This window comes from Lytechinus pictus, unplaced genomic scaffold (genome assembly GCF_037042905.1).
Source record: "Lytechinus pictus isolate F3 Inbred unplaced genomic scaffold, Lp3.0 scaffold_20, whole genome shotgun sequence".
In the NCBI taxonomy this organism is placed as follows: domain Eukaryota; kingdom Metazoa; phylum Echinodermata; class Echinoidea; order Temnopleuroida; family Toxopneustidae; genus Lytechinus; species Lytechinus pictus.
In genome coordinates this window covers 16,170,321-16,242,409 of record NW_026974141.1, presented here as the reverse complement: position 1 = coordinate 16,242,409, position 72,089 = coordinate 16,170,321, and the positions used below count along the sequence as shown (strand labels likewise).

General features: G+C 37.3%; 2 protein-coding genes across 6 annotated transcripts in view; both read right to left on the bottom strand.

The window, feature by feature from the left end:
- LOC129282509 (methylmalonic aciduria type A homolog, mitochondrial-like) overlaps positions 1-9,724 on the bottom strand; it is a 21,330-nt gene extending 11,606 nt beyond the window's left edge. Inside the window, exons 1-3 of one of the 5 annotated variants that reach the window (XM_064114771.1) lie at positions 9,598-9,724; positions 5,489-5,597; positions 1,299-1,998 (exon numbers count right to left, since the gene is read on the bottom strand). In XM_064114771.1, the coding sequence (XP_063970841.1) occupies positions 1,299-1,953 (655 nt within the window). In that variant the 5' untranslated portion in view covers positions 1,954-1,998; positions 5,489-5,597; positions 9,598-9,724. Of the gene's footprint in view, positions 1-1,298; positions 1,999-5,488; positions 6,281-9,424; positions 9,501-9,597 lie in introns of those variants that run through there. The other 4 variants (XM_064114772.1, XM_064114768.1, XM_064114770.1 and 1 more) reach the window with 4 other exon arrangements.
- Positions 9,725-20,562: 10,838 nt separating this feature from the next.
- On the bottom strand, positions 20,563-54,442 carry LOC129282574 (YEATS domain-containing protein 2-like). Its single transcript, XM_054918458.2, has 18 exons — positions 54,359-54,442; positions 50,062-50,192; positions 48,858-48,955; positions 47,975-48,070; positions 46,882-47,154; positions 46,061-46,179; positions 45,229-45,390; positions 41,669-41,780; positions 41,211-41,255; positions 40,028-40,406; positions 36,175-37,008; positions 33,617-35,344; positions 32,828-33,046; positions 29,892-30,020; positions 27,023-27,252; positions 23,776-23,850; positions 22,967-23,040; positions 20,563-22,667 (listed from the first exon to the last, which is right to left on the bottom strand). The coding sequence occupies exons 2-18, from the start codon at positions 50,177-50,179 to the stop codon at positions 22,544-22,546; spliced, it is 4,815 nt and encodes a 1,604-aa protein (XP_054774433.2). The 5' UTR covers positions 50,180-50,192; positions 54,359-54,442; the 3' UTR covers positions 20,563-22,543.
- Between the last annotated feature and the right edge of the window lie 17,647 nt (positions 54,443-72,089).

The window sequence follows — 72,089 nt, the reverse complement described above, 5'->3', positions numbered from 1 at the left end:
TGATTGTGAGTTTGTGATGCAAGAAATGTGAATGTTTCTTCCTCCTACGGCGGGAAAGACACAGATCATTATTTGATAAGATGTACTGGTACCGTATCATAGTTTGCAATGTACAAGAATGGCAGTGCTGTGTGTGTGCACTGTGACTGTGAGGTAAGTGAGTGTGTAAGTGGCCAATATTGTCGGGACCTTTCTTTCTTGCTAACATTTGTTGATGAATTGATCAAGAACAGCAGATTTCCGCATACCGGTAATCTCTTTGGATACTTTGAAATCTTTATTAAACTTAGTTTTTGTTTCTTCGTACCTCAAATATGCATGTAAATGTGAGATGGATTTTTTTTCTTTCTTTTAGTCCAAAGTTGGGGGTGCGGTTAATCCACGGGTGCGGTTTATAGTCCGTTACTTACGGTAAGCTCAAATTAGTAATTACACGTGCAACAAACTAAACTCTGATTTCTCTTCATAGTGACCCTTTTCATATTAATTTGGATATCTGTACTGTAATTTATCAGAATTGAATTTAAAATATTGAATCTTGAATCAGAAGAGAATCAACATGTACCTAATATTCAAAATGTAAACCAAACAGATTTCAGTCCTTAGTGGCTTGAATAATTTCAGTTTGAAGTGAACCAGATACATGTACATGTAATGCAGTCAAACTACTTGATAGTTTGGTGTATTTTTTCCCTCCCTTTATTTCATCAATAATAATAAGTGTTAAGGCTCGGAAAACATTTCTTGAAAGATGGTGCTTGATAAATGCCTATTAAATGCTGTAGAAGGAGATAGTATGTATTTGCAAGATCAAGTGAACCTCATCCCTGAGCACCCCTTTTTTCAATCTATTTCCTTGTTTTTATACATTTGTTTCAAGTTTAAAGAAACATTTACTATCTTAGATTAGAAACTACATCCATTCGACTGTTCTCATACTGTTCAAATATTAGTGGAAACCACATCACACCAAAATTAAGTATATTCTGGTCAGTTTTCAACACAATGATTCTTTTTGGGTCTACTTTACTCATGACACTAATCTCATTACAATGGTGTATTACATGATCAACGTACATATTATTACCATAATCATTTAGCTTTGGTCAGATATCCAGTAACAGTGCAACATTTTTTTTCTTCAAATTCATAAGTTGATACATTCTTATGATTCTACCCTACATATTTTTTTTCCCATTTATTTCTATTATCTTATTTCATTATTTATTTTATTTTCATTTTCATTTTTTTTTTGGGGGGGGGAGGGGGATGGAAGGGATATTCAATGAAGTACGTACCTATCCTAAATGAGGATGGGATTCCTCTGTTCTTCAGCTGAACCCCTCTTAGATGATCTAGAACTGTTCTCAGTAAGATTTGGGCTTGTCTCTTACCCTTTTTATGTGTTGCCTCAACAAGGGTTATAGCTCTAGCCAATGCCCATCTCTCACCAGTCAATAATGCCTTACTCAATTTATGGGCATAGCTCTCTTCCCTCTTTACATCATCTTCAAGAACAGATTGTGTACAGTAGTTATTTATTAACTCATGAAGATGATCTCCTGATGATCCTAAAAGATGTTGTGTAGATTTCTCTTGGAAGCTTTTGACGCATGATGAAGAGAATCGACACTGCACTGAGTGAGGGACTAAAAATAAAACTGAGGATTGAAAGTTTTTCCTTGCATTTAATAGTTCTTGGTGAAATGGAAGTGAAGTTGAGAAGTCTCTTCTTGGTATACAGAAAGATGGTCCGTTCAAGGGATTCACATTACTTTCATTTATGAGACCTTGATGCACTCGGTCAAGAGAATCACTTTGAATAGTCTGAACACATCTTACAGTGCTAGAGGATTGCAGGACACTGTTTCTGAGATTTATCTGGCAAGAACGACAGATTGCAGCCATTTTCCAATGATCTATGGATTTCAGCCTCTGGAACAAAGCCCTCATTACGAGACAGATTATGCTTCTTTGTTGATTAATCAATCAGGAAACCTGACAAAAGGAAAAAAAATAATATAAAATATAAAGTAGATGGATTCTTGACTACACAGTCGAAATATATGCCTTTGCCATTGCAAGACGCATGAACATATAACAATAACTTGTGACGTTTAAATAAAGAACCCCCCCTCCCATAATCACATCAAAGTCACACCCAAAATAAGCCAAGTTTATCCCTCAAACTGTGAACACAAAAATACAAACTCATGAACAGAAACATCTCTGTGACATTTTACAGCGGAGTCTAATAAAATCTGCTGTCACATATGAGACTTGAGACAAGTTCGAAGGTGTATCATCAAGGGTTTAAATTCAGGTGTATGATGACCCCTGTAACATTTGACTTCATGACCCTAAAATCAAATCAGATTTTCATAGACTTTTACCATAAAATCATATATATATATATATATATTTTTTTTAGATTGTCATAATAAAAAAGCAATTTAGAACTAACTCAGGGAGGTGGGAGCTTGATTTGCCTTTATAGCTATGTTGGTGGTCCCCCAATTAATTATGAACATGGCATCACTGGGACTGAGCATGCTACACAGTGTTTCCACTTGAGTTGATTTTCCAAAATTTGATCCAGGGAATCCAGATTATCTTTGGGAAATTTGAAGGAAATAATAAAAATTCAAGGATTTAAATTCTGGAGAATTTAAACATTTAGACTATCACAAAAATAATCAAATGTAAGGCCCAAGTTTCAAAATTCATATTATTTGCCTAATTATGATTGCTCTCAAATAAATTATCTCATGCTCCACACAGGCATCTGATTTTGTCCCCAAATAAAGACAGAATTAGGAACACTCATAAATGCAAGTGACACGAATGCGACCGCGAAGCGGGCCAAAGCTCTCTGGGTTAAGTTGTTGCATGCTTTTAGACTGCAGAGAAAAAATGAGGCTGACAAATTAATGTACATTACATTGTCAGACCTAGATCTAATTAAGTTTAATTAACATTCTATCATTCACCGCATCCACCGACTCCACAACACCCGTTATTTAAAACTTAATGTGCTAAAGTTTATGTTCCCGATATTGTATTGATCTAATTTAGAGTAATATTTAGCCCATATAGTTCTACTACTACTAGGCCCTACTAGCTTCAAAATGAGAATCTGAGATATTCTTACAAAGTTATATCTTACTCAATAAATTTGGTCAAGGTGCTGTGATGTAGCAACAATTTATCCATGGCACCATGCGGAAAACTGTTCATCCTCCACCCTTCTTGCATACCCAACTTAAGAAATGCGACCAATAAAAGCCATAAGAATTGAAAAGGCGATTTGTAAACTACAATAAGGGCAGGCTACTGCCTAGCCTATTGCCAATTGGGATGAATGAGGTGTTAAATGAAAGGTCTTGATGAGCTATAATTGATGCTATGTCTAGTCTATGAAGCAAACACCATTTCTGAGATTTATTTTTTGTAACATACCATAGGCCTACTATTTTTGTGGGTACTATTTGCTTATACTGGTTGTTGAAGTTGGCATTGGTGCTTGTGATGAAGCAAACCAGGCCAGTCCCGCGTGCGCCGCGCCTAGTCAGGAGGCTGCTAGAGAGTAAAAATCATTTACTAACGTATGCTTACTCTCCATGGAGAAAGGGATTGCGTCCCATTCATGTGCGTGTACCGCAAAAAAAAACTGAAACTTTCACCCTCAAGATTTCTACTTTCCTTCTAAAAGATCTAGCCCTAAATCATGTAAATGGGATACATCTTCATTTCTACGATATTGATTTCATTTTTAAACAATAATTCATAATAAAAACGAGAAAAATATTATGAAAAGACGGGGAAAACTTGCGCGATGTTTACGTTGCCATCTCGTTTCTTTTTGTTCTTCGCAGTTACAGACGTGAAGAACGAAAAGAAACAAGAGGGCGACGTAAACATCGCGCAAGTTTCCCCCGTATTTTCATATTTTTCTCATCGTGCTTTACCAGTGACATCGATTTTGCGAAAATAATCCGAGAGAAACGTTCCACTATTGTCTTTGTTAAAAAAACGAAAAGTTCTCTCCTTCTACCCCAGTCTCGATCGGCCATTTTGTTACGATTTTAAAAAAAAATGGCCGATCGAGACGGGGGTAGAAGGAGAGAACTTTTCGTTTTTTTGAGGTTCCAGTCTGTGCCCAGATGTCAGGAAACTGCCACTCGTTAGACCTTCATCCATATAATCGTGGTAATTGTATACTTTCTGTTTTCACAATTCATTTGGAGAAATATTTAGACCATAAATCACCCTAGTCCTGTGAGTATGGTCAAATACACGGTAAAGTTCTCTCCTTCTACCCCAGTCTTGATCGGCCATTTTGTTACGAATTTTAACAAAAATGGCCGATCGAGACGGGGGTAGAAGGAGAGAACTTTTCGTTTTTTTGAGGTTCCAGTCTGTGCCCAGATGTCAGGAAACTGCCACTCGTTAGACCTTCATCCATATAATCGTGGTAATTGTATACTTTCTGTTTTCACAATTCATTTGGAGAAATATTTAGACCATAAATCACCCTAGTCCCGTGAGTATGGTCAAATACACGGTAAGCCCCTGGGTTTTTCCCTGGGTTAGCTGCAGGCGAATCTTTTGGTGAGTGATTGTATTACCGAACGCACGCATCAGAAAATAAATTCATACGCTCAAAATTTCGCAACATCCTTCCAAAGAGAACCTGAATAGAAATTGATGAAAAATGGTCAAAAACACATTTTCAAAGTCTTAATATTCTAACAATAATAAAATATGGTCAAAACAAGGAGATATCACTCTAAATAGCTCATAAGTATTTTTGTTGTTTTCTCAACTTTTCCCATTGAAAACACACGTTCGGTAATACGATACCTTTTTCAAGTGACCAAAATACTTCACGTTCGAAGAGGGGTCCGATTAGGAGCTAAGTAATATCGTAAAAAGGAAAAACGATTTCGGCAAAATTTTCACATATTTATATTTTGTAGGCCTCGGTAGGAATTGTGTATTTATGTTAAAAGTTTGGTGAATTTTATGAGAATAATGTGTTTGATATGATTGAATTCATGAAAAGTGTTCGTTAATACGATCCACTACTATACATGATTTAGAGCTAGGGCCTAGGCCCCTAGATCTTTTTTTTTACTATTTTAGAAGGAAATTAGAAATCTCTGGCGAGTCTGGGGCGAAAGTTTCAGGTTTTTTTGCGGTACACGCAGATGAATAGGGAGAACTGCCTGGCTTCGTTTAGAGTAAGCCTACGTTAGTAAATGATTTTTACTCTCAAGAGCCGCCTGGCTAAGCCTAAGTTCACCGTCCCGAAGTTCGGGTAGGTAGCGGTAGTGAAGTGGAGCCTGCACGAACTTCGCCCGAGGTACCGGTAACTCTCTAGGAGCCTCTGGTGCCTCCTGGCTAGCCGGGCCGCCGCGGCGGAGCTGCACTGCACTGCACCGTACAAATACTACAACGTTTACAGTTTAGTCGATATGTTACTTACGACAAGCGTAACGTCTGAGTAGACTAACTTGTTAGGGCAAAAATGTTGATGAATTTCAACAAGCTTCTCTTGAATTTAAAGCATCTGACTTCGACCTGACTTCCTCATGCTAAAGTAAAGTTTTCCAGGAACCACAAAACAGATCTAACGAGTAACGTTAGTTTTCTCCATAGCTGATGCAAAGAACGTACCGGGTACCGGGTACGAATCAGGGACAACTCGGACCACGGGACAACTCGGACCGTGGGCCGAGTTGTCTCACCCGTTTCGTGATTTTTTTCCCACAAATTTGCGTCTATTTTCCCGTCATTTCGAAATTTCTTGTAAATCTTTTCTAGAGATATGGTCTGATGGTAATGTTCTTCACTTTCTATTACTTTTTTTTCGCTGAAATAAATAAAAAAGTGTAATTTTAGGCGTTTTTCGACAGCTCGCGATTCCCATAGGCGCACGTGTATTAACTATGTAGGTGCTCGGCTCGGCCCCGCTCAACAACTGACTTGATTTTGTGATCATTTCTCCTCAAGTTACCACTTTTATCGCAGAAGATGGACTTTCTTGTATTCCATTAACTCCATTTTCTCATCAAAAGGATAAAATTTGGAGTATTTGCACGATTTTCCTAAAGTTTTTCACCTTTTCTCTCTGGTCGTAAGAAGCGAACAACCGATGAACGGTCCGCTGCTCTTCATCGCAATTCTACGTAGCTCGGCCGCCTGAACTGGCGGGGTGGGATTCAGCCCGAATCCCCAATGGAAGTGGGCGTGCACTGTCAAAGAGCTGAGCTTGACTGAGTGAGAGAGTGAACTACAGCTTGAAGCTTGGCAGTGTCGTATAGGCTCTGCCTTTTTTTTTGTAAATATGTATATATATTTTTTTATTTTTTCTATATTGATTTTCCCTGGTGTAGAGCTTTAAGATTGTAATAATTTAATATGCTTTAATTTCTTTGACTGAGTATGACTGTGGTGTGGATGTTTGAGTCGCACAAAAAATACTTTTACGTGGGTGGGGGCTCGGGGCGATTTCACTCCTGCCCCCGAAATGTGAAAAAATATTCGCGTTGTAAATGTGTTGGCATGCCGGGCTGAGGGTAGCCATCAATAAAAAAAAATTATTTTGGGGGCTTAATTTTTTAATCAAATTGATTACTTTTAGGCCTTTATATATTTTTTTAAATTTAATTTTTGTTTTTTTATATTGAGTTTAAGTTGCAATAATTAATATGCTTCAATTTCTTTGACTCTGAGTGTGACTGTGGTATGGATGTTTGAGTCGCACAAAATATACTTTAACGTGGGTGGGGGCTCGGGGCGATTTCACTCCTGCCCCCGAAATGTGAAAAAATATTTGGGGTGTAGCTGTGTGGGCATGCCGGAATGAGGGTAGCCATCAGTAAAAAAATGTTTTATTTGGGGGCTTAATTTTTAATTAAATTAATTATTACTTATTTTTATTTTTTACAGGATTTAAAATAAATTGATGTAATTCATTGTGCCATTCCTTGTTTTTCCCTGATTTACTTTCTTTAATTTTATTTCTTGGTAAGGGTGGATGTCAGGCTGCCAGGGTGGAATTCAGCCGGAATTGCCAATGGAAGTGGATGTACTTGCACAGTCGTGAGCTTGGAGACTGAAGCCTTGCCCTGCAGTTGTGAATATTTTTTTCAATCAAGTTTTAGGGCCACTCGGTCTTATTCCCATCTGAAATATAATCAAGGGCGGATCCAAAATTTCCCTACAGGGCCGGAGGGCATTTTGTATAGGAATTTTTTGACAAAAGGTCTTCACTACCAAATCATAATTTTTTCCCAGGAAAAATTTGACAAGCAGTTGCCTTTTGAGTACCTCTCAAGGGGGGGGGGGGGGGCGGAATGTGCCCCCCCCCCCCGATTTGCCACTGGAACTAATGTCCATTTCATTTAGTTTGTAATTTTTTACAGGAGGAAAGAATAGAGTTAGAAGTTTTGTGTTTTGTATCTTTACCAATTATTGTTTATTCAATATAAAATGTATTTAATTTAGTATTGTTCCAAAATGCATCACTTAATCACTTAATTAACTTGTTTAAATTTTAAATGTAAACCTGAATAAAAATGAATTGTGAACTTTGAATAAATAGAAATATACATGTATATGTTATATTCTGTAAATTGTAATATTTTATTTCCATTCTTATCTTATCATTGTCTCCCTTTCTCATTATGTTCATCACTCTCATTTCAATTAAATTTATATTCTATTACTGGTATAAAAAAAGACAATACTAAACACTGATACATCGATCAATAGAAAAAACAAAGAAAACGAGGGAAAATACAAAGAAATGACAGGTACATGGAAGGGGGGGGGGGGGTAGCAACAAATCATGCTTGTCTGGGTTTTAAAAACAGGAGAAGGGTGGTCAATACGATATTGCAAAGAGCAACTATGAAGAGGGTTTTGTTTTTATCAAATAATTTTTCCAGTTCCTTTGGAGTGATGTTGTTTTTGTTTTTCTTTGAATAGAATATCACCCATTCTAGAAAACTGAAATCTGTATCTAACACTAAGTTGCCCTAGTGTTGTTTTCCAATCTATACACAACAAAAAAAGTAAGTCCCCCCTTAAACAATTTTCCGAAGAAATTGCACTTTACACATATTACAAATTAATCTGTTAAATCTTGTCCATAAACTTACATCTACTTTACAGTAAATTTACAAGATGTATCGTAAACGTCTCCTTTCAATAATGATCTTCACTACAATTACGGACAACGTCAGTAAATTTATCATTAACCTGATTTTTCTGTAAATTCTACAAAGTTTCCGTAGAAATTGCACTTTATCTGTTAAATCTTGTCCGTAAACTTACAGCTACTTTCTAGTAAATTTACAAAGATTTGTACCGTAAACCACTAAACTTGACAAGAAAAAAAAGTGTTTTCAAAAATATAAGGTCATTTAGTCCTAAATACATGTATTATTTCGATTGTGAATGATGTATTTGTTCTCCATTATTCAAGAAGAAAAATAGTAGGGTGGACATTTGATATTGTGTCCCCCTTACTATTTTTGGTAGGGGGACACGTCCCCCCCCCCCCTGGGATTTCCTCCCATGATCATCCCCATCCCTCACATCCTCGTCGCTCTCACCATCTCCATGCACCCCTCTCATCAAAGATCCTCATCCCTCTCACCATCGCCATCCCTCACCTCCTCCTCCCTCTCGTCATCTCCAAAACTCAGCTCTCTACACCAGGGAAACTCAATATAAAAATGAAATTTATATAAAAATTAAATAGGCCTAAAAATAATTATAGTTCCATTAAAAAAGTAAGACCCAATGAAACATTTTTTTTATTGATGGCTACCCTCAGCACGGCCCAGCATGCCCACACAGCTACACCCCAAATATTTTTTCACATTTCGGGGGCAGGAGTGAACCGCCCCGAGCCCCCACCCACGTAAAAGTATTTTTTGTGCGACTCAAACATCCACACCACAGTCACACTCAGTCAAAGAAATTAAAGCATATTAAATTATTACAATCTTAATTAAAGCTCTACACCAGGGAAAATCAATATAGAAAAAATAAAAATGTATATATATATCTACACAAAAAAAGGCAGAGCCTATAGAGGCTATACGACACTGCCAAGCTTCAAGCTGTAGTTCACTCTCTCACTCAGTCAAGCTCAGCTCTTTGACAGTGCACGCCCACTTCCATTGGGGATTCGGGCTGAATCCCACCCCGCCAGTTCAGGCGGCCGAGCTACGTAGAATTGCGATGAAGAGCAGCGGACCGTTCATCGGTTGTTCGCTTCTTACGACCAGAGAGAAAAGGTGAAAAACTTTAGGAAAATCGTGCAAATACTCCAAATTTTATCCTTTTGATGAGAAAATGGAGTTAATGGAATACAAGAAAGTCCATCTTCTGCGATAAAAGTGGTAACTTGAGGAGAAATGATCACAAAATCAAGTCAGTTGTTGAGCGGGGCCGAGCCGAGCACCTACACAGTTAATACACGCGCGCCTATGGGAATCGCGAGCTGTCGAAAAACGCCTAAAATTACACTTTTTTATTTATTTCAGCGAAAAAAAAGTAATAGAAAGTGAAGAACATTACCATCAGACCATATCTCTAGAAAAGATTTACAAGAAATTTCGAAATGACGGAAAAATAGACGCAAATTTGTGAAAAAAAATTATCGTAATCGGTGGGACAACTCGGCCCGCGGTCCGAGATGTCCCGTGGTCCGAGTTGTCCCGACCCCCCGGGGAAGTACGGTATACCGGTACGTCTTTATAGCTTTAATTATGTGCAAAGGCTAGCGCTGGCGCTAGTTAGTTCACGTATACTAGTCTTCAGGCACAGACCCTTAGAGGATCCTAAAACCTACTTCTCCTGTTCTGCTCTTTCCACAGCTGTATACATTGCTGATATTCAATATCTGTTGAATAGAGACAAATGGTATACAGAGACCCATTTACCATGATTGAAACTTTGATCAACAAGTGTGTCTCCACGCAAAGACTATAACATACCTTGTAACATACCTTGTTGTGGGCGTAAAGTTTTACCTAAAAAACTTGTTTGCCCCTCTCCTCCTTCCAATTTCTTGATTTCATGAAGTCATTATAGTGGAAGATAAACTGGTACAGGTTATATGGCGATGTGTGGTTTCAGCAGGTAACGTTATTAATGGGAACATGGGCAAGTAAAGGATTGGTCAGGGTTAAACTTTTCCTTTTTGAGGTTCCAAGATTTCTCTAAGTTTGATTTGAAAGAGTTTATGGAAGTACTCTTCACAACTTGATTTGGCAGGTTGTTCCACTCTGATACTACTCGGTGTGAGAAAGAATTTTGTCTTTTTCGAGTATTTGCTCTGGGTTTCTCAATCTTATATATATGTCCTCTAGTTCTGGAGTCTTCATTGAATTTGAAGAATTTAGAAGTCTCTAGATCGTCAGTTCCTTGAGTTATTCGGAATACTTGGACAAGATCTGCTCTGTGACGTCGGTAAGATAATGAAGGTAACTTCAATTGGGCCAATCTTTCCGGGTAGCTTTTGACCTGTAAACTTGGAACTGCTTTTGTAGCTCTTCGTTGAACTCTCTCGAGTTTCTCCTGATCCTTCTTCAAGTATGGATGCCAAATCTGTGAACAATACTCCAAAGCAGGTCGAACTATGGACTTATAAAGTAGTTTGAAGCTCTTAGGTTCAAGGAATGAGAAAGATCTCTTGATGATCCCCATCTTCTTATTTCCTGCTTTTGCTATCTGATCTATGTGTTGAGAAAAACTTAGCTGATCGTCGAAAATGACACCCAAGTCCTTTTCACTGTGGCTGACTTCGATGGTCGGGCCATCCAAACTTAACTTATAGTCATAGTGCAGGTTCTTTCTGCCATAGTGAAGGACTTTACATTTTCCTGTATTGAAGGGAAGTTGCCATAAGATTGCCCAACTTTGAATCCTCAGTAAATCAGCTTGAAGGATTTCCCATTCTTGATCGTTGTTAACTTCAGCAAATAATTTGGTATCGTCAGCAAATAACTTGATAACACTTGCTTGAGAAGCTAGGACATCTGGTAAATCATTTATGAAAATCAGAAATAGCTCCGGACCGATAACACTCCCTTGGGGAATTCCACTACTGACTCTAACAGAATTTGAGAAAACTCCATTAACAACCACCCGTTGCTCTCTGTTCTTTAAGAAGGATCTGATCCAATTCAAGACACTACCTCTGATTCCATATGAATGAAGCTTAAGCAGAAGTCTTCGATGGGGGACGCTATCAAATGCTTTTTTGTAGTCCAAATATATACAGTCAATTGATTTTCCTTTATCCAAATCCTTTATACCGCATCTACTGGAAAAATGCAGTTGTTCCTAGCTGCAGTCAAGTTTCCAGGTCTATCTTGTTGTTCTCCTATCTTGTTGTCTTCCTAGCTTGTTGTCTTCCTAGCTTGGATAAGTTCGAAAACTGAGTCTGTGCTATTTGTGCAATGTGCTGTGCCAATTAATGTATTGGAATGAAATAGGCACTATTCCCATGCGTGAACATAATGCCACGCAGACCAGAACTTGTCTAACTTTGTCTTGAAGCCATTGATTGTTGATGCTGTGACTACCTCAGTAGGCAAAGAGTTCCAGTCATTAACCACTCTAACACTGAAGGTGTTTTGTCTCACTGCCAGTCTACTCCTTTTCAAAAATAGCTTGTAAGGGTGGCCACGCGTTGCTTGAGTGGTAGCTGATGTGAAGAATAGGTCTCTATTCACATCATCAATGCCATAAATTATTTTATAGGTTTGTATCATGTCTCCTCTGCGCAGTCTGTACTTGATGGAGGGTAATTTCATTTCACGCAGCCTTCTGCCATAGTCCATTTCTTTCAGGGCTGGTACTAGCTTGGTCGCTCGTCGCTGGACTTTCTCAATAGCCTTCAAGTCAGAAGCATATCTTGGGTACCATATTCCATTCGCATATTCAAGAATTGGTCTCACGAGTGACTTGTACAACCTTTTGATGTTTTCTTTGTCTCTATGCAAGAAAGTGCGTCGAATCATAGCAAGCACACGATTAGCTTTCAAGACTGCGTTGGCTACTTGGGAATGGAATTTCAGTTGAGAGTCCATAATGACTCCCAAGTCTTTTTCCTCTGAAACTTCCTCCAGCACATCTCCATCTAGATGATACTGATGATGGGTATTCTGATGACCTAGATGGAGGGATCTGCACTTCGTTGTATTAAACTGGAGCTGCCACTTCTTGGACCACTCAGCTAAGTTGTCTAAGTCAGCTTGTAGCCTGTCATAGTCATCTTCCATTCTGATCTCTCTGAAGAGTTTGGTGCATGTCGTCAGCGTATATCTTTACGATACTGCTTACTACCTCAGGGAGATCGTTGATGAATACCACAAAAACTGTCGGTCCGAGGACACTACCCTGAGGCACTCCACTTCTAACAGGTAACCACTGTGAAGTTTTTCCATTCACGACGACTCTCTGCCTCCGATGGGTCAAGAAGCTGTAAAGCCATTTCCCCAGACTACCTGTTATACCATAGGATCTGAGTTTGTTCATCAGTCGTTCATGGGGCACAGAATCGAAAGCTTTACAGAAATCAAGGTAGATGGTATCAACTTCACATCCTTCATCAAGAGAGGCAGTCCACAATTCCATGACTTCAAGCAGTTGTGTGACACAAGACCTTCCTGGTAGAAATCCGTGTTGTGCATCACACAATAAGTCATTCTGAATAAGTTGATTGAGAATGGCATCACGCACAACAGATTCCATGATCTTTCCGATAACTGAAGTCAGGCTTATTGGTCTGTAGTTTTCAACAGCATCCTTCTTTCCTTTCTTATGTATTGGAAAATGTACATACAAAACTTTCCGTTTTTAGAGAGGGCCTTCAGTGCACAACGCATTATGAGTAGGCTGCACATTCAGACCCTTGACTCGAGTGAAGGGTTTGCACAGCAGACTACCTGCAACCACGGGCCTACTACCGTACATCTATAATATTCAACGTATGCCCGTTTGGAGAACTTCATCAAATTCATATTTAGAAATTAATAGGGAATCTACATTAATTTCAGACCTTAATTTCTTATTTTCAAGAGAAATTCAGGGTTGTATGTTGATGTTGTCAGTATTGTCATTATCCTGCACCAGTACACATGTGGTCTACGAACTAATAGTCAACACCCAGGGACACCCAGTGATGAAAGATGGTGCTATCTCACAATCTACCCTCCCGGTCTACCCTCACCCGGCCCAGCATCCGAACTATGGACTAGACCATTCGAGATGCGACCAAACAGGGAATCAGCCAGAGACTGACATAAATCTCGATAAAGCCGAGTAGTCAACACCATTTCGATATCTATCATCACTATATAGGCGAATACTAGGCCAATCTAGTGCAGATCCCATTGCCGCATAATTTGATCATCCGCGCATACAGTCGACAGACTGATGAAGAAAATACTGACAACAGTGTAACAGACTACTAGTACCATGTAGGTCTAAAATTAAGATAAAATTATTATTTCTAAATATTTGGGGAAGTTCTCCATTTGGGTTGAATACAACTGCAACAAATGTAATTGTTAAAAATGTTGTTTAAAGATTACATTCTGCCATAACGTTTATCACACCCAAAAACCAAGAAAACATCTCACCCCTTCTCTATCGATCTCACTATAATATAAGCCCCACCCCTCATCTCCAATGTCAACGTCCCCTCATTTGATCATCTTTCCTTTCTATTACCATCTTTATCATATTGTTCTCTATCCCTAACTCCTGTGTTTTTTCTCTCTTCTCCCTGTGTGTCAGTATCCCTCAACAACTCTCCTGGATCCCCTCCTACTCTCTCTGTCAATCTCTCTCCCATATCCACCCCCCCTCTGATCCATGTAAAAACGTAAGCATAAAGGATACAGCGGACAATCAAAATTTCGGGGTGGCCCATATCCGCTTTCATCCGCTCCAGAAATGGACAAATTTGGCAAAAAATGAAATCACAGTGGACGGATGCTCGACGGATACAGAGCGTATGAAACTAAGGCGTATGCAAAGAGTATCTGCGGATCCATTTCTTTCTCAATCTCCTCCCCTTCTAGTTCTCCACCTCTCCCAAATCTCTCTCCCTTCATATATTTCTATTCCCCTCTTCTTAAAAAAGTAGAATATAGCAATACACCAATATACTGCCGGATACAAAACCTGTTGATATTAACATTCATCTAATACATGTTTATTTCATGTAATGTTGAGAGATAATGTGTACATAATTATAATCTTTAAAAAGATTGATATTCTGTTCATAAACATCTGTTTCATCAAATGATCCATCATGCAAACACTAAAGCACAGTATATCAAAACAATTATTGTTATTATTATCATTGTAAAAGTATGAATAGACTCTAGGCAATGATATAACTAGCTTTCACAAGAAATAACGTTTGAACTTTCTAAAAGTCATTCAATATAATAAAGGCGCAGTCATCTGTATAGATGGACTATGGGGAGACATTCCATTTCAATATTGATGATAAAGGTGAATTACTAATTATTTGAACTGTGCAGAAGTTACTCTTTTGCATGTCCCTGGGAAAAAGGGAAAATAAATAAATTGAAAGAAACTTTAACTGCATTGAAATGTTATAACTATTGATATGAAATACACATGACTTACTCTCCTAACATAGTCCTTTAACACCATGGACCCTATATGTAACAATCCAAATAAACACCATTGATACAATACAGCAACATGTATAAGTTCTCTCAAAACCATCAGACAAACCTAATGAAATATACATCTGTCATTCCTTCAAAATGATATCCATCTTTCAACATAGCCAATGAATAAACAATTCACTAATTACAATTGACTTCCAATTTGCCATCAAATTTACGTTCAATATGAATGTATGTATCATGATTTCACAACCACAATTAATAGTTTATTTCTTTTATATAAATCCAAATTGTAATAAAACAAACATTAAATGTGACCATGTACATCTATGGGATAAACCAATGATGCTTTCACAAAGAACCCATTTTCTCTTTACAATGAACTAACCTTAAGTTTGTCAATGTTCATGAATTTTTCCTGACCCCACTCCGTGCCCAAATTTTTGTTTTATATTCATTTTAGATTTATAAAGTGCTAACAATTCATCACTATAACATATTTCTAACTTAGAAATGATTTCATTCCATTTTCAGCCTTATGACCCAAAATTTAGGTAGGCCATGATTCTATGTTGTGTTTTGTGGGAGTGGGTGAGGGGCGGGGGGGGGGGGATAGTAAAGCTGTCATTGATTCTCAGCCAGTTACAGGATTTCAAAGTCAGTGCTTTCATGGAACACCCCTGGTGAAATAATCATTGCTGGCTAATGGCTTTCAAAGAGCTGTTTGTATGGCTTTACAAATGACTAGGGATATTCTTAAGTGCTTCCTCAAATTCTTATTCATTCTATACACACAAAAAAAGTAAGTCCCCCCTAAATCGAATTGCTGTAACTTTTGAACGGAAATATTTTGAGATGTGATATTTCGTAGGTGGTTTTCTTCACTCATTAAGCAACTCCTGGTGAAAAATGAGATTGATCGGTTGAGCCATGCATGATTAATTAAAGATTGATTTAAAAATGACCATTTTTGAAAGTCACAAGAGTATTTTTTCAGATTGTGCAAATACAAAGTTGGGCAAAAGTTGTTTTTAGGTGAATTTTATGGTGTTATGCTGTTTTACTATCCATCATTTAGCCACTCCACACACAATTTTGATATCGTATGTTCATGGTTGAGTGAGCACAATGTATTGCAGGGGCCCCGGAAGCGGGGGGGGGGGGGGGGGGGGACTTGAGCCCCCTCCCCCCCACTTTTTTCCAAAAGCATGTACAAAAATGTAAAAATGACCATACGATTGTGATTTTTTGCATGGTCAGCCCCCCACTTTGTAAACCGTTCCGCGGCCCCTGTATTGTGACATATCATCATAGGGGTTTATGGTAGTATCCTCTACAACTTGTTAGATCATGTTAAAATTTGAAAATGTTGGTGTCTCCCCCGATTATAGGCCCTCCCCCATTTTAAAATTCTGGATCCACCACTGATTTGTCCATAAATTAAACTGATCATGAGAAATTGTTAGGAAAAGAATACATTTATGCAGTATAAAGAGTATTCATTCCTAAGTTTTCGAATGTGCTCGCTCAACCATGAAAATGTTTAAAGTTCGGAAAGTGTGTGGTGATAGAAATGATGGATGATAAAAACAGCAGCAATTAAAGTCACATTTGAAACCGAATTTGCCCCCAATATTAACTTTATTACCCTTTAAAATGAGTCTGTGACATTGAAAATACAAATTTTCCCACTTTGATGCGTGCTCACTCATCCATAACTAAACAAATCGATTTCATTTTTGCACAGAATTCTGCCCATACATGTAGGTTGATAAACATTACTGCCAAATGACATTGCTAAAGACAGCCTTGAAAAAAAGTTCCACCATATTGAATAAGGGGTTACTTATTCTTAAACATATGCACCCATAATGTACACAAGTCTATGAGAGAGGAAGTCAAAATTTTAACAAATATGAAATGAGGGTTTGTTTCATGGACGGTTTTTGTTACTTCTGCCAACAGTTATTTCATGAAACTTCGCACATGGCCTCAGAATAACACTATCCAAAAGGCGCGCACACCAAAATAACCATTCAATACGGCACAGAGTGGGGCCAAGGCCTTGAACTTTCTTCTCATTTGCATAATTTTCGAATATTGTGTGCTCACTGATGTATTAAACATCGGGATTTTCATAAAAATCAAATCAAATGAACTATGCAAGGAGGTTTTTGAAAGATATCCATAGTTACAAATTGCATTTTTTCCAATAACGTAAAAAAGAGCTAATCACATTCCACATGTTCATTCAAGCGTGAATGTTTAATTAAACGCCTTTGAATCATTGACGGATGTTAATTTGTCATGAAAATAACGAAAAAGTTGAGGAAAGATCATTTTCAGTTACCAAAATGAAACATTACACGCCTATGATATTTGAAAATCGTGTTTTATGTTTTCAAAAAATGTTCATGGAACCGTGAAACGATGAATATTGTTGAAGATACTCTTCCCAAAAATACCTGTCATAATATTCTATCATTTTTATTAATAGAAATGTGTAAACAATCCAATTATAGCAAATTTTGACTTGTGTTTATATTAACCGTGAAATTTAGCCAAAAATGTTGTATCGTCTTTTAGAAAGTACCTTTTACAAGCCTTCTGACTACATGTATTTTTCATGATGAGAATGTGGAATTACTTCCAATAAAATGGAATCAAAGTAATGATATTTGGCTTGTGACTTTTGAAAAGTGACATATTTGCCTTTTGACGGTGCTCACTGAAGTATGACGTAATATACGTCCATAACATTTACTCAGAGGATAGCTTATAAAATTACCTACACGCTCATGTAAAAATATATTAAATACTCGCATTTGTTCGGAAATTATTGATGTTTATTTAGGGGGGACTTAGTGATGCCCATCAGTAGACTGATTGGGTCTGAAGAGAAGACTGAACATATGAACACCCCATATGTCATGTACAATGTGGCATGTCATCACCTGAATCAGCCAAAAGCCTGCATTATTTGAGGTACTTCATCCAGAATAAGAAAGTGTCACCAGACATGAATAAATTTACAAACACCTTTATGACAAGGCACCCTGAACATAGATACCAACCATTCTATGTATATCTTCCTAGAGTAGAAGTCAATTGTCTCTGTACAAAGGGAAACATAGAATGCAGGTGTTAGTGGGTTAAGAAATCTAAACACTGGCTTGAAATAGTAACAAGTGGAGTGCCTCTAGCGGTCTCACCTGCATTATGCCATTCAATATAGCAGCAGTGCTGACTTTGAAAACTACTATAAAATAATTATTCACAATAACACCATTCATATAATGATACAATACTACGTTCATTGACCCTAAATGACATTTGACCTTGATCATGTGACCGAAGACTTGTCAGTGATACTTGGTTACCCATATGTCCACAATTCATAGACTATATCCATAAACTTTGAAAGTTACAACAGCAATTTAATAATTACCTCCAACATGGCAAAAGTTCATTGACCTTAAATGACCTTTGACCTTGGTCATGTGACCTGAAACTCGCACAGGATGTTCAGTGATACTTGTTAACTCTTATTTCCAAGTTTCATGAATCAGATCCATAAGTCTTCAATGTTATGATGGTAATTCAAACATTTAACCTTAGCTTAAGATTTCGATATTGACTCCCCCAACATGGTCTAAGTTCATTGACCCTAAATGACCTTTGACCTTCGTCCTGTGATCTGAAACTCGGGCAGGATGTTCAGTAATACTTGATTAACCTTATGTCCAAGTTTCATTTGATTACCCTTATGGCCAAGTTTCATGAACTAGGTCCATACACTTTCTAAGTTATGATGACATTTCAAAAACTTAACCTTAGGTTAAGATTTCGATATTGACTCCCCCAACATGGTCTTAGTTCATTGACCCTAAAATCCTAAATGACCTTTGACCTTCGTCCTGTGACCTGAACCTCTGGCAGGATGCTCAGTAATACTTGATTAACCTTATGTCCAGGTTTCATGAACTAGGTCATATAATTTCTAAGTTATGTTGTCATTTCAAAAATTTAACCTTCGGTTAAGATTTGATGTTGACGCCACTGCCGCCGTCGGAAAAGCGGCGCCTAGAGTCTCACTCTGCTATGCAGGTGAGACAAAAATGGCATCCAAGTACAATATAGCTTACTCCAGGATGAATTCTACTTTGTAACTTAATAATAAACCAATATATAAAACTTTTATTGCATTAAATCATAATGATGATAATGATATGCAACATTTATATAGTGCTTAAAATAATAAATAGGTCTTATTCATATAGCACAACTACTATGAGCATATACTTTATAGCACTTAACACTTGAAATATTATTACCCCAGCTGTAGCTGAGCCGCCCTCTTGATGCTGAAGTATTCAAGTATTAGACCCTAATGGAAACCTGTTCATCTCACCTGGGTTGAGATCGGCCAATGTGGATAGATTTCTTGCTGTAGGATTACCCATAATCCTCTGCTCGCAAGGAGAGAGTCAGAACCATTACATGATGATGCTTCCAAAAATAATGATTTTGAGCGCTGCACACCGTTACCCCAGTATATATATGTATTCAAGTCCTATAGGGTACATGGTTGACCATTCACTCGCTAACGTAATATAATGCTTCAAAAGTGTTTTATTTACCTTGGCTAGCGACTGCCACTAAGCTTTCATTAGCTAATCTAAAATAATGATTTTGAGCGCTGCACACCGTTACCCCAGTATATGACCAACATATGTATTCAAGTCCTATAGGGTACATGGTTGACCATTCACTCGCTACATAATGCTTCAAAAGTGTTTTATTTACCTTGGCTAGCGACTGCCACTAAGCTTTCATTAGCTAATCTAAAATAATGATTTTGAGCGCTGCACACCGTTACCCCAGTATATGACCAACATATGTATTCAAGTCCTATAGGGTACATGGTTGACCATTCACTCGCTACCGTAATATAATGCTTCAAAAGTGTTTTATTTACCTTGGCTAGCGACTGCCACGAGGCTTTCATTAGCTAATCTAAAATCATCATACCATGAATTAACCTGAAGAAATCGAACGCAATTCAATATAGCAACAGTGTTGACTAGCTTTGTGACAGTGAAATATCACTATTTTCCTATACCATCAAGGGCCAAAGCTGTGGAAGCTTTGTTGACTGGTCTCAAAGCTCATCTTCATGGGCTTGGAAACTATTGGTGCCCCTTTCAATTTTCTGCATCTGTGTTGAAAAGTAGCCTTGCTCTAAACACATCGGCCCATATTCTGAAGTCGGGATAGACCATGGTCTAACTCTGTTCTAAATCATAGAAAGCCAAAAATGTCAAATTTTTATTTCCATTGTAATTTTCTTATGATTACTGTGCTCTTTCTCATCTCTTTAATGGTGAAAAAAAAAATCATATTTATCCTTCTCAGACAGCAGAAAAGGAATTGATGTCAAACGAGCCGATACACTGAACCTCTACTCTTCAAGAATTATGTTACAATTGGCTATCCATAGTCTATCCATAACTTTGGACTATAGTTTTAATCAAACTCAACTTTAGAATATGGGCCATGTTCAGGGTTGGAATACATGTATTTCACACTTTATGTCATATTACCTGGACATCATTTCATATGATACTGAGCTTTTAGGCAGTAAGTAAACAGGTCAAGGTTTTGATAGTGATACCACAACATGGTCATTGACCTCAAATCACCTTTGACCCTTGTGTGTCACATGACTTTTTATGTCCAAGTTTCATAAACTATGCCCTCAAACTTTTAGAGTGACGATAACATTTTTAAAACCTAAGATGTTTATGGTGATTACTAAACCCTGAGAGGTGAGACAAAATTGAGCCTTTTCTTTAATTCAATTGTTCCATTAAGTCTTTTATTTAAAGTCTGTGATGTTTGGCATTTATTTCATCTTCATTAGCAAGCTATTCAGCCATACCATTGTATAAACTGATGCAGAGCGGCGATTCTGGCCGGGGGAAGGCAAAAGGGCACAGTGCCCACCTATGAACATGTACTGTGCCCCTTTCATCTGAGTAGGATCCGTTTTGTGTATAATTGTGAATTTTTACAAAAAAATGCCCCTCTCGAACGTGTACTGTGCCCCTTTCACCCGAGTAGGACCCGTTTTGTGTGTGAGCAACGGCCCCTTGCCTTCTTGTAGGTGCCCTTTCTCGAATCAGTGCCCATTTTTACCAAAGAAAAGTGTTCCTCACGAACATGTTACGTGCCCCTTTCAGCTGAGAAGGACCCTTTTTATGTATTAACGAGTGCCCTTGAAACAAGAAAACAATATTGTCATTTCTATTCTATATGTTACAACTTACATGTGTGAGGGAAAAAACTTATAAGAATAATCCTACGTGCCTTAAGTTTCATGAGTCATGTAAGTGGGGTAGACAGGCAGTGGCATGCAGATGGAGGGCTCTTCCCTCCCCCATATTTTTCACAACCAAGTAAAAAAGAGAGAAAAGGAAAGAAAAAGAGAGAGAGAAGGGTGAGATACGTATGGTATTATTTTCTGAATATTACATCTAAAGCTATCACAAAATTGGATTTTCGTTATAAAAATGTCAAAAATTTTGCTCGCTCCTTCACTCACTCACAACTTCTCATAAATTTTACGTGATACGCCATATCTAGCCCTGTCAAAATATTTGGCTCATTACACCACTGTAGATAAGTAATTTTTTTTAAGACAGTGCCTTTTTTCCCTGTGCCCCCCCCCCCCACTTTCAACCTCGCTCCACCACCCCTGAACTGATGCATGTTTTGATTCATCCCGGAAGAAAGACGAATAACGATTAGAAATAAATCTGATCATTTGGACTTACTGTTTGAAAAGAACAGTTTCACGTCCGAGCTGGGACACTTCTTCAGCTCGTCTGAACTGGCAAGAAATCAAAGACAATAACATCTATTGTGTGTTGCCGCCAAGCGGGATGACGATTTCCCAACAGTTCAGACGAGCTGAAGAAGCGTCCCGGATCAGATGAAAATGTTCTCTCCGTTTCAAACAGTAAGTCTAGATGATCAGATTTATTTCTAATCGTTATTATGATTGCATGATGTACTCCCTTTAACTCCTATTTCATTTGTCAATTAATGACTGTCATCTAAGTGTGTCAAACAACCATTCTCTTTACTATCTAATCTGATTTTAATCACTCCTACATAATTGTTCGATCAATCATTTCTTCAATCATTACCTCATTAATTAATCATTATCGATCAATCATCATCAATCATTACTTACTATCTGAGCTGCTTGCAATCGCTTCTGGATGATTGCACTCTTTCTTTCCATCTGAGCTAATACAATCATTCCACAATGATGGCATTCTTTCTTCCTATCTCAACTGATGCAATCATTCCTAGTTGATTGAATTCTTTCTTACAATCTGAGCTACATGCTATCAATCTTAGGTTACATTCTTTCTGAGCTGATGCAATCACTCCTAATTGATTTCATTCTTTCTTACTATCTGAGCTGTTGCAATCACTCCTAATTGATTTCATTCTTTCTTACTATCTGAGCTGATGCAATCACTCCTAGTGGATTTCATTCTTTCTTGCAGTCTGAGCTGATGCAATCACTCCTAGTTGATTTCATTCTTTCTTGCAATCTGAGCTGATGCAATCACTCCTAGTGGATTTCATTCTTTCTTGCAGTCTGAGCTGATGCAATCACTCCCAGTTGATTTCATTCTTTCTTGCAATCTGAGCTGCTGGCAATTACTCCCAGTTGATTTCATTCTTTCTTGCAGTCTGAGCTGATGCAATCACTCCTAGTTGATTTCATTCTTTCTTGCAATCTGAGCTGATGCAATCACTCCTAGTGGATTTCATTCTTTCTTGCAATCTGAGCTGCTGGCAATTACTCCTAGATGATTGTTAGTGAGGAAGTCACATGATGGCAAACTAGAAACAGCTTGATGAACATGGAGGGGCAATATCTCTTCAGGAAGCCTATCAAATAGAGGGAGAAAAAAAATACGAGGGCCTATGAGAGATGAATGTACCATTCATTTCAGGCCACACACATCACAAACAAAATCATTGCTCTTCAAGCTAAACATAATAGCTAGAATTATCAGCCTTAAAATTGGGTGCAATCTGGATGAAAATGCTTATCTGCACAGAGCATGTGACTGAATCAATAGTGATTCCAATGCTTAATGCAAGCATTCTAAACATCATTTCACGCTAAGCCAATTTGCAGCATTACTCAAATTTACAACCAGAATATTGGAGATGACATTTAATACCTGTGTTCTTTACTGTTTCCAAAACTCTTTGAAAGGGAAGTTCTGACAAGATCACCCAGGAATTGTCTTGTTGCCTGTAGAGAAAGAGAGAAAAAAAAAACATTACAAGATGCGACTAGACAGATTCTCGCCTGCACAGTCAAAATTTATGCTTCCGCCAGATCTGAACTAATGTGCACACAGTACTTTATTTTGATATTGTTCAAACTATCAAATTAATAAAATAACATTGTTAATCTCATAATCAGTAAGGCAAATAATGTGCAATATATTTCAGACAACCTGAAAACATAATGCCTACAGCACCACCTATGATGGGCATATGCATCAAAGTATCACTTTGTTCCTCCTTCAGATACCATACTATATTTGTGAACACAGAGCACATAATCAATTATCAAATATAAGTAACTTATGTATGATTGAGCTAGGAATAAGGAGCCAAAACAACATCTGGGGCCCATTGCAGGGTTACAATCAATCACAACTCTAAAAATCATGAGCAACTTGATTTTCAACCAATAAATAGCGAGCACTTGGGACTTGCGATTGATTTTTGTACTCTTTCTGCAACGGACCGCTGAACAACAAATACCATGTTACTGATTACCAGTGGTGAATACTGAAGAACCTTACATCATGCAGAATACAGTTTGTCTTGTAACATAATGTATATCTTCATGGAAAATTGTATAATACACATGACAGTGGTACTGAGTAAAACATAAACTATAACGGTGATAGGTGAATGACCTGATAAAGTGATTCAACACGATAGGCACTAACATGTAATGGGGGCATTGACTTACAGCATATATCATTTCTTGGATGACTGGTGAATATGTATCCTCCCCAACTTGTACCGGTCTAAAATGAACACCAATCTAAATTATAAAACAGAAAGAGTGAAGGTAAAAACTGAGGCAGTTCAAACTTTTAACATTATGTATAACATTTATATATGTTTGAAACTCATTATTAATTGGCTTATACGTCTGCCTTTCAATCGTATGTAGCTCACAATAACTCGAGAGAAGTATAGAAATAAGAAAATACAAAAGGGATGAAATTAAGAAATTATTTTTTTCATTTCCATCAGAAAAAAAGAAATATAAAAATCTTAATACTTGTTTAATACTGGTTGCTATCTTTGAAAGCCACCTTTTTGAGAAAAAAAGGCAAAAGCAATTTTGTGTCTCGCCCACTTATGAAAATAACCAGAAATATCTTGATTTGCTAGGGCACGCAACAAAATTGTATAGAAACTTCATTGTGAAATGACTGGGATGGGATAACACTTGTCACAAGAGTCTTGCACGTAAACTTTAATGTTGACCTCAAAATGAACTTTGACCATACCATGTGACCTCCCAACACAATAGCATGCAGGTCCCCTAAGTACATCTACCATCCAAGTTTGGTTGAAAAGTGATTTACGGTTGCAGAGTTATGTGTCATAAGAGAGTCTCGCACAGAAACTTTAACGTTGACCTGAAAATGACCTTTGACCATACCGTGTGACCTCCGACTGCAGCATGATATGCAGGTCTCATAAAAAAAATAATTAAATATAAACAAGGTCAACTCTGGACAGCGTGCAGTCACAATTTTTGCCTCTGCCATTGCTAGATAGGAAATATATCACATCTTAACTTTTAAAAGGGATCATCTTATGACCTCTGAACTCAAAACATAATAAGACAAACACTCCTATATGCATACATGAGCCAAGCTTCAAGTTCATCCCTAAAATGGTCACTTGGTATTGCAACAAAAAATATATTGTTGACCTTTGAACTTGTGACCCCAAAATGTAATAAGATTATCCTCACAAATACATGAGCAAAGTTTGAAGTTGGCCCATTTAATGAATCTTCAATCATTGCAAGGAGACATTTTGAGGTAAATTATAACAAAATTGGACATCTCACATTTTACATTTATACTTATATCCTACATAAATTAAGACTTGTATGCTGATTGGTTTAAATAGCATCATGTGACCAAACATATTCTCACTCTTTTGCGATGATGTCAAAAATGAAACGCCCACCGAAGAAAATGTGCTATTCCGTGACGTCAATGATGGAATAGTCGACTATTCCATCATTGACGTCACAGATCATGATGTCGCAAGCACTAATACGCGTTCCGCGCGCTGAGCGCGTGGCGAAGCGCTTCAGGAAAAGTAGGTCAGTCAGCACAGCAGGTTTGGTTCAGATTAATAAAGGATGAACTACGAGGATGAACTTATTAAAGTAGGATATTAAACAAATATACCAGGCCTTTATTTAAAAAGTATAGAGGGAATTATTCATCCTCGGTTGTACTGGCAAAATCATTATTTTTTCCCCTCGGGACAAAATAACGCTATTCAGAATGCTATGGATAGAATAACGCTATTCAGAATGCGATGGACAGAACAACGCTATAATAATAATTGCTCTTTGCAGATGACTGTGTATTGTACAAGAGGATTTCATCTCCCCATGATGCTAAATCACTTTAAAAAGATCTTGATGCCTTGCAGATCTCAAAGCGCCAGGTGTTGGGTGTGACTATAAGAAACACAAGCCAATTACCTCCACATACAACATCCATGTAGTAAATCTTGAGGAAGTTACATCTGCAAGATATATTGGGGTGCACATAGACAGTAACCTCATCTTCAATAAACATGTTTACTACACAGAAAGCAAACTGCATTCAAGCTTTTATCCAACGCAACTTCAGAAGATTAACATCAAAGAAGCAACCTACAAGAATATGCAGCGGTAGCTTGGGACCCCAACTAACAACGAAACATCAAGAAAGTGGAACAAATCCAGCGGAATAGCGCTAGGTATGTGATGGGTAACTATCCTTTTCAATCAAGTGTCAAGGCCATGATAAATGAGCTTCTGTGGCCTACATTCCAGAGCAGACAGCACAGTTGGTTAATAGCAATGCTCTTCAGGATAACGTTCAACCTTGTTGATATTGACTGGAAGAACCATCTGATTCTATTGACATGAGAGGTAGCCGCTTCTGGATCCCACATTCTAGCTCTCAATGTATTCTACTCATCCTTCTTCCCCTGAGAATGGAACAACTCGAAGAAGGATCTTGAAGTCTTTCCATCATTTGATGCCTTTAACAGGGGAAGGCTTCATTTAGCATGCAATCATGTCAACAAGTATTTCATCTGCACTTCACATGTAAATTACCGCACGGCACCCTATTCACATGTAAATAAAACCACACTCTTAAGTCTGTGTGAGCAATATAGACTGCATGCACACCACTGTGCAGGGTGTTGATCTTCAACTATGAAGGATACACTTAACAGAACAAGAAGAATACCGCATGAAATGATCCATTCAGCGAGGCGTAGCAGAGTTAACAGATCATTCATATCATCTATCACTGAATGAAGTATTCTGTCCATTACACAAATGAAATGAACATTCATTATTTGTTTTATACAACACCTGAAAATAGATTTTTGTCATTTGACATGTAAAATGAATTCGGATGGAAAGTGCATACAGTGTGGGCACGATCTGTTGATTGTCACAGAAACACGGACTGCACTGTTTTGGGGTGTAGCACCGGAGGTCTTGGTGAGCAAGCAATGGACAAAATCGTATGGATCCAAAGATGCACAGATAATGACGTCATTGTAAAATGGGCTGAATGATCAATGTCAAACACTCTATCAAATGACAAGGATTTATCCGAGTGTCATAATAAAAACTAACCAAATCATCGTCACTCCTATATGAACCCAATTTGAGGATGATATGTCAAATGACATCCTCTATCAACTACCTACGGAGGATGGCGATACATCACCTTCTGTAACAAGGGATTGCTGCTTCAACACCTGGGGCCTATTTCATAAAGAGTTACAACAATAAGAACTTTGCTATTATTGTAACTAGCATGGAAACCTTGATCGTGATTGGCTGTGGAGCCATTATATGACAGTTACAGTAGTTATTATTATGAATCTGGCCCAAGACACACAATTAATTGTTATCCTGTCAAATTGCTTGATTACTGTACGCTACAAACCTTTTCTGCTGCCTCTCTTACACAAAGGGCTCCCTCGCTTGGTGGCATGAAGCACTTCAGCTGCTGTTTCTCTATGCCCTCTGTCTTGACCTTTAACCTCTTAGATGGATCACCTAAGCTGATGATATCTATCTCTATATCATCATCATCATTTATACCTCTTGATTGGCTTGCTTTCAATCTTTCACCAAGCTCATCAGGGACACTGAAAGTTGTATTTTTTAGCACACCTGGTAAAAGTAAAATGAGTGTTACAATTACCATATATATCAGAGTCCCCACTTTTCTGTATATATATTTGTACATGCAACTGAATGTCATGTACTTAGAACACAGAAGAACATATAATTGGCATAATAGAACCAAAATAGAACCAAAAGATATGTCTATTTTATTGCACTGTTTGTCTGGTTTTCCTTCCCCTTTCCTTTGAGGCCTTTATTAATTTCAAGCTCTAAGCTTAAGATGGAGGTCTCCCACATTTCACAATGTATTATGTCGATATATGTATATATACATTTTTTTTCCATTTGTTTTAATAATGAAAAAAAGAAATTTATCAGGTATAAATATATTTCAATTAGATTGTTAGAATGTATATATGCATATGTTATTCATTATGTCGTTTGCTTATTGTTGTTATGCTAAGAAAAATGATTACACTTGTATATACTTTTGTTATTGGAATGTGGAAATAAATAAATCAAATCAAATCAAAAATTTATGTCTCTATTAATAACAGCAACAACTATGAAAGTCAGTATATTTGCATTTTTATACGTTTGTAAAACATGGTGGAACAGATGAGCAGCTGCAAGCCAGGGATATTTAGGGCAAATTCAGGATTGTATCTTCAAAGTGACAAATAAAAAAAATATACAATGGAAATACTCAACCACATTAAATTTGCACAGAAACCAAGTCAACGGACAGCAGGTTGCGTTCATTCGACAGGGGGTCTGAGCGTACATGTAATGCAGAGTGAACGGCCGCTGCAACTTCCATGTTGCATATACATGCACAGACATACTATACACAATAGCATTTTTCAGTGATTGAAAAACTTTGAAACTGTGCTTGTTGTAAGTTGAAAGTTATTATAATTTTCTTTTTCAGATATTTCAAATTATGATGCATGGAGATCTATGGCTTGGACTGCTCACTTGGGCGGGCATAAATACATGTACGTGGAAATATTGATGCCTAGCCATCTGGATTTTAATGATTTTGTGGCTCTACAGGATTTACCAGCACGAAATTGCACTCTGTGCCCATACATGTAGTCCAATAAAAGGCTCATTGTCTCTGCCATTTGTGATTATATGTATATTGATGAGTTAAAGGGATAAATGAAATTTCTAAAGTGGAAAAATTTGCTTCTGGTGGAATCTGAGATATTCCCAATCACATTTTAGTGTAACAATACTTAAAACACTTTTTAGATGCAATATAAGTCATAAATCATCAAGGTTTGGCACACATTATGCCTGAGAGCAGCCAGCTGGCAGACTGGAAGAATGCACCTCAGAGTAATGGTGTGATTACACACTAGTGTAATGGTGTGAGTGCGTTCTGGTGAAATGGTTTGATTGAACCCCAGCGTAAGGGCGAGAGTGTGCCCCATAGTAAAGGTGTGATTACACACTAGTGTAATGGTGTGAGTGCGTTCTGGTGAAATGGTTTGATTGAACCCCAGCGTAAGGGCGAGAGTGTGCCCCATAGTAAAGGTGTGATTACACACTAGTGTAATGGTGTGAGTGCGTTCTGGTGAAATGGTTTGATTGAACCCCAGCGTAAGGGCGAGAGTGTTCCCCATAGTAAAGGTGTGATTACACACTAGTGTAATGGTGTGAGTGCGTTCTGGTGAAATGGTTTGATTGAACCCCAGCGTAAGGGCGAGAGTGTGCCCCATAGTAAAGGTGTGATTACACACTAGTGTAATGGTGTGAGTGCGTTCTGGTGAAATGGTTTGATTGAACCCCAGCGTAAGGGCGAGAGTGTGCCCCATAGTAAAGGTGTGAGTGTATCCTAGAGTAACAGTGTTAATGCGCCCCAGAGCAAGTGTGCAAAACTCAAAATTACAGATTTCTTGATCAATCACTGACTGCTAGGCATATCAAACTTTGACATTCCTTTCTGACGTAAATGATTGCAACAATTGAATTAGCAAATGAATCATCATCTTTAAAGGGGAATCCAACCCAAATAAAAACTTGTTTTTATAAGGAAAAGAAAAATCAGACAAGTTGATCGGTGAAAGTTTGAACAATATTGGACAAACAACAAGAAAGTTATGAATTTTTGAATGTAGTAAATATTGGTAATCACTATACCCATGGAGACTTCAAATTGGCTGCATATGGGATGTCATAGTGATGTAAGGCAAGGACTACTCTCTATGTACTGCAATACATATTATGGCTAAAATTTCATTTTCCCAAAAGTTTTATTTCAAATTATATTTGTCTTTCATGAGGACATAAAACAATATACTACCTGGGTTATATTTAGATTACTGCCCCAGGTGAATGGGTACTTAGGAGAAAACCACAAATCCCTGATAATAAAGTACATGGCCTATGGGAAAGTTGTCCTTGCCCCTTGTCATAATTTACTTACCCAGTTGCCAATTTGAAATCTACATAGTATTAGTGATCTCAATTTTAAAGCAGCTATAACTTTCTTATTACTTGTACGATTTCTTTCAAACTTTCAACATTCTGTTTTATTTATTTTTCTTCTTCCCAACACAACATTTTATGGCCAAGGCTGGATTCCCCTTTAAACCTTAACAAGTTGCGTTTATTGTGATATACTACCACAAGAGGCATGTGTATATGAATTTTATAAGTGTGATACCACCATTTACCTGTTTTACTCAGATGATTTCTGAGACACCCTGTAGTTCTAGAATATTTATCTTGATATTCCTCACTTCCTTTGCACTCAGTCTTGCCACATAATTTGCATATTGACATCTGAGCTTTACTCTTCAAACCTATCAGGAAACAAACATTGATTAATTCTACATTTGACTTTTTGAGTATCAAAAGAACCTAATTCTCTGTTCAAGAAAACCTAGGAAAGGACACACACCTGATTGTTCACAAATTAGTTTATTTTAAACAGTTACGGAATTGATCGTTATAGAATAACAAGTGGAACGCCTCTGGCAGTCTCGCCTGCATTACGCAATTTAATATAGCAGCAGTGCTAACTTTGAAAACTACTATAAAATAATCATTCACAAAAACATCATTCATATAATGACATAATACCACGTTCATTGACCATAAATGACATTTGAACGGAGACTTAGGACTGTCAACTACACCCATGTCCACATTTCATTCACTCTATCCATAAACTTTCAAAGTTATGATGGCACTTCAACAATTACCCCAACATGGCCTAAGTTTATTGACCTTAACTGACCTTTGACTTGGTTTTGTGACCTGAAACTCACAGGGGATGTTCAGTGATGCTTGATTACTCTTATATCCCAAGTTTTATGAACTAGATCCATAAACTTTCAGAGTTAGGATGGTAATTCAACAAATACCCCCAACACGGCCAAAGTTCATTGACCTTTAATGACCTTTGACCATGGTCATGTGACCTGAAACTCATACAGGAAGTTCAGTGATACTTGATTACTCTTATGTCCAAGTTTTATGAACTAGATCCATAAACTTTGAAAGTTATGATAGTAATTCAACAAATACCCCCAACTTGACCAAAGTTCATTGACCCTAAATGACCTTTGACCTTGGTCACGTGACCTGAAACTCAAGTAGGATGTTCACCAATACTTTATTAACCTTATGCCCAAGTTTCATGAACTAGGTCCATATACTTTCTAAGTTATGATAGTAATTCAACAAATACCCCCAACTTGACCAAAGTTCATTGACCCTAAATGACCTTTGACCTTGGTCACGTGACCTGAAACTCGAGTAGGATGTTCACTAATACTTGATTAACCTTATGCCCAAGTTTCATGAACTAGGTCCATATACTTTCTAAGTTATGATGTCATTTCAAAAACTTAACCTTCGGTTATTGATTTTGAAAATAATTCTCCCAACATGGTCTAAGTTCATTGACCCTAACTGACCTTTGACCTTGGTCATGTGACCTGAAACTCAGGCAGGATGTTCAGTAATACTTGATTAACCTTATGTCCAAGTTTCATGAACTAGGTCCATATACTTTCTAAGTTATGATGTCGTTTCAAAAACTTAACCTTAGGTTAAGATTTGATGTTGACGCCGCCGCCGCCGCTGCCGCCATCGCCGCCGCCGTCGCCGTCGGAAAAGCGGCGCCTATAGTCTCGCTCTGCTATGCAGGCGAGACAAAAATGATTTTCAGACTATCACTCAGACCCTGCTCCAAAATTAATTGGGTAGCACCTTCGGCAGCACTGTATTTTGGGGGCAGATTTTCATGAAATTGATGTCGAAATGCTCATATGGACAATCTTCATCAAAATCATATGCTTTTAAAGCATCCATAAAGCCTTCTTCCCACTTTTATAGCAATTTCACAAATGTTTTAAAACATGAATTGTGTTCCTCCAAAAGTGTAAATGAACCCCCTACCTTTCATCATAACTTTTCATTCAATTTAGCACAAATGTCATGGTTTCATGAGATACTAGCTGTGTGTTCTACAAACTTGGTAGACCACTAACTAAGCTTACAATGACACTAATTCCAATATAATACCCATCTGTTTAGGCATGATACAGTATTTTTAATAAAATTTAGAAAAACATAACAAAACAGACCTCTTGGTCAGAATATTTGGAATTTGTGTATATATATTCATATTATCTATAGCCAATTTTCCATAATAAGTAATAAAATTCAATTAGCACACAATAATCATTACTACACTGTGGCTGATTTGAATTTGCAAGGATATATAATCATGTTATGTATTGTAAAACTGGGGTGGTATTCTGGAACACTGTCATAACTTTTGTCATTTCTCTCCGAGATGTGACACCGCTATGATTGTCACAAATCGGTATTCTGAACATTGTCTTTTCCCTGTCATATTCTCTGTAAGTTCCTGGCCATCTTTTCGGAAGCAAACCAATCAAAATCATCGTTAGTTTCCAGTGGGAGTCCTTCTTGCCAATAGAAGGTCCCGTGGCAGGTAGGGCGTATCCCCAATACAGTTGCTGGCATCGCCCAACTACGCGTATATTGATGCGCTTAATTACAAAGAGAGACAGGGAGCTGTGAAGGATTTTAGAGGAGAAGTAGAAAAAGAAGGAAAACAGAGGAAAAAAGGAGGAATTAATATGCAGGGCCTAATTGTAGCATGAAAAAATTATTTTGAAAATTGTTATGGATGATGAGTAAAAGTAATACAACATGATCTAAATAACATCATTATATGCTTGACATTCAGTCGGCAGGGTATCGGGATATTTGGTACTAAAAGATATGACAATATTTATGACAGCTACCCCCTGTCATAACTTTTGTCATATCTTTGCTTGTAAAAAAGGATTACGCGCATTTAAAGCCGCGTATTTTTGGTGCGCGCTATTGAGAAGAGACAAAATTTATGACAATTTTTGTGACAAAAGTTATGACATCCACCAGAATAACGATTTTGTCATATCTCTGAGAAAAGATAAAATATGGAGAAAAGACAATGTTCAGAATACCGCCCCTGGTCCTTTCAGCCTGCTATAATATCAACCCTGTCTTAGTAAAATTGATATCAATAACACAGGCTGAAATTAATGATAATCTTTTTTGAGCCAATCAAAATGTATGTTTGTGTTACCTGGTTCTGGGGGAGTGAATCCATGATGTCTACACCATAAAACAATCTTCTTCTTGCTCCACGTTGGTAGTGAATGCAGACATTCAATGAGAGATTTAAGACGGCTAACCTTAGCATGTATGTATACTGCCCTCTGCCATTCCATAGAGCGACGCTTAGCTAGCGTCCATGAGTGATAGTGCTCCAATGATGTAGCACAAAATGGCAACTCATTTTGGACTGTAAGATAGGATACAGTAAAAAAACAAAAAAACATGAATAGTTAAAGTATGTGACTCCATATGAATCTATTCAAATTAAGACCACAGAGCAAACACAATATCTTATAGGTATAGTGATTAACAATATCTCAAGAGCAGTAATACTGACTGGTGCAAGTCCTAATACATTTTATATGGAAGGCCGGATACATTAGGGACTCAAGTCCATCGGCAAAGTAGTGACCCCCCCAAAAAAAAGACACACACACACACAAAATGATGAATAAAAGACCACATTTAAAAATTACCATAATAGATTTGGTAGGCAATTTTGATAACATAGGCTACTGAAAGAGGAGTAATCTAGGAATCAGAAGAGCTAGTCTACAAAGCCACACATTAAGTGAGCAATCATTTTAAGAGAAAGTCTTTAAAGTCAGGGGTGATTTCAAGTTTAGTGCTGACAGACCTTTGGATACTGGTGTTATGTCAATTCTTGTTTATAGGGAAGACAAATGTCCAAAATGTGTTTCCAATACCAGCACTAACACTGAACACCATATGTATTAAGTTTTCCATTCATACATACCTCTTGTAGGATCTATAAGAGGAGCCTGTTCAGCCACATACTTGACTAACTGCTCAACAGATGTCACTCCATAAAGGTTAGTCTGTTCTTCAAAGTGTTCTTCAAGAATTCTCTTCCATAATCTTAGTTCCTTACTCTCCCATCCACCTCCTTCATCTTCCTTCCTGACAATCATACCTTCCTTGCTTTCATCTACTGTTAAGATAGGTGCCGATGCAAGTGTAGCTAACACTGGATCCGTCCCAGGCTCCTGTTTGATCCTAATTACCCGTACTTTGTTCCCAGTCTTTGATGCATCAATGGCTAAACAAGATGGCTTCTGAAGCTTTGTGTTTACAACCTTGATCATACAGTTGCTGGTAATGTTTGTTTTTGGAGTTGAGACGGATAGTTTGTTGTTTTGAGCAAGGTCACAAACAACAGTTCCATTAGTCTTCTTCACTTCCTCTCCTATGTTATTAGTTCTGGTCATAACCTGTGGATTCTGCTTGACAAAGATACTTTTGGTTTTGTTGCAGTGGCCATTCAAGTTTCCTGAAGTTTGTTCAACATCTACTTCCATGGTCTCTTCATTTGGTTCCTCCTTGATTGCTATGGTACAGACGTTTGATGAACCATGTAAAGTATTATCTTTTGGAGCACTAATATCAGATTGAATGATTACATTGTTAGTAACTTCAACATCGCTGCAAATTTCAGATGCGTTTACTTGCATAGATTCAAGACTTTGCACTTCTCCCTCAGTTGACAATGCAGATTTACTTGAGGTAGCTTCTACAATACTATCATCATTGATGGCTTTGTCAGCTTCAATCAGAACTGACCTTTTCGCACTTACAGAGTTCAAGGAATTATTTGACAGTCTACTGCCATTTGAAGCGTTGTTGGGGATAGAGGTACCGCATGGAGTATCATCCTTTAATAAACCATCTCCACCAACCTCTCTTATCGTGTTTCCTGTCAATAATTTATCTGACACTTTTGATATATGACCTTTAACATCATCAAGAGGTGGTACAAACTTGGTAATTGTTTTGACAGTTGGTTGTCCTGTTCTTACTTGTATTGTTTTAGTAGAGTTTGTCATTGATGATGGTGGCTGTGATTGAAGCACAACTGTTTTTGAGGACACTGCTTTTGAAGCTTGTGAGAGAAGCACTGATGCACCCCCCTTGATAGGCAAAGAAACTTTCTGTTGCGACAAACCAGCCATTGGAATAGGATTAAGGGCAATCTTCTGAGAGATAGGACCAGACATGACATTTTGAATACCTGAAATTGCTTGGATATTGGTGCTCTTTGATGCAGGTGTGCGTTGCACCAGGACAACACCGCCTGCAGGAGTTCTGGCAAGTTGTCCTTTCATTTCAGGGATAAGTGAAATACTGGAAGATACCTGTTGGCTTGTAGAGGTTCCAAGAGCTGCAGGTACAAGCTTGGCTAACGTCTGACCAGCGGAACGTTGTATCTGGATGACACCTCCACCTGACCCAACTCGTTGTGTGGCTGGTTTGGGGGAAATGATGGTAGATGCACCCGATTTCTGGGTGAGGGCGATACGAGTCATTGGCTGGTTGGTGGTGTTAGGTTGAGGAAGTGGAGGAGATGGACGGGAAGATGGATTAGGAACAGGTTGGATTTGAACAATACTTCCTGGTGGAAGTGGTGGAACGATGGAACCTTGAGGAAGGATAAGAACATTGCTTGGTGAAAGGAACGATCCTGAACCTGAAATGAAATAAGACATAACAAATTAACACTCAATATCTCATTAATCTCATTTTACCTAGAATGAATTAAAGAGTTATAAAAAATGACTGAATGAAAGGAACGATCCTGAACCCGAAATGAAATAAGACATAACAAATTAACACTCAATATCTCATTAATCTCATTTTACCTAGAATGAATTAAAGAGTTATAAAAAATGACTGAATAAAGATTCTTGTAGAATGGGAATGAAGTTCCTTTGTAAATGATAATATAATACAGTTTTATACCGCTTGATACAAAGTTTTTAAGTGCAGCTTATCATAACCCCGGTTTCAGCACTTCGCACATGATTTTTCTAATTTCAATCTAATGACATAAAGCAGCTACCCCAAGCAATATGTTATTTTAGTATTGTAAAATGGTAGTTCACGGACAACGAGTCTTGCCTGATTTTGCGATCAATGAAATATGCAATATGATCTTTTGCCCCCTAGTATGACCTTTGACCTTATCATCCTCAAGAACACACTTGGTAAAACCCCAAAAAATCATTTGTACCCAATACAATTGATGCAGATATAAAGAAATTAGAGCAAGTTGAACAAAACTTGAAAAAAAAGGATGGACATGACCTCATATCATTTGACCTTTTGGCCCTTGATGACCTTTGACCCCATCATCATCCTCATGAACCCACATGTGGTATTACAAAAGGATCATTTGTACCAAGTGGGCATTTTTCTTGGGCATTTAGAATTATACTTGTTACCTTTGAAACAGTGTTAAAACTGTGGTGCATGTAATTATTACTAATGCCCTAAATGACATTATTTGATAATACTGACCTTGCTTGGTTGATTGACCTTGATTGGATCCTCGATTCCCTTTTCCTGATTGACCAGAGAACACTTGTTGAGGAATCAAGATGACTTTCCCTTGAAGGTTCTTATCTGTTGATTTAGCAGTGACATAATACTGTGTACCAGCTGGTGGATTAGACATGACTGGCATGATACCAGGCTGCTGGCCCTGTTGAACCCTGACCGATGACGGTGTCTGCTGTACTAAGGTCACTCCAGTCTGTCCTTTACCAACCACTGGAGATGCTATGACAGGTTGCTTTGCTACACTAACAGTATTCTGTATTGACTGATTAGAGGAACTGACAATGGTTTGTGGCCGTCCTGAAAGACTTGTTCCTGGGATCCTTTGAAGGGCTACTGTACTGGGGCCAGCAGATGATATCACTTTCCCATTAGTTTTTGAACCTAGCACTGGCTGGTTCAAAGTCACAACTTTCTTATTATCTGTCCTTGTTTGCGAAGGAGGGACGATTCCTGATGGCATATCCTGTATGATCTGCCCATCTCTGATCCGAATCTGTTTACTTCCAGGTGAAGCTCTGGCAATGTCACCGACATTAATCGCTCCAGTTTGCGTAGGTGAGACCTGGGTATCCTTGCCTACTCCATTCCCTGATATTAGAGAGGAAGATACCAAGGGTATAGACTCAGAAGTAATTGGACTGACTTGGGTTGATTTAATTGTCTCAATGGGTTTGGATGAGATAGGACCTAGTGGTGGCATGGTACGGATTGGTTTGAGTAGAGCAGGTCCAGATTGAGCTTTGACCTTGGATGACAGCTTCCCTAGTGATAATGCAGATGATGATGTCATATCTGTGAATAAAACGTAAGAAACTGCAGGGATTAACCAGGAGCAGAAAGTAGTTGATGATATAACTGATCTGTACAAGAATGTAAGAATGAGCCTTGTGATCAAGTGTTAAACTTTATGTTATCATGCCCAAATTACCATATGCCACATGTATACAGCAAAAATTGACAGCAAAATTCTTAATTCTTAAAAAATACACAAAAAATAAAATGCAGAGTTATTTTGTGCATTTATGAGTGTTTTGTATTTGTAGCTAATTCTATCAAACAAGGAAAAATAAGGACATTAAAGATAAGTATCTGTAGTTGGAGCAAATAATGATTCACTAGCACTATCAAAAATCAAGGTTAATTGTGAACATATCATGGTAAATCTTGATCTGGTTAACAAAAAACTCTGTGTAATCATGAAATCCAAGCTAATAAATAACCACACTGAAAATCTCCAACATGGTTACAGGGGAATCCAGCTTTGGCCATAAAATGTTGTGCTGGGAAGGAGAAAAATAAATTAAACAGAATGGTGAAAGTTTGAAAGAAATCAGACAAGCAATAAGAAAGTTATAGCTGCTTTAAAATTGAGATCACTAATACTATGTAGATTTTAAATTGGCTACTGAGTAAGTAAATTATGACAAGGGGCAAGGACAACTTTCCATAGGCCATGTACTTTATTATCAGGGATTTGTGTTTTTCTCCTAAGTACCCATTCCCCTGGGGCAGTAATCTAAATAAAACCCAGGTAGTATATTGTTTTATGTCCACATGAAAGACAAATATAATTTGAAATAAAACCTTTGGGAAAAATGACATTTTAGCCATATGTATTGGAGTACATGGAAGAGTAGTCCTTGCCTTACATCACTATGACATCCCATATGCGGCCAATTTGAAGTCTCCATGGGTATAGTGATTACCAATATTTACAACTTTTAAAAATTCATAACATTTCTTGTTGTTTGTCCAATATTGTTCAAACTTTCAGCTATCAACTTGTCTGATTTTTCTTTTCCTTATTAAAGCAAGCTTTTATTTGGGTTGGATTCCCCTTTAAGCCCATCTTTGTATTCTAATAAATGTCCAGCATGACCCAGACGAGTTAGGAGTTCATAACATTTTTATAACAGGCAGTGTCGACAATCCAGAGGTCCTTTTCTAAAGACTTACAATTATTGTAACTATGCAATTATCATAAGTACATGTACCATGGAAACCTTGATTGTGATTAACTGCTGAGCCATGTTACCATGGTAGTTGCCATAAAATGGACCCCAGGGCCTCGTCTTTATTTATGATTGATACGTCATAATTTTTTCTTTCGGAAATTTGCACGATGTCCTTTGAAAACAAAGAGAAACACAGTGAATTTTCAAGAAAAATATGAATGTGTGAATATACATCATATCTAGAAAATATTTTGAACAAACATGTATTTTAGATGTTGACGTTGCTGGCTTTCCATAGTTGTGGTTGATTGGATCAGTCGTAACACTTTGTAAGACAGTGCCCTGATCAATCCAGACCAATTTTTCAATGTAATGTGAAGGCTAATGTACCAAGGGGTTTAAGGCCACCGCACACCTCACAACCTGACTGGTCTACGACTGGTCTGCGACTGAGTGAAGGGAGATGAATCGCAAGGAAGTCAAGCCTCGGCATCGCACATCTTGCGATCCAACTACCATGCTATATGCGACTCACGCATGCGCTTTTTGTGTTTTGCCATAGCAACTGAGAAAATGACACTTACTACCGTGTATGCGCGTTGCATATCATGTAGCGTTGGTATTCTGTTGTCTGATTAGCTGGAAGATGGATTCAGCTTGCGATCCATTTGTAAGGATTCAACATGTCAAATCCTTACAATTTTCCTGCGAATTGTCTCTGCCCGATCTGCGACTCGCAAGCTGACAAGAGCTGTGACGTCACATCTCCCCTCACTCAGTTGCAAGCCAGTCGGGTCGTAACATGTGCGGTGGCCTTTATATTGGTTTACTTCCATAGCTAAAATAGATGTATAGCACGTCTGATATCAGAGTGGTAGTGATATCTTTGCGACTCCTTGACAGTAGTAACGTAAGTCACATTGGTTTCAGATCTAAGGATAGTCTTTGTGTGTTTATGGGTTTAAAATGGGGGTAAAGGTCATGTGCCACACTTAAAGCAAAATTTAGGGCAATCTTTAATTGATTTTGCCAGTGAGAAAAGTGGAGAATGAGATGTGTCCTTTAGCCAGATTTGGCTAATTTCCAGATGTCTAACATGATGTTGGGGTTCATTTTTTTGATGTCAGATTACAGTGATCGGGTATATTAAACTAGAAAGTTATTAAAACTTTCAGCTGCCAGAAATTGTTCTTAAGCTGAAATATAAATTGCATGTATTTCTTTTCAGTGAACGGGTGAATTACTTATCGAGATTAAACAGCCGTCCATATCGAGTAGCGTCAAAGATTCATTGTTACAATCACATAAACAATATCCTTTAGAAAATATGTACATTTAAAGTATCATGATTGGTCAAATCATATCACATGACAGTTCACTTTTTCTATGCACTAAAATTGACACAGCACACTCCAGTAGGCCAGCCTGAACATGTCTTTGTAAAAGGGTAGACAAAAAAATACAGAAAGACCTTTTAAAGACCTGTTTTTCTCTGATGCTATATCAAAATACAAATAATGCACTTGCTCTGTGGCGTATTAAAATAAATGCAATGTAAGCTCACTTTCTTCAGGCACTGCGAACTCACTTCACTGTTCTTACTGTGCGGCATCAATCTAGAGAAACCTCACATGTATTACATTTCTACTAAACACACTCAGTACTGTGTGTTATTTGTATATTATTCTATACTGTTAAAGCCTACTCAATCACCTGCTCAAATCAATTTTCTCACAATCATAATCCAAACACAATTTTGGATAATCCCTCTCCAGGATCTTTCTTACAAAGGTGAGAAAAAAATGCTAAATTTAGTGACTGCTTTACAACATCAAATATTTGTTCCTAGATTTTACCTGAATTTTCTTCCCTGAGTTTGTCAAAGTTAGAGTCTATGGAAATGGGTGTGGCTCGACTGCTATCCTCTCCAGCTAATGTCTTGACAAGAGGACTTGATAGGCTTGAGTTCCTAGAGGCAGGCCGAGATCCATCAGGAGTAGAATCAGGAGTTTTAGCCAATGTTTCAAGGAGTAATGGACTTGGGCTTGTTAGGTTCTGCCTCCTAGCATCATCATTGGAAAGTAAAAGAGAGCTGCGAATCGGAGTGGGAACTCTTGAAAGGTCTGGTTTTAATCCTTCCTTGTAGTTAACCTTGGTAACTGTTGGAGTTGAAGGTCGAGATAAGGGATCACCCGATTCATTGAAGAGGTAGCGATCCAGCTCAACATCAACGATCTAGAATAATTCAAGTGTTAAATATATTAATCTATCAAGAATAATCAGAAATAATCTATCACGAGGCGCATTATTATTAATATCATTACCCAGCCTTTAGCTTGATCAGCCATTTCAAGTACTCAATGCTTTCAAAGAATTAATCCTGCTGGGATGCAATATAACTCATCTTGGTGGAGTGCACCACAACAACCAAAAATATCTTGCTAAAGGAAAAAAAAAACAACATGTTTTTGGTTTTAAACCCAAACCATCTGTTTGAAAGATGAGAACTACTGTAAGCTAAAATGAATGAATTGATTGAAATTCTAATGTTTGTAAGGTTGAGATGGATACATATAGATCTAGGAATGAAGGTTTCAAAAATAACAATGCCATAATCAAGTTATCTATGCCTACAATTTAGCCACTTAAGCAACAGGTCTGTTGTACTCATTGTTTAACAATGTACCCTAAAAGGAGAAAACAAATTTGAAAAGTCAAGTTCCTTCATGTTTTTTTTTAAAGTAATAATGATGCCCCTCCCCTAAAGAAGGAATTTCCCCAAAGCGAACAAATGGAATTCATCAACACAAACATCAAAGTTAGTCTTTGATGCCAAACACAAGAAATCATAAAATAATGTTTATAGAGCCCAAAGCCACCTATGATGCCTAATATGATGCTACTGAAAATTGTAGACTAATCCATCATGTGATTGTAACAAATATAAATGTGACATTAACACTAATAGGACAAGTATTATGGATCTACAGAAAATTTGTAAAATCAATTTATTGTTTGAAAAATATTTTTCTTTCTTACCGTTTCAGCACCAAGAGTCTGTAATCCTGTGTATGTCCTGTCCAACTGTGAATAAAAATAAATGATTACGTTATCTTTTAATGTAGCACAGTGTAACTATAAAGGCCTCCGTAGAGCATTTAGAATGATTTATCATGGCTATAGCTGAGTTGTTGTATAGGTTCTGGAGCAACAAAATATGTACTTATTTCTCCTTGTGTACTTGATCTATGAAAATGGAAGTTAAAACAAGATCACTGATACTACAGCCCTTTATAAAAAGAAAGCTGCTTGGTTGATTTTATTTTGATGATAGTTTCAAAGGTACATTATTTCTCCCCCTTCTCTCTCTTATTAAATTTTCTCTAACTCTAATAATTTTGTGTTCTCCCTTTTCCTCTCTCAATCTCTCCCCTCTCCATCTCTTTCTTCCTTGCTTTCAACCCCCCCCCCTCTTTACATGTTATGTTTATACAAACCTTAAGATGATGAATGATGTCAACCTTCTTATTGCGTGGGTCTTTAAAGTGAAGCTGAACACGGATGGGGAATTCCCCCCATCCTCTCCTCGTCAGATGAAATGGTGGTTCTCTACAGTGGACAATGAACAGAACATCTTAAATCACATCATCAATGACATCAATAACATCATCAATGACATCAACGATGACATCAATAACATCATCAATGACATCAACGATGACATCAATAACATCATCAATGACATCAACAATGACATCAATAACATCATCAATAAAATAATCACAGACATAATCAATGGCATCATCAATGACAACATCAATGGCATCATCACTGACATCATCAATAACATCATAATTGAGATCATCAATGACATCATCAATCATATCATCTAATATTTACTCAAGTAGTGGAAGAGTCATTGCCAGTGCATATCTAAAAAAAGGCTATCCAATTTCTGAGGGCTAATAATCATACAATATTGACTGGCCTGAGGGGAACATCAAATATATTGCCCGCAATAAAATCATACTGGCCCGAGTCGTTAGAATATGGTTCTTTAAAGGGCAATATATTTTATGTCCCCCGAAGGAAAAGCCAGTCAATATTTCTATTATTATCCAAATCAGATATATCGAGCAAAAATCATGAAAATTTAAATATTTTACAGTTTAAGAATGGGAATCTTTTTTGTCATGTTGAGCAGACTGGGCCTCTGAACTTTACCATTGTGACGTAATTGAAGTGATGCGATCGTGGCATGGGGACGCAGTAGGCCAGCATTGTCTCAACTTGATCAACATAATGACGTATAACAATGCGCGGTTCAATATGACGCGTAGAATACGCTGATGTTAGCTCTGCCTTTATATTGCCCGCTACATGTCCACGCATTTTCTCATTGACTTTCGATCCTGAGGGGGCAATAAATTGGGTTCATGGATAAACGATTGGAAACTTACTGTCCGACCACTTGATCAAAGTCATCGCATGCAATAATGTATTAAAGTTGCCCTGCTCAGATGTCTGATACAGTTAATAATTTAAAATTTGCTATATGAAATAGCCCACAGAATTATTATAATACCGAGGTCTTTCTGCACAGTATAATTGATTGGGGTCAAGATATAATATGACTCTGATTCAAATCTTGATTGACTGTTATATATCTGGCATGTAGTATGTTATATATATAAGAAGAATTGTAAGAGCAATTACATTCATTTATTTAGTTATTTCCTCTTTAAGGATATTCATACATGTAGCATATAATGATTAAGAATATTCCAGAATGTATTAGTATTTAAAGCTTTGTAAGGTATGCCTACACTTATTGAAAGGCTGAGGAATTTTGTTATTTCTGAACAGAGAATGCAACACAAAAGAGATTCCTAATGGTAGTGAAAAGGAAATAGGATTAGCTATTTTTTTTACATTGTTAATTTCACCGAGGTCATTCAAGAATGTTCTAAAATTAGACTGCTCTAGAAATTGGCAGAATGTTCTTTTTGTTGACAATACTAGAAGCTTCCAGAATATGGAATAATTTGTATATAAGCTGGCAGTTTCTTCAAGGACATCATCATATCAGATCAGAACTCAGAGTTTCACGCCAGACTTTATGTCAGAGCATAGTTTATTTCCAACTGGAATACAACATTTATCTTCTGTGGAATTATTTGCACGCCATCGATGAACTGTTTGCAGTTACTTTGAGAGTTTAATGAACCCATTTCAACCCATGGATTGCTGAAATTGATTGTTAATCATCATCAACATCGTCTTCACAGACATTTCAACTCGTTACAGTGACTCTTATTATTCATCGTGCTTCAACATCTATTTCATCATCGCCATCATTGTGAACTTTAATTTAAAAGAATCTTCGCCAACCGACTTGGATTTTATTTGGATTATAACCAGAACTGACACTTCGAGAGATGTAAGATCAATATTATTTATGTTTTGCTTAATGTATGATATATTTCATATAATAAAGAAAAGGAAATCAAATTTAAAACTAAATTTTCATTGTTATTTGTTGCAGTATCGTAACAAGTACATGTTAATATAGTGGATTCAAACAGGGGCCTTCACAGAGAGAGCAAAACAAGCTTTCCAAAGTAAAGGGAGTATAACAATGTACCTCTAGTCCTCAACTACTCAAATCTGACATGGTTTATAACCCATAATGCATCATTCTAGTAGTGTAGTCTGCACAATTGAATGACAACACACTATTTCGCTATTCAATATATTCATACCACAATAATACTTTTACCAAGAAGCAAACAATTTTCTCTCTCATTCCTCTCTATTCTAATATAATTAAAAGCTTGCAGAAAAATGAAGAATAAAAATGCATTTTTTTTTCACAATAGTATATAGTGTACCAAAGCAATGATGTCACATTTTGTTGTTGCATTTTAACATTTTTATTCCATATCTGGACAGATAATGATAAGAAACGACCACACTTCAAATTTGGTGGGAATCAATAACTGGAGCCCAATATACAAACATGTTAATACATAATAAGCCCCATTAAAAGTCAATGTATTATTGGTCTTGTTCTAAATGTTTAGAACCAGGCTAATAATACATTAGTTTCAATGGGGCCTATTATGTATTCATTTGGCCATATCTTGGGGCACCATGAAAATATTTCCAAAAAAGATGGTATGTAGACAGGTTTTTTTTTTAATCATGCGCTATACAAATATGGTGTATATATATATATATATATATATATAAATATGGTGTATATATATATATATATATATATATATATATATATATATATATATATATATATATATATACCATTGCCAAAGCTGTTGTACATGTATAACTTTGCACATTTGTATACTTTCTCCCATACATGTACTGTATCAAAGCAATAGCTTTGATCCAGCTGAAGCATGGCGGCTTGTCATTGTTCGAAACCCACCTTCACCCGACAAAGGAAATTATAATTGGTATATAAGTGTCGAAAATCTGTCTATCTGACGGTCAATCGGATCGGGGTCGCCCTAGCCACTAACCCGTCTCTGTGGTCTAGTGGTTTAGGCACCGGCGTTCAAAGCTGGGGGCCCGGGTTCGATTCCCGGCAGAGACATGTTTTCGGCATCACTAATTTTTCCAAAGGGTAGATAGCTCTGGGGAACCTTGATTTAAGCTACGCCTACCATTGTTCTCTTCATCCATTTCTTTACAATATTTAAATAAAAGAGTTGCCAAAGCTGTTGTACATGTATAACTTTACACACATATATATATATATATATATATATACCATATTTTTATATATATCTTTCTACATCTGCATTTAAGGCGAATTTCTTTGTCTTTTTCAATGTTCGAAATGCGCCTTAACGCCCTCTACCTTCGACTTAACGTCTAAATGTGTATTATGACGGAATAAACCCATTCATAGACTTCACCCTTACGTAGGATGTATGCATATATATATAACTTGAATGCAAAAAAAGCGAAGAAAATATTTGATGATCTAACACTTCGGTACTCTATATGATTCTAAGGGTGAATTAGAACTTACTTGACTTCTAGAAGATCATTTGGTCTGTAGCTTGGATGAAGAAAGAACCAAACCTTCTCAACAAAGTGATGGATCCTTGGTTCTTCAGGAGGACCCCTTACATATACCATCCATTTATGAGTAGAAGGATCACTGTCTTCACGATGACCAGGGGGTATATATCTGATATCAAAGAAACAGTATGTGATTTCAAGTTTGGTTTTGAACTGGTGATGTTGGGTAACTTCTTACATAACCACAGCACCAAATTTAAAATTAACCAGGTAAGCAGGTGAAGCTTATTAAATGTCATTTGAAATTGTTTTTGTAAACTCATATTAGATAGTGGAGCAAGGAAAGACAATCTAAAATGTGATAGTGATAATCCAAATTTAGATAGCAATAAATATTCAAATAAAAACAAATATCAAAATTTACATTTACTATAATTATTGAGAGCAACTCATGAGCTATTCACTAATACATTATCTCTTGATACTACACATGAATGAATAAGTAATATGGAATACATCACAATACCATCTTGCCAAAAATCTGGCATTAAAATGGGTGATGAGAGTGGAAGCTGTCGAGTCAGTCATTAATTAACATATCCTTCGTCAGGAAGATTTTAAAGAGACCATGGTCAAAGCAACTAACCCAACTATTTACACATCAAGTTTCATACCAAGGAAAAAAGGAACGGCTTTATTCATAGCACAAAAAAAAACAATATGCCAAAACAGGAACAGTTGGTTAACCTTCAAAATTTTGATTCCTTTCATTTTGATACAGACTGGAGTACATCTCTATGCGGATTACATCTACAGTGTTAAAGATAGAGATTACTTACTTTGATACATTGCCTACGATGATACGTTTCTTAACATGTAATCGTGAACTTTGACCTGCATCTATCTGACTCACTGGAGGTTTGAGATTGTCAAGAGGAGGTCCAACTCCAAACGTATCCTATAGCAACAAACAAAACAAAATCATTAAAAAGCTTGCCATAAACATTGGTAATATTGGTAGAAGATTAAGCATAATTTCATTTGATCATCCATAACCAATGAAACTTTTCAATAACATCCAAGTACATTTCCAAGTTTCTCCTAACATGTGATCGAGACAGGCTTACCATAGTCAGTCTATACTGTAGGCTATATCTTTGTTCTTGCACTAAAAATAAGCCATCCATCTGATTTAGCGAGACTATGGTGGCTGCGGAACACCCTCTCATCTTGCTTTTCTTTTTATTGATTATGAGGTGGTGCAGGGTTTCCATACGGAAAAATACCCCCAGACATTCGTCAATGAAGTGCATTAGTGGTAGCTGCATCCCAGCTATTAAATGTTAGTAGTCTCCCTACATCAGACGTACTGCTCATGTGTCGTGTAACGTCAGACTCATAAAAGCAAAGACGGTAGTAACTGCAGCTTCCACCTGCATTATAGGTATAGGCTTATAAGTTTTGCTCTTTTGCTAAGTCCCTAAATTAAATTTCCACATGGAATATTGCTTTGACAATATGACATACTGTTAACTAGTATAATCATCAATGATAAAACAATAATTAGGGTATTCTTTATGTTTATTCTCTGTTTGTATGTTGATTATTGTGTTGATTATGTGGAAATGAAAATAAAGTGATATTAATTGAATGAACTTACCTCTCCCAAGTTCCTTGGACCTTTGGTGCCTAGGAGTGGACTTCCTCTATCAGAATCTAAAAAAGCATCTGTGCGACTCAAGAGCTCACCAATAGGTGTTGACCTTCCACTCTCTACAGGTAGATGAGGAGGATCTTCGTGACTTGAAGGTCGTGAGAGAGTGGTATCTCCTTCATTCAAGGGTATAATAGGAGGTGGACTGGAAGATTGTAAAGGGGCACCAAGGGCACGTTGAATAGCAGGATGACTCAGGTCCAACTTCTGCTTACTCTTCTACAAATAACAATAATAATAATTTGATTATTTGTAATGTGCTGATATCCATTATTATCCATTAGGTAAACTTTAATACATACTTTGCTTGGCAAAGGAATATTCAAGTTGAATGCAATAAATCCTCAGTTTCAATTCAGAAATCTAAAATCAAGTAGAATAGCTTATTTAAGTTATTTTAAGACAATACCACCACTCGCGATTTATAGCACTATCAATGACCAATGGTGATCAGTATCTTGTCACTCAGACGCTAACACAATGTGTTATTCACAGCACAGACAGGGTTACGGATTTTATAAATCACTACTGGTAATAAAGGAGCATTTAGACGTCCGATCTAACACCACAGATAACATGATCCAACACCAACATATGAAAGCTGTATTCAATGCAATTCTTAGAATTTCAACCTTATAAGGTAATCTGAATTGAATTTAAATATTCCTGGCAAGCATTGTCAAGTCAGTTTCATTACAAAATTATGTTCACTAAATGTGTAGCACAGAAAGTGCTATAGTAAAATCTACACAGCTCACAACCATTATACAAAAACTTATAAAATTACTCTAGAATATAGCATCTTCAAGGCAAGTCTTGAATCTTAAGTTGAATATTACCCTAAAGTCATAAATTTGATTACTTAATCGACTGACTATAAGTCAATATTGATTTGAATACCTGCCCTATATCACCAAGAACTTCTGTTTGAATTCTTTTTCATCATTTACATGTACATGACACTGATTTCATTTTTTGAATGATTGAATCAGAGAACCTATCATATCAAAGAAGTGATTTAACATCATCATCAACATACCTCGCCCGCTGAAGATGATAGGCCAGCCTTCCCATAATACCTTGCCACAATGCATGCCCTGAGCTTGTCAAGTTGGATACGAGCCTTCTGAAGTCTCTGTGATGATAATCAGATGTAATATTGCACATCACTGAAGGCATTAGTAAGTTCTAACACACTCGATGCATAATCAAGAGCATTTGGACTTATTCTAATGCCCAAGCAAAATCATGGGTATTATGTTTTATAGAGATATATGGATACTTGTTATGATAAACAATCCTCATCTCAAAACCATGACCGGTCAATATAACTAGTCATTAGTATCAGTCATTAGCAAATTTTCCAGGTCATGTGTTACATCTTGACCAATCATTTGATTATAATCAAAATCACAATGTTATAATGCTCCCTTGCATTTCCCTTCACTTCCCCATATACTTCAAATCTCATCTTCTCTTCAGTCATTCCAAACAAACTTGAAAACCTATCTTATGTCTCATACTGTTCATTAATACATGTACCCTAAATAATAAACCCCCTCTTCTTATGATTTAGAGTGTAATTTTTATCAAATGTATGATTTAATATATATATATATTTTTCAAATTTACTGTTTATTATGTTGAATTTATATTGAATTGTTAGGCGCCTTGAGCATTCCTTTGAGTGTGTGCGCAATATAAATTTGGTTATTATTATTATTACAAGATGATCTCATTCTATGAGGAGTCATATCATGTTTCCAGTGTTGTGGCACATAGGGGGAGATAAAACCATTCTCTCTACGTCCATATCATCAAGCATTTTCTAACTGTTAACGATAAAACCAAATGAAGGTATCAGTGGGCCATATTGTTTGACACAAAATAATGTGTCTAATCCTGCTAGATCTGACACTGACCTCATCTACAAGCTCTATCTCTTTCTCCTTGTCTATGAGAGCCAGATTAAATTGCTTCTTAATAACGACTTGCATTCGATGCACCGTCTGATCCTTAGCTGAAAAGATATAACATAACAAGCAGTAGTGTATTAATACATGTATAGGGATACCAGTTGGAATTGATCAGAGGGCCTGAAAATCACCTAGAATACAATATTATGTACACAAAAGTGCTAAAACTATGGCCTGAAAATAAATGGCCAGAGCCTGAATTCAGGCTTTTGCCTGAAAACTGGCATCCTGCATGTAGTTTGCAAATTGGTATTATGGTCACTTGTATGCACATTAAATTTTAAAACATGAAGCTCTCTTTCTCCTTGTCTACATGAAGAGAGCAACATCTGAGCTAAATCTAGGGTAATGCACTTGGGAATAGAAAACTGGTGCTATATCAATGTCTTTATTATCAGTAGAGGCAAATCTAATGTGTGGGGGTGCCGTTGTATAGAAGGACTAGCTCTACAAGAGCACCTACATGTATGCTGCAATGATTGACATACATGTACATACTCTGCTCATTACATGATGTCATCCAGCCACAATTACAAGCCAATTTATAAATCAAAATATAGCAAGCATGTACAGTGCAAAGCCTCTTTGTACCCAGCAACATAGAAGTTTACTTTAATAGTACATTTTGATAAATTATGAGGGATTCTTTTTGGGCTGATTAATTTTCTCACTGATATCACACAGGTAATAGCATATTTCAATTACTTCATTTTTCGGTTCAAAATCATATAAGATATAGCATCAGTGTCACACTGTGTTCGTAAGTGTAGAATCTATTGCAATGGGTACTGTACAATGTCAACTGAGCATGGGGTTCTGGAGCGTCACATGAATATACATGAACTTGCCAAATCATGATAATTTTTGGTTGACACTTGAGTGATCTAATCATGAGACAAGACAAAGTTGTGTGTAGAAAAGGCAGCCAGATATTGTTATTGATGCATTTGTCCAATACTTGGCATTCAGCTTTTGGTGATCATGTGAAAATTATGTGATTTGTGCGGTGAACCAATCAGCAGTCTCCGAATCACTGTTGTGAGATTCATGCAGCTTTGCTATCTGTTCAATGCAGTCAATGGGCAATCTTTCGATTTGTTTCCTTCATGTGGAAAAAGAAATAAAGTGAAAGAGAAGACACCAATCTTACCATCTTCTTCCTGAACTCGCTGTCTCTTAGCAGCGGTTGGCATGGTGATGATCTCATAATCTGGATCCTGGTTACATCTAGAAGGGGTCATTTCAAGCCGACGTTTGCTCGCCATCATTGAATCCAATCAACTGGCAAATAAAACACACATTCAAATGAAATTCAACATTCAACATTGTTATTGTCCAGCCCATTCTTCCCACTTACTTAATTGCCATTTGAAATAGATAGCTGCATACAAAAAAGTCAATGGGAAGAACATATAGTCATGTTATACATGAAAATAAGACCTTGGTGAGAGTTGGAGAGGCTGCCTGGGTATGAAAAAAAGTTTTTGTTCCTTTGCTGAACCTATCTTCCCAGACCAAATGGAATTTCAGGGACCAGACTTTATAGATCAACAATATATTCTTTGAAGGTTATCTTCATTTACATTCATTTATCTTTATATCAAAGACACTACAAGGGAAAGACTAGGCACAAAAACTATTTTACACGTAATCGATGCAAAGCGTTACGCGAAGTTGGCAAATTGTCCAATCTTTTTATGTTTATTGACAAACAAATGGTAGCACTGCGGGCTTCGTTCAAGCCAGGTACATAGAATTTTTTTTTTTTTTTTAATTTGTCATCGCTTTGAATGTTTTCCACAAAGTATTATCATCAGCAAAAACAATATAAAAAGTATGTTTTTTTAGTTATTGCATTTATTGGTATCTATATTTTATCAAACAATCACGGACATGGGAATTGCGGATACAAATTACAATGAATCAAGAATCTAGTTAAAAAAATACTGACTGGCTGAATTAAGGTTGTGAATTGTATTAGCGTCACCAACGACCTTCCTTTTATTTCCGTGGAAGAGACATGCGAAGCCACTTTCCAGGCCGAGGTAAGCGATTTTGCTCTTTTTTATATAAAAAAATATTTTCAGAATTGAAAATGGAATGCTTTTCACCAGAACAAGCCCTGGTGCATGGCGACATTATTCCCGTTATGAAGCGATGTTAACGGACAACTCTACAATCCCTTGCGTAAACAAGTTTGTAGTACGAGGTTAGTATAGCATACTGACCTCGCAATACGTGTGAGTGGGCTCTGTGATGTGTGACAATATAGGTAGGACCACCAAATTTAGAAAGCTCTTAATTTGTCAATAAAAAACACATAAAAATGATCTTCAAGTCCTAAAACATAATAAAAATTAGTTAAAAGTTACAGAGATTCCCTATAACTTCTGAAAAATAGCAAAATAGATTGTGTTTGTGTGCCCAAAAAATACACAGAAGAAATGGTCCCACACTTTACACTCATTACTATAGGCTAGTGGCCAAAAATAGGCTTTAACTGCCCTGGGACTGTGTTGTGCCTCCCGGAGGAGCCGTGGAAACATGTCATATTGATAGACCATCAATTCGGCTGCCAGAAAATATGAAGATACCGCTAAACGTAACTAAACGAACCACTCAAAATATGCAAGAACACTTGGAGCAAATTAACGCATGACTATTTGCGCACATGCCCAACAGCACAATCTATATCTAGCCGCTGGCTACCTCGGGCGAAGTTCGTGCAGGCTCCACTCCACTTCACTACCGCTACACTACGCTCCACCTACCCGAACTTTGGGACGGTGAACCATTTCAGATATTCTGAGTGACAAAGGTGGGATAAAATGATGGTTTATTGTAAAAATAACAGAAAAAAAATATAACGAGAAAGATAAATAGCTTAATATCTTACTCTACACCCGTATCATACCTTTATACCTTTATACCTTTATACCGCATCTACTGGAAAAATACAGTTGTTCCTGCAGTCAAGTTATCATACCTGCCAACATTTGAAGATTTGAAATAGGAACACCCTTGGACGGGGGTCCAGGGGCAGCGTCTCTGACGGGGTTTTCAAGGGGCGGATCGAAAGGAAAATGGCATTCTGGAGGACATTGGAGGCTTTAAATGATACCAGAATTACTCTATACATATATAAACACACCTGTAGGGTCATTTTATGTCTCTAATGGCCCTCCATAATTCCTTTCAACTTCAAGACAAAAAATGAATCTCTTCAATTAAAAAAAAAGGTGTTGAACGATCTAAAATTCTTTTTTTTTTAAATATAAAATCAACTGATCTGGGGGCCGGACTGCGAGCGCAGGCGCAGACCCCACTTTTGAACCATTAATTCATTTCATCTTTCTCAAACAAACTTCAAACTACAGTCATGAACTACAGTCTAGATAGATCAAATGAAAGAGCACCTCACTTCAATCCAAATATCATGCTTAGGATTATAAAATCTTTTGTATCCGCTGTGAGAGGGATATATTTTCATGTTGAAATACGTTTTCGCATTTCAGACTGTTCGCTGGATAGCCAATGCCATGCCATGATGGTAGACTTGGCCAAGCACTTCAACATAAATCACGAATCACGACGCCCAGAGTTGCGGCCAACACAAGGCCTATCGAGCCGTTTGCACTGGCGATGGCCACGCGTGCTTTCAACGACTGCGCGTGATTTAACTTAGTGACAGAGCCGGAACGAAAAACACATTACAAAGACTCAACATACGAAAAAATATACGTGTAAGGGTCCAAACATAAATCATCACAATAAAAAGAAAGTAACAATGATGAACCTGTTTTAGGAGTTCCAGCTGTAATCACGGTTCACAGTCACGTCTTCGCTGCACTTGGATATAGGCGCTAGACTGGTTACCATTTCTTAATGAACTACATCAACGCCATGATAGTGTCATTTACGAAAGAAAGGACACCAGTCTCCGAGCCGTATACACGGACAAATAAGCCATCGGGGCTGCGCTGGCGGGAAACCCATCAATACCTGCACATTCAGGGCATAATGTTGTGCGAGAGAAACGCATCGCGGTGGCGAGAAATACCTCTCAGCCCGCCAACTCGCTGGAACTTTGCGATAAATACGCCAAATAACCGCGATTTCGGGTGGATTTGGCTTATGACGAAATCTCTCCTTCAAAAATTGAAAAAACGGGACATTCCGATTTTGGGGGGTCTAAAATTTCGAAAATCGTATTTTTCAGATTTAATCGGGACAGTTGACAGGAATGCCGTATTTCACTCCGTGTCCATCCTCCGGTTATCCTCAAAATTGGTGATTTTGGGCCAGTATCAAATTCCTCACACATATTATTCAAGGCCGATTTCAAAACATTGTATGCAACGAACGTAGAGGGCAGCAACACACATCAGTGTTGCTATTATATTAGGAAGGTCCACTCGATATGCGCATACTTTGAAATCGGCCGTGAATAATACGTGTGAGGAATTCGATACATTACTGGCCCAAAATCACAAATTTTGAGGATAACCGGAGGATGGACACGGAGTGAAATACGGGTGTAGAGTAAGATAGTGCATGACTGGAACTCGCTACCAAATGAAGTTGTCTCTGCTCCATCTGTAAACTCCTTCCAAGCCAGGCTTGATAAGTTCTGGAATAGAGAATGGTACAGTCACCCGGCCTTGGGAATGATTTGATTTGAAAAAAAATGATTGCAAATGCACCATGTACACTGGACACTGACACTCATATATTATACTTGTGGAAGAAGATTGAGCTTGGACGATAGCTAGTCCTGGAAAGTTGGCTGCATTTTTCCAGTACATCAGGTAATAATAAGATATTAAGCTATTTATCTTTCTCGTTATATTTTTTTTCTGTAATTTTTACAATAAAGACTTTAATTTTAAACCATCATTTTATCACACCTTTGTCACTCGAAATATCCGAAATGGTTCACCGTCCCGAAGTGTAGCGGTAGTGAAGTGGAGTGGAGCCTGCACGAACTTCGCCCGAGGTAGCCGCTAGCGCCCAGGCCATGGGAGTTAAAAATAAAATCACATAAAAAATATCAGAGCTCCCCTGCCCCTGGGTTAGGAATAGGAGTCGAGTCCTCTAGTCTAGGCTATGATAAAAATAATAAACAGTATATATCAGCTTTAACTGCAGAATACCTTTCAAAAAATAACAAAGTGCAGTATCATCTATGGAAAATTATAAGATGAAAAGTTGTCGTTTGTCCGACTTGTCTTTGGTCTGTCATACGAGATCTACTTCAATAATTTACAATATATGGGACCACACAAACCAGTCATCCATTTAAAAACACGCGAAAAAAATGATGATCAGAGTAATTTTCCATTCTAACTTAGAACATACATTTCTTACGCATCATATTACATTCAAGTGAAACAAAGATGATTATTACATGTGAATAGCGCATTAATAACATAGGAAACTCTACTTACTTCCTGGAAAACACGGTATTTCAGGAGGCTTTCAGTGGCGGATTACCGTGAAAGGGTCGCCATTTCTGACCCTTGATAATAAGCATTAGTGCAACGTCTCCCTCTTGCGACAATGAACTATAGTCATGCGCTCAACAGGTCTCGCGGGCCATGGCAATAAAAAAAAAAAAACATTAAAAATACGGATGAAATTCAGGGGTCCAATGTTTACCACCAGTAGATAGGTTATATATCTTACAATCCATATCTGACCAGAAAAACGTCCCTCGACCGGCCCATTTTAGAAATAAATCGGCATTTATAAAGGCATCTCCTGAGGGGTCAAATCATAGAGATATAATTCTCCATGGGTCAAATTCATCCTCGAAAATAACCTTATCCTCCCTCCAGTTAAAATATCCTTCTTCTTCTTCTTCTTCTTCTTCTTCTGATAAAGTACAGTCCACCGACTGGTGTATTGTTATATCCTGGCCGAATACCCCTCGGCATCCATCGCCGGACATCTACCCCCGGACATGCATCTACCCCTGGACATCGATCTGCCGGACATGCATCTACCCCCATACATCTACCCCCGGAAATCTACTCCTGGGCATTGATCTACCCCCGAACATCTACCCCCTGGATATTTACCGCCGGACATCTACCCCCGGACATCTACTCCCCGGACATCTACCCCTGGACATATTACCCCAGCCCGGACGTCTACCCCCGGACATCTACCGGCCTGGACATTTACCCCCGGACATCTACCCCTGGACATTTAACCCAGCACGGACATCTACCCCGGACATCTTCTCCCTGACATCTACCCCCGGATATCTTCTCCCGGACATCTACCCCCGGACAAAGAAAGGAAAGGAGTAAAAAAAAGAAGAAGGATAAGAGGAAGAAGAAACGCGCTCCGTGCTCGTAGTGTCAGTGGGACACGTATCCTCCTGAATTTATACCAAAATTCCTCAAAATGTTATGTCAGTGTTAATCATAAGTGACGAAAGCATGGGAGAGGGGGGGGGGGGGGCTAGAGGACGCATCCCCTCCAAATATCCTCGCCTGCATTACGCAATTCAATACAGCAGCAATGGTGACTTTGAAAACGACAATAGAATAATCATTCACAAAATCACCATTCATAATATGACGATAAAATACTATGTTCACTGACCCTAAATAATATTTGACCTTTATCATGTTTATCATGTGACCAAAGACTTATGCAAGACGATTAGTGATACAACCTCATCTTTCATGAACCAGATCCATAAACTTTAAAAGTTATGATGGCAATTCAACAAATACCCCCAACACGGCCAAAGTTAATTGACCGTGGTCATGTGACCTGAAACTCACGCAGGGTGTTCACTGATGCCATGCTTGATTAGTCTTAATGTCCTAGTTTCATGAACTATATACTTTCAGAGTTATGATATTTAAAAATTCAATCTTGGTTCAGATTTTGTTTCGATGATCCCCGACATAATCTAAGTTCATTGACCCTGAATGACTTTTCACCTTGGTCATGTGACCTGAAACTCAGTCAGGGTGTTGAATAATACTTGATTACTCTTATGTCCAAGTTTCATGAACCAGATCCATAAACTTTCAAAGTTATGATGGAAATTAACAAAATATACCCCGAACATCAGTGGCGGATCCAGGGGGTGGCGCAGGGGGCGCGCCCCCCCCTAATATTTGAGCGGCGCCGAAGGCGCCGTTCAAAAAAAAAGAAAAGAAAAGGCACTGCTTGAAAAATAAAAATAAAGGAAAGAAAAGAAAAGGCGCCGCTTAAAAAATAATACACTAATATTATATTAGCAACAGTAAAGGAAAGACTATCCCCCAGCAAAGCGCAATCATAATCATCTTCCTTATTTTTTCTTTTAACTACCCTTTTCCCAACAACTTCGCCTGTTAAAAATAATCAGCAGTGCGCTGCCTGCATATAACTGGCGCCAATCAAGAATAACCAGCGCCATTTGGTTATAAATCAGCGCCAGTCAAGAAAAATCGACGCTGCCTGAGTTCTTAACCGGCGCCGATTAAGGATAATCAGCGCCACCTAAATCTAACTCGGGGCCGGACAAGAATAATCAGCGCCATCTGGTTATAAATCGGCGCTGCCAGAGTCTTAACCGGCGCCGATCAAGAATAATCAGCTCCACCTAAATCTAAATCGGCGCCGGGCAAGAATAATTGGCGCCATCTGGTCAAATCGGCGCCGGTAAAGAAAAATCGGCGCTGCCTGAGTTCTTAACCGGCTCCGATTAAGGATAATCAGCGCCACCTAAATCTAAATCGGGGCCGGACAAGAATAATCAGCGCCATCTGGTTATAAATCAGCGCTGCCAGAGTCTTAACCGGCGCCGATCAAGAATAATCAGCTCCACCTAAATCTAAATCGGCGCCGGGCAAGAATAATCGGCGCCATCTGGTCAAATCGGCGCCGGTAAAGAAAAATCCTGACTGAGTTCGTAACCGGCGCCGATCAAGGATAATCAGCGCCACCTATATCTAAATCGGGGCTGGTCAAGAATAATCAGCGCCATCTGGTTATAAATCGGCGCTGCCTGAGTCTTAACCGGCGCCGATCAAGAATAATCAGCTCCACCTAAATCTAAATCGGCGCCGGACAAGAATAATCAGCACCACCTGGTTAAAAATCGGCGCCAGTCAAGAATAATCGGCGCCTCCTGGTTCTAAATCGGCGCCAGTCGATTGTGAATTGCCGCTGCCTGAATCTTACGTGACGTCGGTAAAAATAATCAGCAGTACTTGTTCTAAATCGGCGCCGGTCAAGAATAATCAGCGTCCCCTGGTTCCAATAAATAGGCGCCGGTAGAATAATGAAGAAGAGCCTATTGCCAACCAAATCTAGATTGGCGCCGGTCAAGAATGATCAGCGGCACCTGGTTATACATTTTATTGTTGAATGGTCATAACAAAGCTTATCGCATGCCCTTACAGAGTGGACTGCATGGGGCGGGGCAGTTGCCCACAGATGTCATGAAATCTTTAATTTATTTAAAAATCCCAGAATCATACAAAAGCGTAGAGCAAATCCTTTAATTTTGATCTTATTTTCCAATGCCCTAATAAAAAAAAGATCAGTCACTTTCCTTCTTTACACATTCCACATTGTGCCACCTCTATGGCATTTAGTGTAAGACAGCTACTATAGTGTTTTATGAAGTTGATTCGATATTTTAGTCCAAAGCTTCGCTAAAACCCGTTGCTAGTACCGGGAGTGTATAATTACGCAACCAGACGTATATCCGTTAGACCCGAAACCACTCAATATCATTTTCAATGTATAAATACAGTTTGTCAGTACCTTTGTTTTAACGTTTAAATGTTTACGCCACAAAATTTGATTTATTTTCATCTTCCATTAAGTTAAATATTATTCATCTGATCACTCAGGAAGAAGTTAAAAACAAAGATAACGATACCTGTAAAACTGGAGAATTATTTCCAAAGCTCTGTCTTGAAGGATCTCTTTTTTAATTCAGGTCATAAGCATCATATTCAGTTTCATCAAAGTAGTTAGATAAAAATTACTCATCATTACAAATTGCATTGGATTTAGTGAAAAGCATCACAATATATACCAAATTCTGTATATAGGCCTATACATCATGTACATGAAAATTGAATGATAATATATAAACCTGGATTGGTGATGTATTCCGAATGATTCATGATGGAGTATCATTGTATATACAGAGGCGTCGATCCTGGGGGGGCGATCGCCCCACCAATGAAAATATTGGGGGCAAACATCGTTTTGCCCCCCCCAATAATTCCGCATGACTTTGTGCAAAAATAAAATAAGATGGTAATTATACACAGAAATCAGCAAGCGAGATTGAGCTACACAACTCGTTCTTTATTTAAAATCGTGCTCAAATTGTCCGCTTCTCAGATCGGAATATAAAGATTTTCAGCTCGCACTTCGCGCTCGCATCATTTCTGTAGCAAAACCCCATACTTTTCATGATTAGATAGGTGAATAGAATGTCCCGTTTTCAGTTCTAAACGTCAAAAGAACTCCCGCTTCGATTTGCAATAATCTTTTGTTGGATATAATCTTGTTCTTTATTACAAACGTCCATTAAACTGTCATTTTATTTCAGATCGAAATATCAAAATTTTGAGCTCGCGCTTCGCGCATCTATTATTTTTTTAAGAATCCCATCTTAATCATTGGTACCAAAAATGCATAGAATATCAAGCCTTCTGGTCAGAATATAAAGAAATTTCAGCTCGCCCTCGGCACTCGCATTATCTGTGTAGTGAGAAATGTATCCTCTTAATAAGTTACTACAAACAGTCCTAAACAGGCACCTTTTTCCTGTTTTCAGGTCAGTATACTTAAAAATTTCAGCTCGCGCTTCGCGCTCGCATTAATTTGTTGGTGAGATATGTGTCTCTATCTCATGAGTCATATAAATATATATATATATATATATATATACATAGGGGCATATATATATATATATATATATGCATATGTGTGTGTGTGTTTGTGTGTGTGAGTTTGTTTGTTTTGTGTGATATCGAGCGCCTTTGGAAAGTTGATTCATGATTTTGCCCCCCCCCCCCGATGCCCCTGTGTATATATATATACATATAGTAAAAAAAAATTGTATCTCTATTAATATACAAAAGTATTGGCCTCATCGCAATAAAAGGGTTAATACACGAGATTTTGAAATCGCACATAACATGCATAAGTTGTGTTACTTTTTGCTTGTTTCTTTCTTTAATAAGTTTTTCAAGCTCTCTCTATTTATGTTTTAGAAAGATTATATGTTTAAATTGATATATATTTTCTGTTACAATGAGATATGTTTAAGTGGACTTCAGGGAATTGTCTTACGCAGCAAGGGGGAAGGGGGGGGGGGAAATTCGCGATCAGCTGTTGTGAAAATTTTGTTTTTTCCTTAACATTTCATGAAAACTATGAAAAATGTGCAAATGTGAGATTGTGCACCAAATACTTTGATTACACTTGTAAAAAAAATAATCGCCCCATTAAGCAGCTCGGTCCGTTTACTCTATCGTTTTTATTTTTTTTTTCAAAAATTTGTTCGAGACTTGCCCCCCCCCCCCCCCCCCGGAAATATTATCTGCGTGTTGTCATGCAAAATGGCATGACTGGAAATCCTACATTTTGAAAAGAGCTTTTGACAGGGTCAGACTTTACCCCTTTTTCAACATTTTCTTTTATGGCGCCGGTGAAGTGCAAAAATATGTGCGCCGCTCGGCAGTGCGCCCCCCCCCCTTTCGCCAAAAGCTGGATCCGCCTATGAAACATGGCCAAAGTTCAGTGACCCTAAATAACCTGTGACCTTGGTCATGTTACCTGAAAGTCTTGCAGGGTATTCAGTAATACTGAATCAAGTTTCATGAACTAGGTCTATATACTTCTTAAGTTATGATGACATTAAAAAAACTTAACCTTCGGTTAAGATTTTGATGAAGTTTTTTATGTTGATTCCCCCAACATGGTCTAGGTTCACTGACCCTAAATGACATTTGACCTTGGTCATGTGACATCATACTCTGGCAGGATGTTTAGTAATACTTGATATCTATTATGTTTAAGTTTCATAAACTAGGCCCAGATACTTTCTAATTTATGATGAAATTTCAAAAACTTAACCTTTGGTTAAGATTCGATTTTGACGACGCCGCCGTCGCCGTCGGGAAAGCGGCGCCTATGGTCTCGCTCTGCTATGCAGGCGAGACAAAAATCAGGTTACTATTTCAAAATCAAATTTCGCTTGCGAACTCACACATTGCCTGTTGAGTAAGCTAATCTGGTCAAAAAGACAATATCTAGCATTAATTATAATAATAATATAGGGTATTTATATTGCGCACCTATCCACCTTGTTAGGTGCTCAAGGCGCTCCTTGTGCTTATGACTGTTCCCTCCCATGCAATGATTGTTTATTGTTATTTTACCATGAGATATTGTCAATATATTTTCTGTTGTATGATTTATTTTTGCATGGAAATAAAGAATCAATCAATCAATCAATATTACCCGGCTAAGCTAGGCGTTCATAGCGCACACAGCTTTTTAAGGAATTACTTCCTACCGGTACCCATTTACCTCACCTGGGTTGAGTGCAGCACATTGTGGATCAGTTTCTTGCTGAAGGAAATTACGCCATGGCTGGGATTCGAACCCACGACCCTCTGTTTCAAAGTCCGAAGACTAATCCACTGGGCCACAACGCTCCGCTCCCGTTTTGCAGTAAATAAAGTGCAAAATCGAGTTTTCATTATTCTGTTTATGCTTACAAAAAAAAGAGCTGAATACAAAAATATTTCAGCTCGCGCTATGCGCTCGCATTATTTGTCAAAGACAGACAAGTCAGAAACGTAATTTCTTGATGAATACCACCAAACAGTCCTTTACGTGTCATCTTTTTAAAATAAGTACATCAAATATTTTCAACTCACGCTTTACATTATCTCGGTTAATTGCTTGTTAGATATGCTTCATATGCCTGATTACAAAGAATTCTTAAAATATCCTATTTTTAGATTTAAATCGCCCCAGAATTCAGCTCGCATCATTTGAACATGTCCTAAGTTTAAAAAAATGAATAAAAGGGTCCCTTTCTTGCCAGTATATGAAGAGTTTAGTTGCAAAAGGGGTTAGGTCCACTTTGGACCATTCCGAGAAAAAACATGTTTTTTATTGTCACTTACTGCAGTATTCTTTTGAGAAACTAAATTGTCATGATGTACTACCTATCATGTGAACATAAAATTGGGTATAAAAGAAATCTACTTCCTTCAATTTTTGTCTATGTATTCTTTTAAAAATTGTCATTGTGGACCTAACCCCTTTTGCAAGTAAACTGAATTGAATCCAATCTATTTTGATTAAAAAAGTGATTTTTCTTTGCCACTTTTATTCATGTTTTCATGTGAATTTCAAATTTTCTTTGTTTTCATCAGAGCGACTTAAAATTTAGAGGTTTTGAGACAGAAAACAATAAAATTTATGAAAAATGGACCTAACCCCTTTTGACAAATTAACTCTTCAAAAGAGTTTGTTTGCAAAAGAGGTTAGGTCCACTCCAAGAAAATCATTTTTTTTATTCTCCTATATTGCAATATTCTTATGCGAAACTAAATTTTCATGATACCCTACCATGGAACATAAAATTGGGTATAAAAGAAATCTACCTGTCTTAATATTTTTTTTTATATTCTTTTCCAAAAAAATTCTGTGTGGACCTAACCCCTTTTGCAACTAAACTGAAATGGACCTAACCCTTTTTGAAAAAAAAGTGTTTTTTCGTTGCCATTTTAGATCACTTTTTAATGGGGATTTCAACTTTTCTTTGGTATCATCTCATAGAGCTACTAAAAATCTATACATTGAGACAAAACAAAAAATCAAATTTGATGAAAAATGGACCTAACCCCTTTTGCAAGTGAGCTCTTCATATCAGGAAGATCAGCTCACACTTTGTACTCGTATTAGTTCTTATTAAGATTAGGTTGCTCTTTATTTAAAAACGTGTTTCAGATATATAATATAAAAGAAGCATATCGCGCTTCGCGCTCGCATCATTCATTTAGGAAGAAACCCATCCTTTTTATGATTACAAAAATTGTATATGTGTCGTTTCGGGTCTCAATTCCCCTAAAAAAGCAAACAAAAACTAAAACAAAACAGCCCTCATTTCGTGCCCGCGATAATTGTTTATATAAATACCCATCCTTTTCGAACGAAAAGTGATTGGAATGTCCCATTTTTAAATCTTAAAAACATATCTCAGCTCGAGCTTCGCTCCTGTACTTTGTACTTTATAAAAAAAATCGTGTTCTAAAATTCACTTATTTTTTAAGGTCGAAATATTTCAAAAGGTGTTTTCTAATCAGATCGGATAATGAATAGTTCGGTGTTCGCGCTCGCAATATTTGATTGGTGAGATATCCTCGTTATTATTCACTGCACTAAGTCCCAGGTTTTTTTACAGGTCGGTATTATTTAAAAAAAAGGATATCAGCTCACGCATTAACTGCTACGTATGTTTGACTACACGCAATATTTTCATTGGGGGCGCTCACCGCTGCCCCAAATGACGAACACCTCTGATTCTCCCTATGCAATTAAAAAGGAGTATGTTTTGAAAGAACTATTACATATTGATTGTTCGAAAGCGGTCGGAGTAGATGGCATTCACCCTAAGTTTCTTAAGCTGGCAGCAGAGAGTATAGCTGGCCCTTTAACCCATTTATTTAATGCAACTTTACAAACTAGTGTTATTCCAGAAGATTTTAAAACAGCAAGAATTACTCCTGTACATAAGGGAGGATCATTTGATATTGACAATTATAGACCAATTTCTGTGCTTCCAGTCCTGTCCAAAATACTAGAGAGAGCAATACATGATCAATTGTATAAGTACTTAAATGTAAATGATCTACTTGCAAATTGTCAGTCTGGCTTCAGACCGTCTTATTCTACTGCCACTTGTCTAACTGAGATTACAGACTTCTTGTATGATAAAATGGACCGAAACATGTTACTGGTGGTATTTTCTTGGACTTACGCAAAGCTTTTGATGTTATTCCTCACAATTTTATACTTGCAAAACTTAAGTACTATGGTATTACTGGCAATGAATACAACTGGATGGAATCGTATTTAACAGACAGAAGGCAATTTGTAATGATTAACAGTTGTCGCAGTGAGTTTTTGAAGATAAAATCAGGTGTCCCACAAGGATCTATACTGGGTCCATTGATATTTTGTATTTTTATTAATGACATGTGTAATTTGAAATTGCATGTACATTCTAAAATGTCTCTTTATGCTGATGATACCGCCATTTTTAATCACGGTGAATCAATTAAGGAGGTACAAAAGTATTTGCAAGATGATTTTGATTCAATAAGTAAATGGCTAGACTTAAATAATATGCATTTACACCCGCAAAAAACAAAAGCCATGGTATTTGGTCAAAAGAAAAAGATGAGGGGTGCTCATTTATCATTGAAATTCAGGAACATACAATTAGAAAATGTAAAAAAGATTAAATACTTAGGTGTCATGCTCGATCCGGGCTTGACTTGGTGCGAACATATTACTAATATCGTTTGTAAAATATCTCGGGCAATAGGTTGTGTAAGGCGGATTAAGCACTTACTGTCCTTTGATATTATGAAGAAGCTGTACGTTTCTATGATTTTACCTTATAGTGGAGCGGTTATGTGACAAAAAATGGCCAAGATGCTCGGATCTGGCAGAAAGTGTAAAAATGGGCATACAGGGGTATTTTTGGGCGCTAATTTCAAAAATTGCCGGCCCCAAGCGATTTGACCATCGGGTCGGCCGCCATTTTGAAATCCAAGATGGCCGCCATGAAAAATCATTAAATGTCATTTTCTTGAGTTTTACATGGCATGTGACACTGAAATTTGGCATATAGGGGTATTTTGAGGCACTGATTTCAAATATTGCCGGCCCCCAGCAATTTGACCATTTGGCCGGCGGCAAAATGGCCGCCATCTTAAAATCCAAGATGGCCGCCATGATATATTATTGCAATCATTTTTTCGAGTTTTATATGAACTGCGGTATTGAAATTTGGCATATAGGCTTAATTCGGGTTGCTGATTTCAAATATTGCCGGCCCCAAGTGATTTGACCATCGGGTCGGCCGCCATTTTGAAATCCAAGATGGCCACCATGAAAAATCATTAAATGTCATTTTCTTGAGTTTAACATGGCATGTGACACTGAAATTTGGCATATAGGGGTATTTTGAGGCACTGATGTCAAATATTGCCGGCCCCCAGCAATTTGACCTCCAGGTCAGCAGCAAAACAGCCGCCATCTTAAAATCCAAGATGGCCGCCTTGAAAGATAATTTGCTCAAGTCTTACGTATGGCCTGTAACACTTTAAATATGGAAAAAAAACTTGATCTTTGCATCCTTGATCAATGAAAAAAACATAGTAAATAGATGCTATTTTAAATTCCAATATGGTTACCAAGTTTGAATGATGTTCAACATTATAATGGTGAGTAAAACCCATTGCATTGGCACTGAAAACAAATCCAACACAACCACATCTTTGTCCGTTGCAAGGAATTTGGCATCCTTAATTGCTGATATAGATGTTACGTAAGTATGAAGCACCATAAATACACAAACCAGCTAGCTTCTTCTGCAGTTACACATTTGAAGTGGCTTTGGTTGAATAATAACCATCCAGAACAATCATTTTCTGTTGAGAGGCTTTAAATTATTTCTTTGAGTTTTATATGATCTCCATTATTGCACTTTGACAAATCGACGGAGTGTGGGGTGCTTATTTCAAATATTGCTGGCCCTCAGCGATCTGATCCCGAGTCCGAGGCAAAATGTCAGCCATCTTGAAATCCAAGATGGCTGCCATGAAAAAAGATCATTGAAAAAAAATTACTTTATCTAGTATCACGTAACGTATTATTTTAAAGTTTGGCATCTAGGGATATTGAAATTGCCCCCAGTAATCTGTCCAACAGATATGCTGCAAAATGGCCACCATCTTGAAATCTAGAGAGGGTAGACTGTCATGAAAATTCATTAAAATCATTTTCTTGGTTTTAAACAATTTGAGGCACTGCATTTTAGAAATACAGGCAGGATTTTGGCCCGCTGGTTTTAGAATATTGCTCCAATAATTGCAATATTTTATTACAAATCAACATGAAGAAAACTGCTCCAGACTTGAAGTACTGATGGTTATATAGTAGTATGATGATGATGATGATGATGAAATGAAATTAATATTAATAATGGATGATAATAATACATATTTTATTGTTCAAAATAGAATTCAGTAACAGAAATGCTACCAAGTTTGAATGATGTTCAACATTACAATGGTGAGTAAACATATGTATCATCAGTCAAAAGAAAAGAAAATAAGCTTTCTTTTGGCGTCCGAGTTGCTTTCTACACGTGTGTTAAGTTCGACGGCATCGCCCACAACTGAGATTTCCCTGTGATCTCCATAGACTTCTTTCGAATCCAGTAATGTTCATCCAATTTATGGCAGCCATCTTGAAATCAAAGATGGCTGCCATAAAAAAATCATTAAAAAAAATCAAGTATCATAATTATAATGTAGGTATTATTTTGAAATTTGGCATTTTTGAATAACCATCGTGTGTTCGACAATCTGACAATGGGAGCATGTTCGCCTCACAATCGGGAGATCGGGAGTTCAAGCTCCGACAGCATCAGACCAAAAGATGTTAGAAAAGGGGAGCTGCTTCTAACCTGTTTGGCGGTCAACGAATTAAAGGGGAAGTTCAACCTGACAAAAAGTTTATTGAAACAATAACAGAATAAGTAATGAAAAAAAATATTGAAGGTTTGAGGAAATTCCATCAAATATTTAAAAAGCTATTGGAATTTCATTTGGTGCATTTGTGACGTCAGATTCAAGCAGTTCCCCCATGTTTCTTATAGTACAAGAATCAATGAAATGTAGCCTCCTCAAAAAATGAAAATGTTTTTTTATTGGACCCTCAGTATATCAACAAACTAATGATTTCACACCCGCTCCAGAAAGAAAAAAAAATACCCACGATGAACCATTTATGCATTTTATATCACACAACATAATGGGAAAGCTGCTCGCACAGTAGCCTATATGACGTCACAAATCAAAAACTTAAAATTCTAATATCTTTGATGGATCCACCAATATCTTTTTTATATCATATATTTTCTTTTGTTTTTTTGTTTTTACAACAAACTTTTCTCTGGGGTGAACTCCCTTTTTAAAGGATAGAGCAACGTCCGATGTCGCGCTGCTAAGTTGCTGCCGGGCTCACGATCTACAGGGTATGGGCAAAATAAATTTTAGGAGCATTTCTGTTACTGAATTCTATTTTGAACAATAAAATATGTATTATTATCATCCATTATTAATATTAATTTCATTTCATCATCATCATCATCATCATACTACTATATAACCATCAGTACTTCAAGTCTGGAGCAGTTTTCTTCATGTTGATTTGTAATAAAATATTGCAATTATTGGAGCAATATTCTAAAACCAGCGGGCCAAAATCCTGCCTGTATTTCTAAAATGCAGTGCCTCAAATTGTTTAAAACCAAGAAAATGATTTTAATGAATTTTCATGACAGTCTACCCTCTCTAGATTTCAAGATGGTGGCCATTTTGCAGCATATCTGTTGGACAGATTACTGGGGGCAATTTCAATATCCCTAGATGCCAAACTTTAAAATAATACGTTACGTGATACTAGATAAAGTAATTTTTTTTCAATGATCTTTTTTCATGGCAGCCATCTTGGATTTCAAGATGGCTGACATTTTGCCTCGGACTCGGGATCAGATCGCTGAGGGCCAGCAATATTTGAAATAAGCACCCCACACTCCGTCGATTTGTCAAAGTGCAATAATGGAGATCATATAAAACTCAAAGAAATAATTTAAAGCCTCTCAACAGAAAATGATTGTTCTGGATGGTTATTATTCAACCAAAGCCACTTCAAATGTGTAACTGCAGAAGAAGCTAGCTGGTTTGTGTATTTATGGTGCTTCATACTTACGTAACATCTATATCAGCAATTAAGGATGCCAAATTCCTTGCAACGGACAAAGATGTGGTTGTGTTGGATTTGTTTTCAGTGCCAATGCAATGGGTTTTACTCACCATTATAATGTTGAACATCATTCAAACTTGGTAACCATATTGGAATTCAAAATAGCATCTATTTACTATGTTCTTTTCATTGATCAAGGATGCAAAGATCAAGTTTTTTTCCAAATTTAAAGTGTTACAGGCCATACGTAAGACTTGAGCAAATTATCTTTCAAGGCGGCCATCTTGGATTTTAAGATGGCGGCCGTTTTGCTGCTGACCTGGAGGTCAAATTGCTGGGGGCCGGCAATATTTGAAATCAGTGCCTAAAAATACCCCTATATGCCAAATTTCAGTGTAACACGTCATGTAAAACTCTTGAAAATGACACTAAAGATTTCTCATGGCGGCCATCTCGGATTTCAAAATGGCGGCCGAACCGATGGTCAAATCACTTGGTGCTGGCAATATTAGAAATCAGCACCCCAAATTAAGCCTATATGCCAAATTTCAATACCGCAGTTCATATAAAACTCGAGAAAATGATTGCAATAATATATCATGGCGGCCATCTTGGATTCCAAGATGGCGGCCATTTAGCCGCCGGCCAAATTGTCAAATTGCTGGGGGCCGGCAATATTTGAAATCAGTGCCTCAAAATACCCCTATATGCCAAATTTCAGTATAACATGCCATGTAAAACTCAAGAAAATGACATTTAATGATTTTTCATGGCGGCCATCTTGGATTTCAAAATGGCGGCCGAACCGATGGTCAAATCACTTGGGGCCGGCAATATTTGAAATCAGCACCCCAAATTAAGCCTATATGCCAAATTTCAATACCGCAGTTCATATAAAACTCGAGAAAATGATTGCAATAATATATCATGGCGGCCATCTTGGATTCCAAGATGGCGGCCATTTAGCCGCCGGCCAAATGGTCAAATTGCTGGGGGCCGGCAATATTTGAAATCAGTGCCTCAAAATACCCCTATATGCCAAATTTCAGTGTCACATGCCATGTAAAACTCAAGAAAATGACATTTAATGGTTTTTCATGGCGGCCATCTTGGATTTCAAAATGGCGGCCGACCCGAAGGTCAAATCGCTTGGGGCCGGCAATTTTTGAAATCAGCGCCCAAAAATACCCCTGTGTGCCAAATTTCACACTTTCTGCCAGATTCGAGCATCTTTTTCACATATCTACTGGACTATTACATTGATTACTGTATTACATCTTGGGGAAGCAGTGCAAAAATACATTTAGATAAGATACAAAAACTTCAAAATAAATATGCCAGAATGCTTTTGAAAAAAGATTATAATACATCACAAATTTCTTTGTTGCAGTCACTGAAGTGGCAATCAGTAGATCAGCGTATAAAATATCAGTATTGTGTTCTTGTATATAAAATAATGAATGATTTAGTTCCAAATTATTTAAAACCTTTAGTATGTAAACGGCCCGTGAAATACAGGACACGGTATTCTTTACGATGCCCCCTTCAGCTTCCCAAAGCTAGAATTGAACATAAAAGAAAATCTTTCGCATATGTCGGACCCAAATTATTTAATGCACTTCCTTCAAATTTACAAGTTTGTACCTCCTTGTTAGTTTTAAAAAAAATATGCAAAGCCTTTCATACGAATTGATACAGAGCGAAATGATATTCCATTGATTTACAATGCTATGTATGTTTAAATTGTCACTTCCCACTCTATATTTTGGTGTTAATTGTTTCTGATGTTAGATATTTTGTATTTTGTATTTTTGATGTTGTTTGTTGTTGTTGTTCATAGTTATCTTGACATGTATTTTAAACTGCAGGGCGCCTTTGTAAAGCAGTTTTAAGAACTGAACAGGCCTACCCTGCAGTATAAAATACATAAAACAAAATAAATAAATAAATAAATATGGAACAACATGTCAATGGACATAAGAAGCCGACTAGCTTCAAATTAAAATGGAAAATCTCTTTAGTTGAGAAAACAACGTGTACACGTTGAGTTAAGTAAAAAGAGTTCTGAGACAGCGATCATTAATTGAAGTTTGCATTCCAATGCCATTTACTTTACTTCCCTCATCGGATAGTTATTTTCAGAGTTACTTGTTAAATGAAGATAGTTCCAACAAAAAACTCTAAAGGCCATGTATATTTACATGTATATGGTTATATTTTAAGGAGAATATGTCCTTAGGATTGTTTACAAATCTCTTTCTCATCATGTTGGTACAAAAGTTAGCTATTTCGGAAATTTTCACTTTTGTTACTACATTTTCCAAGTCACTGCTATTCCATGAAGAATCAATGATAGAGATCTTTCCTTCAATATTTGCTTTTTGTATATTCTTTTTTATCCCAGAAACAAAACAAATATCCATTGTTTATTTCCAAATTTCTGGTAATTTCATGGACAAGCAATGGCGTCAATATGATTATTCAATGAGGGTGCAGCACAAAGGATGGTGTCCTAGATTGGATTCAACTCTTGTTATTATTATTTTAAACCGGAAACACCGAATCATCTCTTGTATATCGAAATGTTGAATCAAACAATATATGATTTAGGTTTGGCTAAACAAGGTTCATGTGATCATAATCATGCAACTTTAGGTATTTCGGAATTCAAACTTAAATTACTATTATGAATAGCGAACCTTTTTCCTTCTATTGTGACTAGCGAACACTTCTACTATTATGACTAGCAACCTTATGTTTAATGAACCATTTTCATTTTTATGACTGGTGACCTTCATCTAGTATTATGAATACCGACCCTTCTCGTTGATTATGACTAGAAATCATTATGATCTATAACCCCTATGGCTGATCATCATAGATGATGACCCTTTTCTTGCGTTATGAACATTGGTCCTTATGACTTATGGTCCTTATGACTTTATGACGAGTTACCCCTTTCCCCTTTTATGATTAGCGAACCTTTGGGCATAGCAACTAAACGTTATGAATATCGGTCTTTGTGACAAGCGAGCGGGCTTACCCCGGTCAGAGTGCCCTTGGTCAAATAGTCTTTAGATCTTGAAATATAGTTGTTTAAAGGACAAGTCCACCCCAACATAAAGTTCATTTGAAAAAAAAGGAGAAAATTCCAACAAGCATAGCATTGAAAATTTCATCAAAATCAGATGTTAAATAATAAAGTTATGACATAATAAAGCATTGCTTAATTTCACAAAACGGTTATATGCACAACGTGGTCAGAGGACTAATAACATCAATCACTATTTCTTTTGTATTTTATTAAATGAAATATAAAATATTTTCTCTTCATTCTCCTGTGAAACATTATTTTCTTCCTTCCTGAACATGTGGAATATGCATTGTTTAATTTTAACAATAACCAGGGGCGGATCCAGGATTTTCCAAAGGGGGGGGGGGCAATTTTTTTGGAGGAAAATTTTGACAAGCCCAAAAAAAAGTTTTCAACCATAAATTAAGGATATTTCGTACCCAAAAAATTTGACAAGAAAAAAAAAAAAGTTTTTAATTTCAAAAGAGGAGACACACCTCGGTTTCATTGGCATTTTTACATTAAAAAATTTAAAGTTTTCTTCTCAAGGGGGGGGGGGGGCACGTGCCACCTGTGCCCCCCCCCTGGATCCGTGCCTGACAATAACAAACTAAAGAAATCAGTGAGGGACATGATTGACACTCTCATTTGCATGTAATTGAGTTGTACAGAATTCTGTTTTGTAAAGATTAAGCAAAACTTTAAAATGTCATAACTTTCTTATTTCAAATCCGATTTTGATGAAAGTTTTACCGTTATTCTTTTTTTATTTTTCTCTATTGATTCGAATTAACATTTGTTCTGGGATGGACTTGAGCTTTAAGGTAGAAAAAGGCATTTGGCGCTGGGATAATGGTGGGGGCGAAACCGACCCCCCCCCCCCCCCGCTTTCAGCGACCCCGCCATCAGTCAAAAAATAAAAATAGACAAACTATTTGTTTAAAGATGATTATGATTTACCACTTCTATAATATATCTAAATGGTGCACATGCATGCCCACACACGTGCCTGCAATCTGAGATTTTCATTTCCGCAATATTTGATAAAAATAATTTGATTAAAAAGAAATAGTCTAACAAACACCAAACTGAAAATTTCACAAAAATCGGATGTTAAATAAGAAAGCTAAGAATTTTGAAGTTTCGCTTAATCTCACTAAACAGTAAAACATGTACATCCTGATCGGTATGCAAATGAGGGCATTGAATTGCTGACGTCACCGACTAATTACATCTTTAGTATTTCATTATATGAAATACAAGATATTCTAATTTTCTTCCTTGTTTTCCTGTGAAACAGTTTTCTCCCTCCCTGCATGTGCAATTACCATTTTTAAAGGAAGTTATTGCACAGTCAAGTGTAACTGGGTCCTTATATATTTTCAAATCTGTAAAAACTGAAGTATTGTTTCATTCAAATAACAAAAACAAAAGAAATCGTGAATATATCAACGACTCTCATTTGCATATAAACAATTTATGCATATTTTTGAGAAATAAGCGAAATTTTTAAATGTCATAACTTATTTTTACTTCCAATAATCTGATAATGAGATTTCAGTGTTATGTTTGTCTGATTTTACTATATTGATTCAAATCGTGTTTTTTTTTCTGACGTGGACTATGATTTCTTCATAGCTCACACGCACGCTGACCACTTTTTAATTTACATCAAAATATTTGGTAAACAATAATTGATAGAAAACATGCTTGTTTCGTTATCACACTTGTTGTCGATAATTTTCAGGGACTGTCATATCTGATTTAGACAAGATATGAGTTTTTTCTTCTCTCGATTAACATAGTGATTAGATCTTAATTTTTGATGTATAATACGAAAACCTGTCAAGCAATTAATATATTTTGCATCTGCTCTTTTCGAGCCTTCAAAATCATATTATATGGAGTGGTTACTGAGATAGCAAGATTTCGTAGGCATATGTAAAAATTATGTATAGTATAAGTGCAGCTGATAGTAATCATTCTGAATAGAATAACATTAAATGATGTATTCGAAAAACAAATCATTCTATGTACAAATAAACGAGAAA

What these genes read in the sequence shown, in the direction of transcription:
- LOC129282574 (XM_054918458.2), bottom strand. Translation starts at nt 50,179, where the DNA reads ATGATGGCGAGCAAACGTCGGCTTGAAATGACCCCTTCTAGATGTAAC. An exon ending in TCTTATAGATCCTACAAGAG is followed by an intron (nt 33,047 to 33,616) that starts GTATGTATGAAT and finishes CCTATCTTACAG; the next exon opens with TCCAAAATGAGTTGCCATTT. An exon ending in ATTCACTCCCCCAGAACCAG is followed by an intron (nt 30,021 to 32,827) that starts GTAACACAAACA and finishes GTTTCCTGATAG; the next exon opens with GTTTGAAGAGTAAAGCTCAG.